The following is a 72,089-nucleotide window of genomic DNA, read 5'->3' as shown; positions in this document are numbered from 1 at the left end:
TTGAACCACAGAAAGCTGGAGAGAGGAAAACAATCTAAAACAAAAAATAAAGCTGATTTGAATCCTTAGAGTCCATACATATTGAAGGCAATTTAGTGGTACTCTGTAACTTGGCCCATGATTGATCAAGGTACAGGCAAAGTGATGCTCATAGAAAAGTCCGGAAGAGAGTTGTGTAGGATGCTCAGAGCATCCCAGGGAATAACCCTCCCAGGAAGCAGCAGGGAATTAGAAAATTCACAGGCACACAGTTCTTCCTTAGCAACCGGTTTTAATCAGTCAATTTTTTTTTTTTTTTCCAAGCATGTGATGAGGAGAACATGCACACGATTGCTGCCAGATTTTCTGCTGTTAGATCCTAAACAAGATGGCAGATTAGTAGGTAAAAACACGAAACTAATATGAAAAGTTCATATAAGCAGACTTTAAATCCTGTTTTCTTTGCACAAACATCTGACATTTTCTGTTGGTCTTGCACATGCAGATATTTTTCTTTTTTTTATTTTTTTTTAATTTAAACTCTTCAGACTAATTTGTTTCCCAACACTTCATCAAAAATCAGAAACATTAGAGCCTCTCATTCACAAAATCATGGAAAATAACAACTTGAATTGCCATCAGGAAATCATCCCATCCATTCCCCAGATCGGCTATGTGACAAACTGCACCCATATTATTCCTGATGAACGTTTGTATAATATGATTTTTAAAAGCTCCAGTAAAGCAAATACCTACACAAAACCTAGACATTTCTCAGTGGCAATATGTGGAGGCCTTAGCCTACACATGAGCTCAGTTTTTATTATTATCTCCTTACTGTATTTACTAAACCAGAAGTTGCTTGCTTTTATTTTACTTCTATATTTATGTCATATTCATATCATATATCAAAGTATATGAACATACATTAAAAATTTACATATTATATAGCAGTACAGTTATATTTATAAACTTTATAATTATATTTATAACATGAAAATTCTCCTGGCTATTTGATTTTATTAGATAAATATTTCTCTCTCTTGAAACAGTGTTTTTTAGAAGCTGCACATCATGATTTTAAGGCAGTGACAATTTTCTTTTAGTCTCAATTATTCTAACAGCATGCAGACCTCCAAACAATATAACTCATCTATAAATGATACTTGCTGTCTTACTTTACATTAACATATGCCGCAATATAGAATAAATAAGCTGAGCTTACCAAAAGGGCTGGTACATATTACTGGTAGATGTGATGATATTTTATTCAATTGAGGAAAGACAGCTTTGAGTCATTCTCACTCACATGATGTTCTAGTGCTCACACATAAAAAAATTCTATACACAACTTCTTACCCCAGAGACTTTATACCTCAAACGTCTTAGATCTGCACTTTCACTCTAGTTTCACTTTTTGTCAACAGAACACTCTGAGAACAAAATTTTGCCAGCATGGAATGCTACCCTCAAACCTGTTTCAAGAGACATTAAGTTGGCTCAGCCATTCCAACATTAAGATTTTTTCCTCCACAAGGGGATTCCTTATGTACTTTAAAATGAGATTATTGTCTTCCCCCTTTTCCTCAAAACATAGTTGGAATGGGAAAACAAACAAACAAACAAATAAACAAACAAAAGGAAAAAAAATAAAAAAGGAGTGCTGCTCTGATAGCTGCAGTTGCAAAAAGAGTTTCCAGTGAATGGGCCATATCCAGGACGCTGAAAAAGTGACAAACACCACCTTTATCACATCTTTCTGATTCTGTGTCATAAGCAGGTGAGAAATGGGAGAAGACAGAAAAACTCATAGTAAAACTGATGTAATCAGGAGAGGAGAAAACGGAGTCATTTCTGAAAAGCCAGTAGTCAAGTTCTGTCATTTTCAGTAAGACTGTTTGGAAGTAGGGAAAAAATTCAGTAACTATAAATCAGCATTTGCCATCAGTAATAATGTTGCAAAAAGAAAAAAAAAAGAAAAAAAAAAGAAAAAAAAAGAAAGAAAAAAAAAATCAAGCTAGAGGAAAACAATGAGGCATTTCTAAACTTAGAAATTTAACTATGGCAATAATAATTTCAAAAAATTCAGTGGGAGTGTATAGGCAAGAGCATGACAGTGACTTCTAAAATGGCAGAATGACATGAAAGTGGCAGAGTGAAACACAGACACAAGTCAGTGCTTAAGCTCTAGTGATAGAATAGAACCATCATAGATATTTCTCTATTAATAGCTAGAGCAGTATCAGGTCAGTAAAGAGCTGTTCTATTTGGGCTACTGCATTCACAGCATGGAATAATCACAATCAGCTTCGCATTGGGTAGGAGGCACATACAAAACGTTTGGGGCCTAACAAACAGTCACTGAGAATTTTGAGAGCAGTTGGACAAAATACATAGAAATACAAAAAATAAAGAAAAACTTGTATTTCATCAGAAAAGAAAATTACATGCAAACACCAGGCTGAATGCTTTACATAATGAAATTATCTTTTCTTGCTGTTATTTACATATATGCCTTTATTTGTGAAAACTGAGTGTAAAATTAAGCTAAAGCAAAATGGTAATGTTAAAATTTGTGACATAAGATAAACATATCTTATGTACATATTCACAGTTTATCATGATGTTATTTTATTGCATAGTTCAGGCAGCACCTATGCATAACTTTTTTCCTAGCTTTTTTCCTACCTTCCAGACACTTTATGTCTTTCACTTTCCTACCTTTTCCTTATATTACCTTACCAAGCAAAAGCCTTAGTCTTACAAAAAATGCAGCACCTTATTTTTTTACATATTCTCCAATAAGCAATGTAAATGGAGAAACTTGCTGTGTTAAACTGCAAAAGTTAGAGTGAAAATAGACACAAAGATCCCAAAACAATGGTGAGTCATTCAAACAAAACATAGAGACAATCTTATGAAAAAAAAACTACTGACAAAAATGTGGTCAAGAAAAAAAAATAGTCCACACAAAAAAATAGCAAGGAAAAAAATACCATTTTGGAATTCAAATACATGACATTAAAAGAGCTTCTTAAACCTACATCAAGCTTCATTCTTAAATTAGCTGTTTGGTGCTGCAATAACCTCTTCTCCTACTAACAGCACAGATTATTTTCAGGTAAATGCATACTTCTTCTTTCTTACACCATAAGGACAAGCTTCTAATCATTGAGGGTAAGTGAAGAGAAAAATAGGATTCAGGACACTTCCCACCCAAAGCTATTTTCAAAGCCATAGAGAGCCGCGTGTGCTGCACCATATACACATAGGGAGATGAGTATATGTGTTCTGTGCCTGTACACCTACATATGGCCTATTTCTGTCTACACAGTTCCAGGTACTCAATCTACATCACAACCTGGGTGACGCTGAGCTCAGTGCTGACACAATGTGCACAAGCACAAAACATGCACAAAACATGCACAAAACATGCACAAAACATGCACAAAACATGCACAGAAGGGGCACAGAGCACAGCATCAGTGCAGGCTAAACCTCCGTGGCCATGGCACACACATGGAGGGGGATCTCCTCTCTGGAAAGGTCAAACCCTTGGATGAAAGACAAATATTTCCTTTTTGGAGGCCAAGTCTCCACTCTAGACTCCAGGACTTATCTCCCCCATAGGAAATGGTGGAGAATCATAACTACATTTAGGATCAATTTTAAAAGGACATGTTTAAACATCACATGTTTTGCAGTATGTTGAAAGAATTTAGATCCCCCTTTCTTTATGTCTAAAAATATGCAGTGACATTTGAAAGAAGGAAGTATGGTCCAAATATAGATGCGGGAGATTTCAGTATTGTCATCTTGTGCTGCTAAAAACTATGATAAAATAACCAAACCCCCATTGTTCCATATACAGAGAGCCATTACCAGAAACTGAGCAATTACAGAACACTGCATATTTTCCACACATTCAGGACATGATTTTGATGTCTTTGTTCATGTTTAACAGTGCTTCACTTCTTGAGTAGCTCCACTTATGTCAGTAATAGCACTCATACAATATGAATAAACATAACCTAAAGTTGCATGTTTGTTTTTTTTTTTTTTTTTAATTCCTCTATTGTTCTTTTAAAACATAAGTAGATATAAGTACTTCCTTCCATTTTTGCAGGTTTACTTTGGAAGAAGTCTGCTTTCAAGGATAAATAAACTGAAACAATCACTGATAAATATTTCGTAGAGTAAAATAATAACATTGTTACTTTGAATCTTAGGTATGTCATGGAAAGATAATGCTTTTCAGATGCATTGAGAAGCTAAGATTTTTTTTTTTATTATTAATCATGGCTATTAATTGAAAAATATGTCTTAAGTACTTTGGAAAATATGAGGGAAGTGACTGATATTTGGAAAGAAAAAAATCTCAGCTTTTAGAAAGAAATTCTAGCATTTCATGATAAATTGCTGAATGTGCGTATTTTTATGAGACATCCAGTTCTAAGGACACTGTGGGGGCAGTAGCACATTAATAGGCTTCTTGCCTCTGTCAAATTTGCAGAGCCTGAATGCCAACAAAACATCAGGTTTGGGGTGTGGGTTGGGGCGGGGCAGGGGGGTTAATTATGGACTTTAAACTGACCAAAGAAGAATCAGGACCTTGTTACCTCCTCTGCATCAGAGGTTTTCTAGAACATACTTTCATTTGATTCTTTTTCTCTTGTCTTTTATCTAGCTTCATTTCTTTCAGCTTGAGAAATTTCTGACAGTCAGGTAGCAATTGCTTTCCTACTAGCTTTTATCCAGACCAGCTATTACAAGTAGTAAATAACACTCAGTGTCTGTCATTACACCATTCTAGAACTTCTGACCACTATCAGCAACAATGACGCAACTTTATGTCCTGTGCTATTTATACCTCTTACTTTTAGCCAAAAGGTGAGAGGAAGTCGGTGTGCAGGAGTCTGATTGTAAAATCATTACATCACATTCTACATCTTTCAAAATCCCACCACAGATTTGCTGTTCTTTCATCAAAAGCACAACAACGGGGGAGGGAAAAAAAAAAAAAAAAAAAAAAAAAAAAAAAAAAAAAAAAAAAAAAAAAAAAAAAAAAAAAGAACAAGGCTGATTAACTATCCTTACACCTCCACACAATAAATTTTACATGACTGGAAATCTTTCCTCCAGAAAAACTCAGCTGGAGAAGTGTAGCCCCGAAGAGAGCACCAGAGCTTACAGAATCATAGAATGGTGTGGATTGGAAGGCATCTGAAAGATCATCTAGTCCCTGCCCTGAGCAGGGACACCTTGCACTAGACCAGGTTGCTCAAACCTCCATTCAACCTGGCTTGAACATTCTAGGGATGGGACACCCACAACTTCTCAGGACAATTTGTGCCAGCATTTCACCACCCTCACAGTAAACATTTTTTTCCTAATATCTAATCTACATCAACTCTATAAATTTAAACCCACTCCCACTTCTTCTATGCTGTTGTAAAAATGTTCTTACATGTTGTTGTAAAAAGCTTGAACAGGATCAAACCATCAGCCTTGAGCCAGCAGCAGAGTGCATCAGAGAGCAGGACAGGAACAGCCACAGCTCTCTCTCGCTGCCCTTTCCTCTTCCCACCCTCAGCACAGCTGGAGGGAGGGCAAGAAGCTGACTCAGGCCTGAGCATCAGCCAGCACCGAGCATTGAGTACACCTGCACACACTGCTACAGCTGTGATTTCTAGCAGCATACATCTAAGAATGGGATTCAGCCAAGAGCACCAGACCTGTGTCTAAACACCAACCTTTTGAAACACTACAATAGCAATGTAGTAACATCAATGTACTCAGTATATCACAGGCAAAATTTATACATAATACTGAACTTCACAGCTTCTTCATAAAACAGATAAACACATTGGTGTAAGTATTAGTCTGTCCTTTAACACATTAGTTTTCTCACCTCATCAGCTCCTTAAAGTATGACACAAAGCATTTTATGGCAATGAAATGTCTATTCTTGTTTGTCCAATACAATGACCTCCAGCCTATTCAGAATATCTCCGGACATAACTGTAGTACAAACACATAAGTGAAAAACATTTTAGCTGCCAGAGCTTACTGCAGTGAAATTATCTATTTTGATTTTAATCAATAAGTAATATATTTCAATCATTAATATCTGTTTTCTTGTTTCTATTTCTTGAAGAAATATTCTGAAAAATATTACCTTCAGTAATGCTGCAGGCACATTATTTGCTGTATGCATTTTCTGTATTGGCTTTTCGGACACAGAATATGTTCTCTTTCAGTTCTAAATGAGTGTCTTTGTCTCCCCTTAGACAAAGTCATGCTATATAAACCAAAGCTACTTCCTCTTTTTTACGGAAAACTTGTTCCCCATTTATTAAACAGAGAGGTTAAGTGATGACTAATATATAAGTGTAACTATTTGTATGTAACTACTGTCAGCCTCTCAAAGAAATGTTAGGATATTACTTTAATATTAGAAATAAGAAATATTTATAAAATGCTACTCCTCCAACATAATTCTACTAAAGAGGCCATGAAAAATAGCACAGTATCTTCTAGCAAGTGTCCAGCACTGCATATGATTAAAAAACCAAATATATGTGTTAGTCTATCAAATAGCAACAATATTCAATACCAAAACCTAAACTAAAAGGAATGCAGCTGATGTAGATCTACTGTATTTAGAAAAAATTAAAATATGTGAATATTTTAATGCAACTTTAAATTATTGTATTATTTCTCCCTTTAATTGCTTTGAGTTGCAGCAAATCAATACACACCTTGCCATACACACCTTGTCATTTTCCAGACCATAATATTTTATCAATTTTTTAGTAAAAATGTGGGTATGCTTAACAGGCATTTTGATGGTTAGATCCAGAAAATAACATTTGCAATGTATTATTAAAACTCAGGATGCAAAACATACTTCCTCCTCTGCAAATGGCTCCAAATTAAATGTTTCCTCTATTGCATTTGGTGATGAAATATATTTTTTGTCTATATGAGTTTTAGATGTTTTTTCTAACCAATTCAGGAGCTTTCAGGAAATAAACTCTTTATGTCAAGTCTCATTTATTCACTAATCCTACATGTACTGTGCACAAAAAAAGGCATGTCTAACTAGAAAAGGACTAATCACTTCATGGAGGTTTACAAACCATTTTTATGAGTTTGTGGCAACTTTTCCAAAGTTGTTATGCATATGCTTTTTCTTCAGGCATGTTATCTTTTCCACAGGAAACTTTTTTCCAGATAAAATTTTACAAAATCTTTTCCTTTGTTTAGGACTTAATATACGCTTCATCATATTCAAGATGTAGTCAGCTCTGGGTATTTCTGAAGTATGCGGGTTTCTTAGAAACATCTGATGTAGTATGATCAGGGCCAATTCGTATCTGTTAAATATGCTGCCTCATTAGAAAACGTCAGGATATGTAGTCGTAGAAGCCTACCAACTGCCAGTACTTCAGTGCTCTTCAGAACCTTCCATTTCATAACTACTGAGATTTTAATGCATGCTTACAAGAGGTAATGTATCTGTCCTGGAAATTCCCTGCTCAACCGCTTCTATTCTTCCCCTAAGTACGGATCAACAGGTTTTGACATTTGAACTATTTTGTAGGTTTTCACACCTACCAACAACATCCAAATCCAAAGGTAAAGACACCTAACCACACATTTGGTTTCTAAACCTTTTGCTATGCCCAGTTTTCTTGCTGTTTCTGAGTTTTGACATTGAAAGGGAAGAGAACAATATATTGACAATTGAGAAAGTTCTTGTAGGGCTGTTAGTCAGGCCAAAGCCACAGCCTTTCCATGGGCCACAGAAGGTGCCAGACTGGGGCCCCAAGAGTGTTCAGGAACCACCTGGGTTCCTCCAACCCCTGCTGAGAGTCCACTGGAGGCTACATTCCAATCTTAATATTAGACATAACAAAATCTGATCAAATGTGAATTATAGAACCCAGGATGTCATTTTTAGTTGATTTCCATCCATGCTACCCTCCTCTACTCTCACAGTTTCATTATATTGCTTCACCTGAAAATTCCCTGTGACTAGATACCCAACTCCCCACCCACACATACAAATACTGTGCCTCAAGATGCCACCTGGCTTGCACACTCTGGAAAGAACTGTAAGAGGAAGCATTCCTCCAACCTCAAATCTTCCTTTTCTATAGTTTAACCTCACTGCAAAGTAAATCCTCATACTGTAACAGCTATCAAAAAAAAAAAAAAAAAAAAAAGCTGAAAATGATTATCAGCAAACAGCAGAAATTGAGGACACTTTTTAAGAATGCCTAATAATTTTCTTCTTTGTAACATATTTGGTTTTTTGTCCAGTCCTTCATACAACATCATAATGTATTGTAAGCCTTTAGAGGTAAGCCAAAACTTCGATGTAGAGGATGCTGTGACAGGACATTCCAGACCACTCTCTAAGACACAAAGCTTCTGACCAGAATTTTTGATTGCTTCAACAGTCTTATTGAAGTAGGAAGAATGAAATATTATGGACATTTTAGTTACTACTATTTTGTTATAGGAATTTTTTCTATTCTTCCCCACTCGACTTACTGGTTACTTCCTCTTTATGACTGATTTATAAATGGATAACAACCTAGTTCTTGTTAGAAACTCCCAAGAGGTGCTGCTGTAGCAGATGCTGGGGTTTAACTGCTGAGTCATTGTGTCATCTGATTATGTAAAAACCTACTTCCAAATTTACAGGCTTATACCAAAATTAAAACAAAATCACTAGATACTTGTAAAAGGCTTTATTCTGGAACTATATTTGTACAATAAAGCACTCAGGATTAAGGAAATACACTGCAGACATTTGCAGAGAAGTGGAATATTTAGCAGAAGAGTCTCAGCGTCCTAGCCACTACTAAGCGGGACTGTATGTGCCTGTCTCTCCAGAAGAGACCTCATGCTAGGAAATAGCATTTCTAAAACTTAAGAAGAAAGAAAATTCTAGATGTGTAGCCTTAACTAACAGTCCTCAATGTAGAGAACATAGGTGATACAACATTTTTTGAAACAGATTTCATTAACAATGCATTGAGACAGATTTGCTTACTTTTAAAAGCATGCATTTTAAAATCAAATGCATGATAATGACAGCAAATAGGATAATGGAAATAAATAGAAGAAAAAAAAAAGAATATGATTATCAAGACAAAGAGATGAGCAAAGTGTCCATGACCTCTGTCTCTCCAAAAGAGGATCTTTCTTATCTGAAACAACACAGAAACCCCATACACACCCTGCAGACTGGCTACTGCCACAGGCTCTGTTCTCAGGACAGAGACAGGCAGAGGGGAATGCAAGATGGAGAGCACTTCCCCAGCACTTCCTAGAGGTGTTTATCTAGGGAATAAAGAGAGGCAGGAATACAGCCCGCAATAGCTGGACATTTCCAGTATGTACCTATCGGTCCATGCTGATTATATGCCTGCCTTATGTAAACTAGTTGTCCCACTTTTTCCCTCAAAGATAGAAACCTAATTTCACCAAAGAAATCCTAAGCCTGATGTTCTGTATAGGTTCCCTTGACTAATACATGACCCATATGTACATCATCTTAAAAAATATTTCGGTGTACTCTCCACTGATTGCCAAATTATCCTAGTCTAGGAGGAGAAGGAACAAAAAAATATAAGGAAAGAATTAGCCATGCTGTACTTAGGCAATTCTATCTTTCGTCATGTATTGACAAGGAAATGACAAATTAATCACAAGTAAGTTCTTTCTGGATGATAAATAATGGCATGTCATGCTAGAACAGGAACAATAATTATTTTTTTAGGGATTGTTGGAGTGAAGCTTATACATCATGTTATCCATGTTATACAACATGACATCCATGTTATCCTATTTTGGCTTATCATGTAGCTAAACTCCCTGAAAGGAAAAAAAAATTTACTCCTGCAATTCATGCAGCTGAAGCATAGCTGCAAACAAACCACCCATTCCACCACACCTTCCTTCCAGGTAGAGATATGGAGAGCATTATATAGAAGAATATATTTCTATAACCAGCGTGAAGTCCATGATCCTTTCCTCCTTCTGGGTGTGTTTAATATGGGCTATTCTTGGTGAGATTTTGGCAGCTTTGCCCTAGAGACAGCAAACTCCGCTGCTCCCTAACACCGCGGTCCTCACCAGACACAACGCGCTGCAAGGAAGGAGACAGCGCAATACCGGGTGAAGAGGCTTAGAGTGCGGGCTCCGGTGGAGAGCTCACACATGGAGTGAGGGCCGAGGTGCCCAGGAATATTTAGGAGTGGTACCCAGGAATATTTAGGAGTGGTACCCAGGAATATTTAGGAGTGGTACCCAGGAATATTTAGGAGTGGTACCCAGGAATATTTAGGAGTGGTACCCAGGAATATCTAGGAGCAGTCCTGTCGCAGTGCGCGCTGGTCTAAGCGCGGCAGCAGCCAGCCCTACCCTGCGGTCCGCCACTAGAGGGAACACGGACATGCTGGATTTGGGAATGAAGGAAAATCAGACTTTCGCCTTTTCTTTCTAATATCCCTTTTAGAATTCTTTTATCAAAATTGCCGCCTACAAAATGTTTCTGAAATGCGTCCTACTTGTCCATTTCAAGCCATAAAAACTACAGTGTAAGGTTTTAAGTGCAAGTGATAGGGAAATCTTTTGAAGTTAAAACAAGTTACCTGCAATTCAACTTTTTGTAGCCCCATCTACCCCATTTTCCTTCAGATTTGAAGAAAAGCCTGGCAATATCACTAACTGGTTTGTAAATTAATCTGAGCGAGGACTTTTCAAGGAAAGAACCCAACAGAAAATACTGATTGACTCACTACAGAATTCTTCCCCCCCAACCCGGAGGATGGAGGGGAACCAACAACAACAACAAAAAAATCACTCACAAAAAACTACACACCCCCACACACTATATTTAAATACAGTAAGTTCTTAACTTCAGTTTCCATGGAATTTCTGTGCAAAACAAAAGTGTAAATTGCAATACCAGAGAAGCCCTCCTTTCTAACTTACTTGCATCCCAGGTGAGAGTAGCAATCAAGAAGTGCTCGCACAACACTGACTTGATCTATTTTTCAGAAGATGTTACTGCCTTCATAAACAAATGAGAAAACTTGTTGAAACATGAGTTCTTTCCTTTTGAGTTCAATGCACTAAACTAGGAGCATATTTACTGCTCTGGAATCTCTTTCTCCAAGATATTTGTACCTTCTAGTTTATTCTAAGACAACACAGAACACTTAAAGATCAGAAAATTCTGTATAATAGAAAATGTTGTTGATATTCAGATCAACACACCCCCAACAGCTATCAAAAACAGTACCATATTTTGGGTTGGTTGTCTTTAATGGGAAGCATACTTACAGAAATACAAGAATTCAGTTCTGCTTGCAGCCGATCTTTCTTCCCTTGTATTTAAAAGGTCTGTAGATTTAAGTCTGAGATTGTTTGATTAGTAATTTCAACTGGACCAGTTACTTATGTGTTGAAAGACATGGCAAAACCTTATTATTTAGTATGAGTATTTGTTTATAATGTGAACAAAATTTTACATGGTCTTGATCCCTGCTGAGAGAGAAGGTCATTCCCTATGTATGGCACTCTATAGCACATGGCAAGGCCAATACACTTTCAGAAGACACAGAAGCTATCAACAGATAAGCCTACATATCTAAAGCAGTATAGTGGGTAGGAAGTTAAAAGCCTGTCATCCAGATTGCTAACAGGGTTTTTAAAATACTAATTTAAGATCTTAAAATAATTTCCCCAAACAATTAATAGGTTCTATAGTACACAAAAATATACATAATTGATAAACAATTAATAAAATATTTAATTAAAAATAATTAATAAAAGCTAAAAAAATCTATTTGGGGTGTTAATACCTACTGAGAAAATAAGGCTTTAAAGCACCAAATGAGGCGGTTTTAAATTAAAACAATTCAGACTCAAGAGGGGAGAAAAAAAAATCCTAGACAGGACAGGCTCATCAAGATCATCTATAGATTAAGGAAAATAATTTAAAGAATTTTCATAATAGCGCTGCACTATTTTAGGAAAAGAAATACTTCAAAAGCCCATAAGATGGCAGCAAACTCTTTTTTAATTGCGAGCAGTAACTGTCCACTCTTCTCAAACTTCATGCTATTACACCATTTTAATACCACCTCTTCATCATCCAATTAACATAAAAAAGCAGTACACCAGTAGAATATGTATTCAACTGATTTTAAAAGCATTATTTCTCACTGTGTAAATCAGGTGTTTTAATATTTAATAAAGTAAAAGTAAATGATATTTAGAACTTTGGGGGAAAAGAGTAAACCCTCCCACAATGAAGGGACAGAATGTGCCCCACTGTGAACTGACTGGTAACTTTTTCTCATGACACATCAGCTGACTATTGAATGAGCAGAGCTAACAACATGGCTTATGTAACAGCTCATTGCAACAAAACCCCCTTCCCTAAGTTTTCACATTACTGAGCCCCACACCTTTTTTAATACTCAATACCTCCAGAATGCATACCTTTTCAAGCAGCTTGTAAAATACATTACTTTTCACAGGTATGTTTACAGCTAAGAAATCTGTCCGTCTGTGTGCTAGAGGTTTACTGGCACAAGCGAACAAGATGAATGGTATATGAAATACTGTCATTGTCATTGCTTCTACAACTCTGTGGTTGACATATGATATCTGTGGGGCTGACAAGTGAGTGTCATCTACTAGCCCTGCCCTGTTTTTCCAATCTGGTTGATGCTGGAAACAAGACGCCGTATGTTTGGGGTTTCCCAGCTATATTTAATCTTTTTGCACTGTAAAACATGTCCCAGCAGAATGAGTGGTACTGTACATTTATAAAGGGTTGCAAATCACAAAGTAATGGCTAGAATTCTGGCTTCACACACATCCCAGGCACTTACAGAATCACAGAAAGATTTAGGTTGGAAAAGACCTTTAAGATCCCTGAGTCCAAGCATTAACCCAGCACCCAATTCCACCACTAAACCATGTCTCCAAGCAGCACATCCACATGTGTTTTGAGCATTTCCAGAGACAGTGATTCCACTGCTTCACTGGGAAGCCTGCACCAATGCTTGACCTCTCTTTCAGTAAAGAAATTTTTCCTGATATCCAACCTGAACCTTCCCTGGTACAACTTGAGACCATTTTCTCTAGTCCTGGCCCTTTTTTATTTGTGAGCAGAGACCAACCCCAAACTATCCTCAATGTCCTTTCAGAAAGTTTTAGGGAGAAATAAAGTTCCCTCAGAAAGGTATTTCCCCCTCTGCATGTATATTTCTAAACTCAGTACACACACAGTTTGCCTGGTACTTCTGCAAGTGTTCGATTCACTGAATGTATAGAGCACTAATATTTTCATCATTTCATCACAGTTTCTGATCCTGTACAAATACTAGCCCATAGCACCCACTGTTCACAGGCCACACTAACACACACACCTGCACACACGCACAAAACTTAAGTGTTTATAGCAGACATTTCATTTTGGTCATGGTATACACTAGCCTAACCACATTACTGGAGTCTATATTTAACAGCAAGAGCTTGTCTTTCTTCATTTTCCAGATAAAGATGATTTTTATGCCTGCTACCTAGCAATCTGAACCTGGAATTTTGCAAATCAAGCTGTGCTGAAAGCTGCTCAGCTTGTCAAACAAAGCAAGGCAGAAGACTTGCATTCATGAGTTGTCAGAGCCTTCCTTGGCTTCATCAACAAACGAATGAACAAGTTGTGTTCATCCATTAACAGTAAGACAAAGCAGACAGTGGAAGTAGACATGAACTAGACCCCATTGTCTCATAGTCCAGCAACTTTAACAATTGTCACCATTCCCTTGCCTGTGAATGAGCGAGGATGGAATTTACTGTTTCCAGACTTTCTCACAGGTGTTTCCTACTCCCAGGCCTCTCCTTAGTTCTTGTACATTTCAGTAGGCACTGTTTCTGCTTCCATAAACAATCACTGAGTGTTTCATTTTTGTCAGCTGAGACAAAATAAATCAATGCACACTACATTGATACAGAAACATGCAGTGTCAGGATATTCCTTTGACCTTCAAAAACAACATCCTTTTTAATACACATTTAATGTATTACCATGAGGCATCAGGTTTTACGATTTCCTGATTCAATAAGGTTGTACCTTACTTTGTCTTAATTAATGCACCAATATTAATGACTATACATTAAATTAAAATAGTAAAAGAAATTAAACAAATCTCACATCAGTTTATTTAATACAATTTAAGAAACTTGTCAGAAAACTGAGATGCTTTAGTCAAGAAGATTTATCAACAGAGCTTCCACATGGAAGAACTCTGACCTTTAGCTAGCACTATAATTTTTTTCTTTGGACTTTGTTCAAAAGATAATCTAACTTTGCCTCTTATGGCAGAGGAAAAATAAGCAATGAAATGTCTTCTCTATATAGCCAAGAATAATTCCTCAGGCAACTGGAAGATATTCATGCTTTTACACATACATATTTTGGGAATGGTTTAATAAAACCTAAAAAAATAGAGTGGTCTGGCAGTGAATTGTTTTATAAATTGAATACAGAGATATTTATACATGTAATAAAATCATGGCATGAGATTATTATTCAGCACTTTTATGAATCAATGACAGAAACAAATTTTATGATGTCATATAGTTACTTCATTCCTTCAGAGCTAGAAAAAGATCTTTGGACTGCCTTTTTGGGAATGGAAAACATGGTTCTTTCACAGTACTATTTCTTGTATCAGTGGCTCCCTCATACCTCTCCCTTTTCCCCATGTGAGGTGTAACAATCCCAAGTTGTTTACATAATAAAGCCTTAGGAAAATTGATCTTTTTAAGCAAGGCACATCTTGGAGCTTTTATTTGTATGCAATTTCAAATGAAATGGATAGTACACCTCTGGAACAGAGAACAGCACTGCCAGAGCTGTATTTCTTACCCTTGTAAGAAGTTATCACCCTCACTCTTTCATTCTATTTTGCTTTCTAGATACCTGCTGAGTTGTGCCAATTACCTTGTTTTCAGAGCCACATAATAAAGAAGCTTGGTGAGATCTACCCGTGCCAAAGTGGGACAGAAATGGGCACATGGGCACAGTTAAGAAGGAAAGGAGCTGCTTTGTGGAAGTCAGTAGCAATTTAGATGTATCCCAAATTACAGCCTGCAGCAGCTGTTTTGACAGCTTCAGACTCTCTTTGGCAAAGTTGTCACAGTTCGCCCTGGTCTCTCTGGTCTCGTTTCCTCTCATTCCTTGACGCTAACTCTGGCAGACCAAACTAATTGTAGCAGGTGAATAGCAGAATAATACCTTGCCTAGGTTTCCTGCTGGCTTAGGAAGGCAAGAAAGTTCACTGCAGGAGAGGTGGTGAACCCCTGAAACCAAGAGCCAGAAGGTAACATCTGCTAACACCAAGTTTGATCTGAACAAAGTAATGTGAAAAGGAAAGTGCAAAGGTGCAGTGTTTCACTGGAAACAAGTCTGAGGCTTTCAGAAGAAGGTGGTTTGGGGAGAGGAGTACCATTAGCCTTACAAAATTTAGACTGGTGAGCTGGGCAGGTTGGGAGACCAACAACCAATTGCAAGTGACTAACATGCCTATAATGATATTAATTTGTTTTTCTGCTTCAAATTAAAGCAATTAAATGCCAGTTTTATTCCATTACTTTGTCTAAGCCAAATACATCCTCTTAGTATTATAAAAGGGCAAAGGACTGTAATATTCAGTAAAGGATTCCAGCACTGATAAAAATTGCGGGAGAAGGGTTAAACAGGATGGATTGGAGAAAAAGAAGCAAAGAAACCAAAGGCATCCACATAAGATGAAACCTCTGGGCAAAACTCCTTTGCATTATGCCACAGCTAGGTAAATCAAAGTACTACTGATTCAGCATTGTCTTTGGGTCCTGTGAGTAATTTGGTTGAACTATTTGGTTAGATTTCTACATTCCAAAGGAGCTTTCAAAGTTAGCTTCTTCTGAGTGTCTACAAATACTTTTGCTTTTGAGGAAAAACTCCAAGAGAAAGTTGTATGCCTAATAGTAGCTGAGATAGACAAACTAAGCAGCATTTCTTGGAACATTTCTTATTTAATGGTTACTCCAGTGGAGATGTGCATTCATGCAGTCCTCCTGCCACCTTTGCTTGTCTCCAACAAATCTCCAAAGAGCCTTCCAAATTCAGCTGTTCTGTGATTCTGTAAAAATGAAATAAACTATTCTGGTCTCAAGGCTGCAAATACTCACCAAGCAAAGGGTGATCAGACAAGAAGCAGTGTGATTAACTACACATGAAAGATAAAAAGTAATTGCTGTCCCTAAAGGATGAATCACATCACCCTAAGACTGGTGTGTGAGTAAGCCAGATGAAGCACACACTTGCAGTACTTATTTCTTTCCATTGGTTTTAAAGACAGCACAGAAGGACTAGCTGTGACTCAAACATTCAACTCCTACACATAAAAATTGAATGATAAAAAGCTCTCACTTAATAATGACAGACAACTGTATACAGGGAATACAGGAAGCTGCAGACTACCCTACAACCTGCATTGAGACACCTGAACAATAGTGATGATAGGACAGATTTCTACTGAGCAATGATCTGTACTAAAAGTAGGTATTTTAAACAACAGTACTGCTGTTACGCCGCTCATGTTGTAGCTCTCTTCTCATCAGTAACCTGGATTTGTTCTTTTAGTTACTTATTCTGGTTTGGTGTTGGTTCTGTTTATTATTTTTCTTCAGATTGTTCTTCTTGTCACTTCTATAAGCACCCACAGATAACAGTGTCTTTCTGACTGAGGCTTTTTCTGGACTTGTTCCCTGCCTCTTTGGTCACTAGCTTTCTGCTGATCTAGGAGAAATCTGCTGTTCATCCACAGTGGGGATACATATGCTGACTAGAAATTCAACAAAGACTTTGGTAGTTAGTAGAGAAGCTTGTTTAGAGACATCTAAAAAAACATGCTCCTGGTTGCATGGAACTGTGCAGCAATGCTGGTGATGCACTGCATGGTGCAGCCTCTGCCACCAGCTGGAGAAAGCACACAAAAGACCTCAACCCTGATGACAGTCTGGAGGGCAAGTGGACATGTTGTGGCCAGGTGACAGGCTGAAAGGAGTCTGGGCTGGGGTTAATGGTGGCCTCATCTGTGGGAGGTGTGCTGTGTTAAGGCTGCCAGGTGAAGGGGTTGGGAGGCAAGGTGACTGCACACTATCATGGGGAAGGAAGAAAAGAGCACGGGGTCTTCCTCACACCTTTCAGAGGCAACAGCCTGAGCCGCACAATGAGTGAGCATGGCATGAGCCTATGCTCGGACCCATGGTGGATGGACACCCTTCCAGAGGGGAAAGCTGGAAGCTTATGCCTTCTGACACCAACAGAATGGGTCCTCCTCTGCCTTCAGATCTGAGCTTAGAGTGCTCCGAGAGTCAAAAAATGGGCACAAGCTCCACTGGGGAGACTCCGGAACCCGAAATATGCATTAGCACCAAGATGAAATAGTATTTAATAGTGGTTGGAGACCCCCTTGCACAGTGGATGGAGTTGCTGTGATAGAGTTTCCTGTTTGCTGTGTTGATTAAGGACATTGTGGAGAAACTGCTGCGGCTCATTGTGTCCTCAGACTAATATTTCTCATTGCTTATCCACACAGGCACTGAGGAAGACTTGGAGCAACTCTAGAGGGTCTGCTTTGCTGAAGTGGCAGAGGTGATGGACATGGGAATCCAAGAAGAATTTTCCACAATCCTACTGAGGAAGGGGAAAGGCCAGGTAGGATTGAACATACTCTAATTTACCAGGTGGTTGCATGGCTGGTGTCATGATTAGTACCTTGGTTTTTATGACCATGATGAGGGAACAGTTCAGAGGCAGATGTAGGTCACAGTCAGTATTTATTAGAGCATTTAGTAATTAAGCTGTTTTTATTAACAGAAGTTAACTATTCACATAGTACATTTCCCTCACACAGTTCACTTAGTTACTAGTCAGAGCAATGGTTTAAAAGCCATTGATTATCACAGCTTCTTCAGCTGCTTACTCAGGAACAGTCATATTGAAGCATCAGTGGTTTTTATGAAGGTTTTGAGAACAGTTCCTCCAACAGTTCTTTTTTTCATCAGCTGTATGTGCAGTCCTGTAATGTTTATTTGCATACAGCAGCCTTCACTGCTTCTTGATGCAGCCTGAGCTACACTACCGATTGTCAATGCTAGTGCAAGCTGGTGGCCAAGTACAGATTCAGCAAAACCCACGTTCTGAGTTTTTCAGGCTTTGTGGATTCAAAAGGACATCACTGATGGATGGACAATAGCTCTGTAGAAAAGAGAGGCAGAGGAGAAGAGGAGAGGGCATTGCTGAATACCGGAAGGAGCAGTTTAGTGTTGCTTTGGAATAAGAGACAGCCTGCGTGAAAACTCATGAGTCAGGGTCAGAGAAGAGACCACTGAGGACATCACTGTAGTCAGGAAGTGAATGAAGATTCTGTGAAGTTCTTTTAAGCAACTCAGACCAGACCCTGGCTCTTATGGGGGACTTTATCTTCTCTTACATCTTCTGAAGGGGTGACATAGCAGGATGAAAATCTAGGAGGCATCTGGAGGGTGTCAGGGAAAACTTATTACCACATATTTTAGGAGGACCAACTATGATCTTGAACAAGAACTGCGAACAAGAACTGCTTGGCAGTGTGATAATCAGTGGTGGCCTTGGCTGTAGAAACTAGGAAACAGTGGAGTTCAAAATCCCAAAGGAGAAGGAGAAAGCTGAATATACAGACCTCATAATGAGAAGAGCAAGATTTGCCTTCCTCAAGGAACTGATACATGGGATCCTGTGGGAGGGATCTTTGAAAGCAAGTGTTCAAGAGACCTAGCAGGTCCCAAAGGGAAACCTTCAAGTGCAAAAACAGAATTATCCTAATACTCAGGAAAATGAGCAGGTGTTTCAGGAGACCACACTTCTTAAACAGGAAACACAGCTAAGATCCAGTGTTAAAAATAAGCAAGGGCAAGTTACTAAGAATAATATAGAAATATTGCCTGGACACAAAGGGGTGGTGAGTTATTCAATGCCTTCTTTGCCTCAGTCTGCCCTGGCCAGGAGCTTCACCTATCTTTCACCAAGGCCTCTGTCCTTAGAGAGAGAATTTAAGAAAAGAATGATATGCAGTGGAAAGGAATAGAATCAAGTATCTTTAAGAAATATTTAACCATACAGATCCACAGGATCAGGTGATATGCATCTGAATGCTTGCCATCACTACTGTAATGTTGCTTTGCACTATTTTTGAAAGACTGTAGATATCAGGAGATGTTCTGATGACTGGAGAAAGAATAATGTTGCATTTGGCTTACAATCCTGTTGATCTGAGGAACAGTAATCTGGTCAGGCACAATTTAGTCTCTGAGCACATCAAAGAATATGCCCTTTCTAGGACAAAGCTGTTTCTAGGCACAAAAAAACAAGGTGATTCTCACCTCATGAAAACGAGGTGATTTGGAATAGGCAGGATGATTATACCTAGAGTATAGCATAGTTAATGTATCCAATGCCAAATGCCTTTTATGATGAAAGAATATTTGTGGATGTGAGGAGGAAAGTGGATGTTCCCTGTCTTTTTTTTAGCAAGGCTTTAACATGTTCCACAGCTTTCTTGTATCTTTATTGGTACCTAAATAGATGAACTACTGGAGATTTCCACTCATTTTGGCTGGGATAGAGTCAATTTTCCCCACAGCAGCTGTGTTTTGGATTTGTGCTGGAAACAGTGGTGGTAATACAAGGCTGCTTTACTTACTGCTGAGCAGGGCTTACACCAGAGTCAAAGCTGATTCTGCTCCTGACATTCCCTCTTCCAGTGAGGGGTGGAGGGGTGCACAAGACACTTGGAGGGAAGACAGCCAGGACAGATGACACCTATTGAGCACAAAAATATTCCAGATCATAGGATGATGTGCTCAGCACCAAAATTTAGGGAAGGATGTTGGTAGGCCCTCACTGGGCATTGTTCAGTTGGTGGTGAGCAACTGTTTTCTTTTACACTGCCAGGAAAAAATTCTTGGATTTTATTTTCCTTTCTCTTTCTTTGGGCTTTTCCCTTACTTTTTTCCCCTTTGTCTGTCTTACTTATTATACTGCTTTTATTTCACTCATGAGTTTTCTTCAGTTTCACCCCTCTGATTCTCTTCTCAGCACTGAGGGGGAGTTGTCCTGGTTTGGGACAAATTTGGGAGAAAACCCTTGTATAGGATCCCTCTAAGGAAGCAAACTTAAGTGGCCCCTCCTTCCAACCGGTCCGGTAAAAAAAAAAAACAAAAAAAAAAACAACCCTTTGGAGAAAAGTGGAAAAAACTATTTTACTAAACAAATGAAGTGCATACAAGTATAAAGAATGAATAATATGAAACAATAAAACCTCTCCTTCTGGAGTGAGATGGCAAATTGAGAAAGTCCTTGCCATGGGTGTAGCTCGGCTCTCTCTCAGTCTCTCCTCAGTCCCAGTCCCTCCGGTGCTGCTGGAAAATGCCGAGGTCCAGGCCCCGGTGGGCCGCAGGTGCAGCCCCCAGTGCTCCCCTGGGTTTTCAGTCCAGAGCAGGTTTAAACAGTTCCAAGAAAAAGGAAAAAAAAACAGTCCAGGGAACTTCTCTGCCCTAGTTAGCTGAAACTAACTAAAAGCAAAACAAGATCTCTGTCCTGCAGTCTCTCCAAGCCTCCGCCGAACCCTCGTCTGCAGCAGAATGTGGAGGAGTCAGGCAGTTTTCTCAAAACAAACTCCGCGCTTCTCCTTGCTCTTAGAACCAGTCTTAAAGGCACAGGACTCAATATACAGCACAAACAGAACAGACGATTGGGGATATAAGCATCATAAAGTTACCCTAGGACAGGAGTGAGTGGGGCCTAGTTGCTATCTGAGCTTAAACCACAACAATGGGTTAAAAACACTTGTGATTCTTCAGGCTAATGGCATACAGGGTTGTAAAGGAAAAAAAAAGACTGTAGCTACTAAGTCAAGGGAAGTGATCAATCCCCTCAACTTGGCCCTTGTTAAACCACTCTCAGAGGGGCTCCCCACACTCAGTTTGGGGCCTCTCAGTACATTAAAGACATTGACCAGCTGGTGAGACTTCAGCAAAGGGCCACCAGGATCATCAATGACTGGAGCATTTGCCTTGTGAAAAGAGGCTAAGGGAGCTGAGCTTGTTTATCTTGTTCAGAAGAGATAGCTGCAGTGGAAGTTAGGGACCATCAAGAAGACAGTCAGGCCCTTTCCTAAGTTGCAGTGGGAAAATGAGAAATGATGTCCATAAACTCAAAAGATGGGATATCCTGAATATACATGGAAAAAATTACAATTAAGCACTGGAGCAGGTTGCCCAGAGGAGTTGCGTGAACTCCATCCTTGGAGGTGTTCAAGATCCGAGAGGACAAAGCCCTGAGCAATACTATCTGATTGTTGATCCTCCTCTGGCCAGGAGGCTGGAGTAGATGAGCATGAGCACCCTTCCAATCTGAATGATCCTGTGAAATATTCTTTTTCCTCTCCATCAATTGTATGTTGTGACAAATCGTGGGTAACTCTATGAATGAAAGTGGACATAACTCCAAACCCGCTCTAATCCATGCAGCAGCTGCTCTGGAAACCTGATTTGGCTTTCCAGATTAAATTATTACTTTTTTTATAGGTGAGAACCTTAAAAATACTTACAAAAATTTTGAGGTGTATCACTTTCCCTTTGCTGACCCCTGGAGTATGCAATTGGTAGTTGGATGATCTGCTTCTCACCAGGTTCACTTACCCTTCAAAAAAGAAAAGAAAATCATTAATTAATACATACACACACACACACACACACCCACACACACCCCAAAAAACCAAACCAAAACAAAACAAAACAAACAAACAAACAAACAAAAAAAAAAAACCAAAATTGTGATAGCAGTCTTGGCTCTTGGTAGAATGTTAGTTATACTAGAATCTCAAAGCAGAAGGTATTTTCAGGCTACACTACACGGAGTAATGCAGAGTTCACAATTTAAATCATAATTATCTCTGAAAGCTCATTTAAAATCACTGGCATTTCATAATGATCATCCAAAGACACAAAAGTCTGTAAAGCAACTAGAGCTTTTTCAGGCTTTATAGCAAGACTACTTTTAATGTAATTACAGCAATTAAGACCCTTCTATTAATAACTTTCTTTTCAGAATAATAAGCCACTTATGTAGTACAATATAAAGAGGCTTCTAATTACAGTGACAACATTGTGATTTCTGAAAACTGCTTAATAATGTGTGATAAGCAACTGCCAACTTGCATTAAGATGTTTTAGGAATCCTGCATGAACCTGATGCTTGATAATCCTGTTTTGAAGACATGATTTGAATTGCAAATTGAATTTAAAGGAAAATTCAGCATTCTTCTACCAAAAGCAGTAGAATCTTTATTTGCAGGGCTGAGCAAACCTTTAAAAGCATAGCAGCACTTGATAAAACAATTTGCTGTTGTTTGATGTAGCTGGCCATCACATGCAAGGCAGACTGGTGACAGAAATACTTCTCTTAATAATCTCAGTGGATCAAAATCTTAAGTGAATTATCTGGTTTAAACAATGCGTCCCCTCAATATGAAAGATAAGGTAATTAATAAGAAATTAATAAATATAAGTTATTTGACTTAACTAAAACCAGAAAATAATAAGATGTTGAAACTGAGTCTCTATTTAATTGCTCCAGATCAAGGTATCAATTTCAAGTATTAATGAAGTTTGTCCCTTGCTGCATGTGAAGCTCTTGGATTCTTGATTTTTTAATTTTTTTTTTTCAAATATCATATGGATTTAAGAAGGACGTATTCTTCATATTTTAGACATGAATACTGAGATACAGAAAAATCACATTTTTCAAGAGATTAAGTTAGCTGACTCTGCTTCTGAAATGTTTTATCCCCAATACATTATTCAGAGTCTTGTATCCTTTTCAGGTTACTGAGCTTAGGGTGAACAGTTGCTAAACTACATAGTATTGGCAGATTTCAAACTGAGCTACCGAATTGCCACATGTTTTTGAGAACACAATTTTTCAAATGCTAATATTATCATTATAAGAGACTTAAAAATTGTAATTGTCTTAAACACTGTGAAGACCACCAAAGGACTTTGCCCACTGTAGCAAACTGTGCCTAGAAGAAACCGCCCATCTACAACCACTGAAGCTCAGCCCTCCAGATACATGCCTTCTGATTTCAGGAAACTGAACAGTGAGTTAAACCACCTGACAGGAACTTGAGATAAGATTAAGGCCGTACTATTGTCCGAGTATCTCACGTCTAAGGAGAAGCAAACAAGGCTGGGGGAGGCCACAGCCCACAGACTCATTTGCTGAGGCCAGGTTTGCATGCTCTCCTTTCACAAACTGAGGGGGAGGAGCAGGGGAGTTTTTGGGGAGGTGGTGACAAAGCCTCTGGTCTCCATAAAACAGAGAGGGTGAACATCCACCACCAAAGGCTAAAAGCTGAGGTTTGGGCCAGATAAGAAGCAGACCCAGCAGAGACCAAATGGTACTTTTCACCACGCCAGTCATCTTCCCTTACACAAACTGGCCCAGTTGTAAAACTCTCCCTCCCACCCCTCCAGAAGGTCACATTTTCACAGGGCTTTCAACTGCACTGACGTGAGAGGCAGCTGTCATGTCTAGAAGGTGTCATAAACCACCAAAGACCCCAGAAGGGTGCCCATTACTCATTCCTGAAGCCTTCCACCAGAGGATTGCACTTGATTCACGTTTTGCAACAGATTCATTGTTGCAAAAGACAGTGTAAAACATCCCCCCCACGTCAGGGGAGGTGCTTGGGCATTCCCACCTGTACCACAGAACTCTGGTTTCATGGTGTAGTGATGTATAATTCTGTGTTTTAATCCCCGATGGTTTGTTCCTTTTCTCCCCCTGGGCTGTTGGTTTAGCCTAGGTTGTAGCCACCCACCAAGTTGCCAGTCTTCCCTGATACCTACCCCTTATTCCTGAATGTTCTCTGTCAATTCTCCCTGGTACCAGTTCCTGCCTGGACCATCCCCTTGGGGAATCCCCTATTTTTCAAGGCCCCACTGGTTTGTTTATATTAATCTCATCCCAATAGCCTCCCCTTTGGTTTGTGCTCTGTAAACTCCACCTTGTTCTCCTCCCCAGTCTTCTCCCTATTGGTCCCTGGACCCTAAACTCCCCCCTGATTCTGCTCCTTAAAATCCACTATCCTGCCTTTGTCTGGGTCCTTGCCCCTGCTCTGCATTGCAGTTATATTACCATTTATGTTGCTCTAATAAACCATTTTCTCGGACTGGCATGTGAGGTCCTCTTTGCTCCTTTCTACACGGATCCTGTGGTGACTCTTTGGGACTCTCGGGACCCCGGGGGTTGTGTCGCACCCCAGCCAAGCGCCACACCACCAGGCGCACAGCGATGTCGTGGCACCCCCAACACCAACAAGCTCAGGGTGAAAAAGACTAATAAGTCGCCACTGAATCCACAGGGCTGGTGACTCTTTCAACTTAAGTTGTCTCTCACTCTCCTTCTCCCACCCTCTCTTTTCTATTTCTTTCTCTATTTCACATTTACAGTTAAATAAAATCTGTACTACTGGCTTTGGCATATGGTCTTACTTGCATCTTAATTTGAGCAGAGGCATCTTTCTCTAATAATCCCAATTATCGTATTGTAACAATTATAAGGTTAGAATTAAATTCATGTGTTCTTTACTAAACATGAAAAGAGAAATCTCCAACTTGTTTTCTGCAAAAATTCAAGTATTCACTGAACAGATTAGAAATATTAGAATTACAGTTGGATGCACTTTTGGAGGGAATAATTGATTTAACAAAAAAGCAATTTTATATTTCATGATGGCATCCATGATGCTGGGCTAAATCTGACAAATAGGCTTTATTTAAAACCCAAACCAAAACAGCCATTTTCAGGGGTCATTAAAAAAAAAACTAGGAAAGAAAGGTCTATTTTCTTCCCAAACTTTATCCACTTGCACATAATAAAGTTGCCAGAGAATATAGAATTAGCCCAGTTTATATATTCTAAGTGTGACTACACTCTCAATTATTCCACATTAAATGGAATGGGTAATCATCCCAGAGCAGGGGTTGCTCATTCACAGCAAAGATTCTGCACAGAAAGGGATATATTAGAAAAGGAACATTTCTTGTCAAAGCTGTTCGTTCCGTACAAAATATTTTAAGCACATGCGTGGTGAGACAGATTGCTTCCTTACCTTAGAGGTTACAGGATTTGTGTGGGAGATTCGGTATAAAAATAAAAATAATTAGACAAGGTTTTCCCATACTTCAAGGACAGCTGAAGGCTCTAAACACCAGACTATCCAAGAAGAGACCTGTACATCCATTTATGTTGTTTTCTGAATATAGCTACTGACTTCTATTCAAAATGCCTCCAAAATGAGACTCCAGCAATCAGAAAAATTTTCAGAGAAACAGGCACAAGAATTGTTAGTTCTGGCAAAAGAAGGAAAAATATTCTTCACTAAGAAACACCTTAATTATCTGGCATTAACAAGAAATCAAATCAACTTCTTTTTCTCCTCAGATGTTCCACAATTAAAAAAAAAAAATTAAAAAAAAAAAAGGTCAACAAATTTTAGAAGAAGAATGGAATAATTATGTTATTATGCTCGGTAGGATGTGAAGCAGTAAAGATTTCATCTCAAAAGATTGATGCTTGATAAAGTTATAACAAGTAGAAAATAGACCCTGTACTAGGAAGCATGGGATAGCCTTGACTCTTGGTACTGTATTTTGTCACTGGTGGAAAAATAAGCAACAAAATGAAAAAAGCATTTGAGAGGTAGGCACATACATGAGCACACTAAATTCTGACTTTCTTTTCTTGTGTACCTTTTTGTATATATTCCCCTTAGTAACAGACAAATACAAGATGCTGTAAAGTTTTTTGGGGTTTTTTTTCAGAATGGAAGGCAAAACATGGATGAGAAAAGTAAACTAAGACTTCAGTCACACCATATAAGGGAGAGGAAGAACATGGAAACCAAATAACAGAGCAGCAAAGCATAGAAAAAAAGGCATACATAGAGAAGCATGAGGGAAATACATGAAAAGCTCTAATCTGATGAAACATGTTGTTCATACAGTTTCTTTTTAATAATGTTTTGTGCTTCCTTTAGTCTTTACCAGTAAAGGAGTACAGTTGTTGCATACATAAAACAGCTGTGTTAATTGTGTTGTAATGTTTCATGCCTACTATACACAGAAAAGAAGAAATACACCATACAGGCAATGAAGAAGTGAAAAACTGAAAATGAGATTCAACTTCAACAGTTCCTGTTTTCTTCGGCACTAGTGCATTATATTCTATCCAACAGCTTTTGAGACACAAAATACCCATTGTTCATTAGTACTAAATTCTTGAACCAGTGGATGATAGTTTTCAGTTCTTAGCTTACATACTGTTGTAATATTACTACTTCCTTCTGAACAAGCCAGAATCTAGACAGTACTGTAGTTCAAAACATGCAAACATGCTGATAATCTTTGTGAATCAGACTTGTTTCTTGGTCTGTGGTATGTACATCAAACATCTTTCCCATGATACTCTATAGAAGCCATGAATTCTGAAGTGTCTCTTGAACAACTAGCCCTCATGCTTACCTCCACCTACTCATCTTCAAGGGCTAATCCCTAATCCCTTCTGAACATAATTTTGTCATAAAGCTGGCTCATAGCTGTATTTAATAGTCCTTCCAATTCTGCTTCTGCGATGACTTCTCCCATTTTTAGTTTCCCTCACTTTGAAGTTCCATGAGAACTCTGCTACCAACTATACCATCATGCTCCTTTCTTTCTGCTCTCTCTGGTGTTTGATTTCTCCCACAGTCAGTTCAGGTCTCTAATATCAGCTCACTAAGAGAACAGAAAATTAAATAATCACAAGATTAATACATATCTTCTGGTTACAGAGTTGAACTGGCTACTCAAGGAACCAGGTAAGAACCAGTGATGGCACAAGTAAGATCATTAGATTGGACCAAAGGCAGAAATGAATGAAGAAGGAAAAATCAGAACTGCTTTAGCTAGAAATGGATGTTAGATAGGACCAAATGTCTTCTCTCATTGCTCCTCAACTACACAGCCACCTTTATTGAGTAATTTTTTTAATAATGCAAAAATGTTTTTATTTCTCTCCAAAACACAGTTTTTAGTGGTATGCAACTCATTAAACCACTTAAAGTCAATACATGTGGCTGTGTAAAGCTAAAAGCATAGGCAAACTACTTTAGGACAAGCCCTAAGAAAGACCGAATTCAGTAAGCAAATGTGAGTATCCACCTGTGGCAGAACTTATGCCTCAGTAGGCTCTTTGTCACAGGAAAAGAAATCAGACTTTCTAAAAACTTTTGAAAAATGTTTTTATTGGTTGAAAAAGCAGTTCGCTCTGATTCTTGGGACATCGGCTGCAGTCTTGCATATTGAGCCATGCTTTTCACCTGTTTCAGTGCTAGAAAACCTCTACACCAAAGGCCTCCAAGTCAAACAGCAGAATAAAATGGACAAAGTATTTTCATTTTAAATGAAGGCACAGATGTAGGGAAATTATTTTTGTGGCTAACTTATGACTCTCAGCTAGCATAAGCATCTGCTGGATCAGAGCCTAAAATTGTATTTCAATAGGGGAAGCAAATAGTAGAATCATATCAAGGCCATACTATATTATGACATTATTATATGAAGAAGGATTAGAGTGCAGTAGAAAGTTTTCCAGGACTGATAAAAACAGAAGTGGCACACCCAAGCAGGGAGTTTACTTACTGTAGTCCAGATAATTGTCCTAATTTTAATTTTTCTTCCTCTATACCACATATACCATCTGAAACTATAAATCATATCCCCTGAGACTAGGCCTTTGACAACCTGTAACTGACTGAGTAATATCTCAAGTGGGTACCTTTTTGACTGGGCTAACAGTAGGTTTTATCAGTAGAAAAAGCAAGAGTTTTTGATCTATCAAAGTGACAGCTTGGAGACCTATGACCCTAATGAAAACTTCAGTCCATTTAAGAGAAAAGTTTGTGCTTGCAGAGCCAAGCCAGAAAAAGTTTTTGATGGCTCTAAAAGAAAGTCTGATCATCAGAGCCCATTTCCTAAGACTTTTTAGATTTGCTTGTCTCATATGTGGGTGGCAAGTATCACAAGATACTGGATTATGAACAGACACATAAAGAATTCAGTTACCTATTAATGTTCCTTGGCATCTGTAGTCATAAAAGCATGATCTCATATACCATAACTACTTTCTTTCAATAGCATTAGACATTATTTCTTCAAGCCTAGGCTGAAGTTATTAAATACAAATTATAGCAAAAGAGTTGCTATGATTCTATCCAGATGGTGCTTAAATTATCCTTCTCTAGACATATACAATCTTTATGCAAATTATTACTAATGGAAAATCTGAGAACCTTTGCCGGAGCTCTCTTGCATGGGAAGGAAGCCAAACAAGTGCTCATAACATTATATTGTCAGCAGAGCTGTATAGGAAATTAGTTCCCATTCCACAGTTTTTTTGAGATTATAAATAAAACATTGCCTCGCATTGCATTGGAACAAAGCCAAGAATGTTCCAAGTGAGAAATCTGATAGAAATAGCCTTCACCCTTTATTGAAGTAACTATTCTCATAGTGGAAGTATTTCCCACGCTTACATTCTTCTACCCTGACCTAGGCAAAGCAACATCAGATATTGTTCTTCTGCAACTCATGTAAATACCTTAGCCCTAATGAGATGGAAATAGTTTCTGAGTTCTCTACTGTGATCAAAAATTCTAATCCTAGTATTAGAATTCCTGCAGGAAATTTTGATTTAAAAGAACTGCTCTGTTGTCATGACAAAATATAACCTGTTTACCATAAAATTTCTAAATAACCATAGTTTTCAAAATTTTGCCTCTGGATATTGAGAGACATCTGACATAATTCACAACAACAACAACAATAACAACAACAACAACAAAAATAGATAAAATCATTGACTTAGACAAAGTCCATGTAGCCAATAGATGGAAATATCAAATTTTTGATCTCTCTTTAGATGGAAAATCTGCACACAATACTTCCTTCCGATAAGGCATTATCAGTATAGAGGGGAAGGATCACCTCTCTCCACCTGCTGCTCGGGATATCCTCTGTCTTTGCCACAAAGGCAAATTGCTAGTGCATGATCAACTTGGGGTGCACCAGTATCCCCATTACTTTTCTGCAGATTTTCAGTGGCTCAGCTCCCAGCAGGTAATAGTGCCTGGGGTTCTTCCTCCCCAGCCGCAGGACTCTGCAATTCCTGTTGAATTTCATGAGGTTTCTGTCAGGCCATTTCTCCAGCCTAACCAGAGCTCTCTAGATGGCAGAAAGACCCTAGATGGCAGTAGGACCCTCTGGTCTATCTGTTACACCTACATGTTCTGCATTATCAGCTTGCTGTGGATACCCTCTGCCCCATCACCCAGCAATGAGGATGCTGCTCTCATTTAGCAAACCAGTTATCTCATGGACACACCTCAGGATCATATCAGGTTGGTCGAGCATGACTTGGTAAATCCATGCTGACTACCTTTGTCCTTTATGTGCCTGGACATGGTTTGGGGATTACCCGCTCCATCAACCATCACAGGGATAAAAGTGAAGGTAACTGTCCTGTAGTTCCCTTGGTCTTCCTTCTCCTGCTGTTTTTGAAGATAGGAGTGACCTTTACTTGTCTCCAGTCTTCAGGCACTTCTCCCAGTCACCATGATGAGTCCAAAATTATCAACTGGTCTCACAATGGCATCATCCAGCGTTCTTGGCAGTCCTGGATATCTCCCACTAGGACCTATAGATCTATGTTGTAGTGCATTAATTTGGTTTATATTGTATATAATTTTTATATTGGGCTTTGTAATGTTTTTTCCGTACCACCCTGCTCCCCTGGAAAGTGCATCACGAGGCTCGTCCCTGCTCGGCCGTGCCCATCCCCCACACTGGAATGTAACCCAACTCTGTTCCACTCCCACCTTGTCCCTGACTGGGCAGTGGCTTGTCCCTGCCTCTGGGCCTGTCCCCCCTGGGAAAAAGCCCTGGGAAGGGCTGGGGATCCCTCTCTTGCACCAGGAGGGGGATAGGGACCTGACTGGGCTATGGACTCTGAAGGGGCAGGACCCCAGAATAAAGCCCTGATTCCCCCAGACCAAGAGCAGACTCTTTCCTTTTGCCACTGATGGACACCTGCTCTCTCTAAAGGAAGAGGTTTGCAGCCTCTGGGTAGCTTTTAGGACCCTGAAGGAAGATTCTTTCTGGCATGGGCTCTCTCTCAAGCTTGCTGAGGCTAAAACGGAGCACGGGCTCCGAGGGAGAGAGAGAGCCACTTCAGACTTACATATGTCTAGTTTGCTTGTGTATGGCCTGACCTCACCTTCTTCTGCCTTCTGGTATGCAGAAAGTCTGATCATCAGAGCCCATTTCCTAAGACTTTTTAGATTTGCTTGTCTCGTATGTGGGTGGCAAGTATCACAAGATACTGGATTATGAACAGACACATAAAGAATTCAATTACCTATTAATGTTCTGATGTCTTCCTTGTTCCAGTTTTTCCCACTGGTGTCTGGGATTTCTGAAGGCCAGTCTTATTAAAGACCAAGGTGAAGATGGCAATACCTTTTGCATATCCATGTCACCAGGGCCACTTCTCCATTCAGCAACGTGTCCACATTTCCCCCATTCTTCCTTTTGCTACTTGTGTACTCAAGAACTTTGTCTTGTCACTTTGGACATAATTTCTTGGATTCAACTACAAGTGGACTCTGGCTTTCACAGACCTATCTTTGCATGCCAGACAGGCCTCAGTATTCCTCTCGGGTTACCCATCCCTGCTTCCACTTTCTATAAACTCCTTTTTTATGTTTGAATTTTGCCAGAAGCTCCTTGTTCATCCATGAATGAAATATTTATGGAAACTTACTATACAATAAGCTTTTTTAAGAACAAGAAGTACATCTCTGGCTTTACTTAATATTTTTTTCTGATACAATATATTTAATTTCTTATCATTTATAATACCTTTTGAGTAGGTGTTTGAGAAGGTGTTGAGTAGGGATTTTTGCCTGAGTAAATTTACCTCTATTAGAGATTTAATAATGCAGGACCCTTCTTCAGGTTGTAACTACTGATGTTGTGACTGAGACCGAAAACTAGAGATGAAATAAAGAATTAGCTCTCTTCTCCAGTACATAATTTCTGAGTTATAGCCAATAATTAGAAAGCTAAAAGTGACATGTTTAGTTTCTACACTAGAGGACCTAAGGTACACAGAGCTCCTGGAGCAGTCCCATAATTCAGAACAGACTCCAAGCCATTAAGTATATTGAGCAAAAAATAAATGATAGTCAGCAAACAGCTGTCTCCTAACTTGGCTGAATCACCCATACTTGATAGAAAATATCTCTGCTTGTTGGGAAACAGAGACTCCTTCTATCCCAGTTCTTTCAAAGAACATAGCACAGCTTATTCTTTCCTTTTAGAAAAGGCTTTTCTTTTATTGTTTTCTCTCCTTCTCTTTATGCCCCTAAAACTGTCCACAAAGTGGACAATTTCCTCTTCTGGTTGCAGGAAGCTTTGATTTTCCCAGCAAGTGTCATAATCATCAAGCTACACTACATTTTTTCACCATTTTGCTTTGCCACTGTTTCAAGAACTGAAAAGTCACAGAGACAGTCAGGGAGAACAAGAAAGAGCATAACTGTGTTAAGGGTTCTTTGGATAACAAGCCCTCATTTGTAAAACTGTATGTTTACCCAACATCTGGCCAATGTAGGCCTTGGGACTGCATAGCGACATAGACAGATCCACTCTGTCACTGTTTTATCGAGCACTTTCTCTTTTCTGTACAATCGTACTACTTTAAAAGCATAGTTAATACAATATAGCCAAAGTCTGGTAGTCTTAAGACTTTGTATTCTGACTTGGGGGAAAGTTCACTACCTACTCAGGCTTTAGAAAAAGTGGAACAAAGCCTCCTCTTCTTTCTATATTCTTTTAAAAAGGCAATAGCTGCTACCAAACTTCACAAGGTTCTTAAATCAGCCCCTATTTCATGCATGATCTGAAACTTCCTAACATACTAAGCCTCTCTGTAGAGGGAAATACAGTGAAGTTTAGTTTCTAGATTTCAAATGGACCAAGCATGAACCAATTATCAAAATTACTGAGTCAATAGTAACACTCACGGTATCTGAAATCTGAGACAGTAACAAGCAAAAGAATTAAAGTACAATGGAGAACCATGTATATGATTATCTGGTAAGCAGATAACCAGTAATGCCTCCAGACTTACAACTTTTGATTTCTGCACCCAAATTCCCTTCTGGGTTTTTACTGGACCTGCCACAAGACATTACTTTGTTTTATTCAAATGGATACAGAAAGGCAAATGTTATTCCCTTCTCAAACTGAAATGGTTTTTTAAAGCTAAATTAGTGTATTAAGCCACTTTGAGGCAAGACAGACTCCTTATATTTATATCACACTTCAGATTATATTTACAAAAAAGATCTTAAAAGCACAGTGTCATTCCTTCTAACATATAAAGCACTGAGTAAACAGCAAAATTAGGAGAATTTAACTGGAAGCTAGTCTCAAGTATTTGCTCGAAAAGTTTAAACAGAAGAACTGTTTATTAAGTAACAGCTTTACTGGAAACAAATTTTAAACAATTTTTCAGCATTGCTAAGTCATGATACCTTCCATCTGAGGATGGACATATAAATAACCTATATAATCTACATATCTAATGTTTGGATAAATGTAGTTACATTTATCATTATGCTATCAGAGTGCAAAGAAAATTGTAAAACCAGGAAAATTATCTGACAAACCATCCATTCTCTGCTGTCCATGTTCCCAGAATTGTATATGGTAGAAGTTTTAGACTTTTTCCATCTTCTGCCTGTTGGGTTTATGAATGTTGCAGTGGGAAAGTTAGTGCTGGGATACATTGTGCATTTTCCTTAGAAAATACTAATACTTAAAACAGGTCTTGGATATTTCCCAGACAGTTATGATAAAACCCAGCTCTGTGCCCTGGCATGTCAATGTTTTCTCCTGGCAACTTCAGAATCTTTAAGTAGAAGAGTAATACAGGATCACATTCACAGAATAGGAAATTATTTCTGCCAGGCAAATTAAAGCCATAGAAGACACAGAAAACAGAATCTTAAAATGCATTCTTTATTGATCAAGATCTCAGAGAAAGTGTGTTTCAATGGCAATCTGATGGTTTGCAAAGCAGAAGTTTTATATTACTGTCTGCATTTTCCATTATATATGTGAATTTTTAGGCTTCATATATGAATTTGTAGATAGGAAAGTTGTTAAAAGATTACTAAGGTTACTATTACATATTGAATTTGTAGACAGGAAAGTTGTTAAAAGATTACTCTGGCACTAAATGACACAATTGAATTATGCACAAATCACAACCAAAACATCTCCAACTCAAGAAGTTTAGGAAAAACATAAGCAAATGAAATTATTAACTGAGCAGTGTTATAGCTTAGTTGGGAAGAACAAAAAGAAAAATGACATGATCAAAACTGTTATTATGCTATTATACCCAGAGAGATAAGGATAAGCAAAATATGCTTAAACCAGACAAGATTTTTCTTTCTCTTCTTTTTTGTTTCCCAAAATGAAAATATGCACCTATATCCATTCCCAAATGAGAAGCATATAATGAGGACTATGATGGTTTCATTTCTGTGCTTAGTATGGTCAAAAATACCTATCTAGTCTTTGCAATTGCTGGCATTCGACAGCACATTTACTGAACAGGAATAATCTCCTGCTTACTCATTTGGTCTTAGTCTGAGGAAGTTATGAGGCTTGATGGTATTCAAACTATAGGGTCCCAGGTACACCAACATCAGGCAGTCTTAACTTCCCCTTGTCTTTCAACCCCAAACAAGCAGGAAGTAACCACTAAACCAAACAAAACAGAGTGAGAAACAGAAATGAAAAACAAAAATTCAAATCGAACCAAACAAAATACATGCAACAGCTCCTGTTGTTCACCTCTGTTAGGGAGACACACACTAAACACAGCAGCATTACCTGGTGGACTGCGTTCTCTCATTTTATCTAATGATACAGCCTGAGCCCACCCTCTCTTAGCTTTTTACTGAACTTCTTGGCCAAGGTCTGCTGCATAGATTCACCTGTAGGAGTTTTTGGCCCGACATGGCCTACACCATGATGCCAGTCCCAGCAGTTTTGCTTTTATCTGCTTACAGACAACACACAGACCTGGTCTCATTTTTGCTTCATTGCAAACATCTTTCAACAAGTGGTGTCAGACAAAAAAATTCAACACTGAATGGCATCTCTGGCCTCTGGGGAAGAAAAAAATGACCTAATATCTACTTGAGAAAAGCTGGCATGTGTGGAGAGAAAACATTAGATTCTTCAAATGAATGATGAAATTATCTATCAAATTATTCACCACCACTTCCTAGGGTAGCTATAAAGTCTGTATGAATGTTTGTTACTTTTTCCAAAGATAAAAGAACTATGAAACATTAAAATATTTATTGGAAGTATTCATTCTTGCAAATGCTTCATTTTTCTGCCCGTTTACATTGTGTGTACATTACAGGTAAAATACATTTTATATTATCAGTGACATCCCAGGACTGAACACACGCATAAATTAGAAGACGGGGATCAGATTTTCTTCCGGCAGCAGGCAGGCAGGAGTGTGGGACCCAGCCCTTGTGGGCACGGCCCTGCCCAGGAAGTCGCTGGGAATTCAGGAGTAGTCTCGGCCAGGAGGGGCACGGCAGGACCTTGCGCACTACCGCCTCCCCATCCTCTTCAAGTCAATACACCACAGAATTGTCAGCGTTGGTAAGGACCTCTGGAGATCTTCTAGTCCAACTTCCCTGACAAGGGAAAGGCAGGGTCACCACGAGAAGGTGGCACAGGAAAGTAGCCTAGTGGGTTTTGAATGTCCCCAGTGAGGGAGACTCCAGGACCTCCCTGGGCAGCCTGTTCCAGTGCTCTGTCATCCTCAATGTGAAAAAGTTCTTCCTTACATTGAGGTGACACTTTTTCTGTTTTAGTTTATAGCCATTGCTCCTCGTTGTGTCACTGGGCACCACTGAGAAGAGTCTGGCACCATCCAACTGACAGCCTCCTCTGAGATACTTACATGCATTAATGTGATCCCCTGTCAGCGTTCTCTGCACTAAACAGGCCCAGCTGTTGCAGTCTCTCCTCATAAAAGAGACCCTCCAGACCCCAAATGATCTTTGTGGCCCTCCACTGGACCCTCTCCAGTAGCTCTTTGTCTCTCTTGTACTGAGGAGCCCAGAACTCAACACAGCGCTCCAGATGTCGCCTCACTAGGGCCGAGTACAGGGGCAGGACCACCTGCTGGCCACACTCTTCCCGATACACTCCAGGTTACCACTGGCCCTCCTGGCCTCAAGGGCATACTCGCATCCTAGCCCGAGATTTCCTCTTTTCTCGTGCTTCGGGAGGCTCCGCATTTACAGGCGCCGGTACCCGCAGGGGAGAGGCTGCACCAGCGGCGCCTTCTCCGTGACCTCCCGCGCCGTCGGGGCTGACTCACGGGCCGGGCCGGGCCGGGCGGGGCGGGGCGGCGCGGCGGGGATTGGCTGCCGGGCCGGCGCGGCCGGCGGGGATTGGCTGCCGCGCGGCCTTTGTTCGGCTGCAGCCACTGCCTCGGGGCAGCGGAAGTTTGAGCGTCGCGGAGCGCGCGAGCGGAGACTCGTCTGTGGGAGCCGCTTCACAGCCAGACCCGCCCCGCCATGAACCTGGAGAATAAAATGAAGAAGGTAAGGGGAGCTGCCCGCCGGGTTCTCTGCCGCGCACGCCGGTGTCCGCTCTCTGGGGAGCGGCGGACCCGCCTCGTCGCTGCAGCCCCCGCGGAGACTGCCCCGGGGTCGCCCCCCCGGGTGCCGGGATCAGCCCTTCTCGGCCCCTGCGCTTCCCGCCCGGCCCCCATGGCAGAGGTGGGAGGCAGGAGCGCTGTCTGCTGGGTGCCCCCGGTGCGCATACAGCTGGGCTGGCGCGCTGCTCCCGACCATAGCTGGTCGCCGCAGTTGGTGCCTCAGGTGGGGACGTACGGCTGTTCTGTCATGCAAGTAAAACGTGTGTTCGGCCCCCCAGTAAACCCCTGAGATCTGATAGTTGTTTTCACGTACGTGCGCTGTGTATGTAGGTATGAAAATTAAGTTACAAGCAGACAAGTCGCTGTTTGTGGTTATGTTAGTGATTAATTTCAGACCTATGATGTGACTGACTCCTTACAAGTGTTATCAGCGTTCTTGTGGATTAACCTCTTGAGGAGGAAGCCTGGGCTTGATTTTTCTTTTTAAAGGTATATTGACTAGTTAGTTGCGTCAAACTGGCAAGAAACAAAAGGTAAGTAAAAGAAACCAAAGGGTTATCCAATTGTGCTGAATCTCTTTCCAAAGCTCTCAATTTAAAACTTCCTATGTAAAACTGACTTTGTATGGGATACTCATGTAAGTCTTTGCTTCTAGTTCTGTCACAAATTAAATGTAGTGCTAAAGCACTGACTTCTTTCAAATTAAAAACTTATTTGTAGTATCTGTTTTTATACTATTTGATAAGGGGAAAAGGAACTTTATATGTGAACATGGGCTTAATCTATACATAACCTTCATTGATACGTGAAAAGTAGTCTTTTGAAATGCATGTTGCATGAATCTGACTGGGGTTTATTCCTGAATTGTTTCATTTAAAGGTAGTAACTTGTTTTAAAATACACATACGCACTTTGTATACCTGTGTGCTCTTCCAGCTTACCGGCTAGAAACTGACTTGAGGGCGGAAGTACTTGTATAGTGTGGAACCTGTTAAGGTTGAATCCTGGCAATGATTAGCCTTGGGTTGCAGCTTGCTTCAAGTGATGGTCACCACGTGATAATGTCACTTGGCTGAGGATCCTGCTTCGAAGGAACTGCCGATCTCAACCCCCGGTCATTAGGCCATCAGCGTATAGACAGGGCTAGCTCCAGTACTGTTGCTGTCTTTAGAGGAAGGTGGTGTGCACAGGATTGTTCCCCTTGTGTGACTCCATTGTGATGCAGTGAAAATAAGCTTCTTGAGTAGGTTTGCTTACCTTTTCTAAGCACGATTTAAAACTTAACCTCGATGGCATCACAGAGCTTGTTAGCTGGAAGTTTTTCAAACTCCGGGAGGTGAGAGATGCATATTTGTGGAAGATAGAGCATTCTAATTCAGAACTTATTCATCTAAAGAGAAAATAAATATGGGGTGTAAAGTGACTGATAAAATTCTACAGATAATGGAGTCTTGGGTTGAGTGAACTTGTAGTTGCTGAACATCTGCTTTAAACAGCACTGTAAGTATTGGGTAGTTCTGTGGTTTTTGAATTTATTTGACTATTTTTATCACGTTTTTCTTTGCTCATCTTTTTCTTCTTTTGTTCATCAACTTTGAAGATTCCTTGAAGACTTTCCCAAACCTACTGGGATAAACACAGAACTAGTGCCACAAATGGAACCAGCAAAGCTCTGTTTAATGAAAGCAGTATTTCTTTTCTGCTCTGCTCTGCTTTAGTATTAACATGCAAAGATGCCTATGATTTGAAAAACTTCAAATTTTCTGTTTCTACTATATGTATATTCAGAAAACTGTTTGTTATTGTGCTGTTCCCTCTCTCTTGCTCACATTTTCTGCTCATCTTCTTTGTAACTTGGGTGAAGCTCATTTTCCAAGAGAACAGAAGAGGTTCTGTCAAACTCCCTACAGGGAGAGCTGAGAAGCATTGCTAGGTACCAGCAAGTTTGGTACAAGATTCTTATTTTTGACTGTCAAGATTTATTTAATCAAAACTTCTTAGATTTTATACCCTGAATAGAATAACAGTTAATGTCAACTCTTGAATAACTGTGTCTTCCTTTTCTGTCCTTTAATTCCAATTCTCAATCTGTTTGTTTTATTATCTTTTTGCTTCTCTCTTTTTTGCCAACTTCCTTCTTTCTTGAAGAGTGGAAGAAAATTCTGAGAAGTTTTCTAGTCAAGATTATCAAAACCAGTAAACTACTTGGCTTTTAGAAGAAATTTGTCCTGAGGTGGAGATACCTGTGTCAGATTTTTAGTCCAGCAGCAGCAATGGGTTGCCTTACCATGTGCTGTAGTTCTCACCTGTCTTTGTCTTGCACCCTGAAGCAAAATAGCTTGAGTTCTCTTACAAAATGTGCTTTGTACTTTATGTAACTTTTCTTTTGTTGTGACTTGTATGTATTTATTGCCTGGCAAATAACCTGGTAAATGTTACAGTCTGGTGAGTGGCTAACCTGGTGTGGGGCAGGAAGTTCTTAGAGCACTGGGCAGAAGAAAGCCGGAATTGTCATGTCCCCAGAAAAGTAATTCCATTGCATTTTTGAACTCTGAGTTTAGATGTTGGCTGTTCTGTAGCCGCGGTGTTCAGCAGAGCAGAAGGAGATGAATGCCTGTTGGAGCAGAATGCGCTGTGGAGGCTCAGTCAGTCAGTGCTGTAGAAAAGCTTCTTCCCCTACCTACAACTGCTGATTTGTAACTGTACAGGGTAATATATTGGGATGTTTTCTGTTTCAAGAAAATCTGATAGATGAAGTTTACAAGGTGACATTCCTAAGATTTCTCTAAGTTTCAGTAGTCTTTGAGTCCATTTTTCTTCAGTTTTGAGCTTCTGTATTGTCTCTTTGTAAAGCTGCTACATACATTTATATTTACATGTCTAGGTTGTATGAAGAAAAAAAGCACTCAGAGAAAGTCTGTTTTTATTGTTGATAGCAGGTTTGGTGGTTTGGTTTTTTTTTCTTCAAATGTAACAGTTGCACAGTCTGTCTGACTGGAATTGCTTCCCTCCAGTACAAGACCACTAGGAATCCAACAATGTACCTGTTCTTCAGCAGGAAAAACTACTGCCCCATCTACCACAATTTTTAACTTTTTATCCTTTTAGCAGTGGTTGCCTTATATATTTGCTGCCTATGACAGAAAGGCAGCAGTCCTGTTTAATGTGCCCTTCTTAAAGATTTGCCCTTCTTAAAGATTCTTAAAGACACAATTGCTTTGGCTCAGACTTTTAATTTAACTATTATTTGATTTCTTTCATATGTTATAAAACTCATCTTGATGTCTTAACAAGTGTCTGAAGGAACCAGTACTACCATGTAGCCAGAAGACTTGCTTGGTCTGAATCCTGGGCTCTGGATGGCACAGCCTGCCAGAAACAAAAATTTCAGCATGAACTTTCTGCACTGAGCAATATATATGCAGAACATATGCAAATATATGGAAGAACATGTAAGTTTTCTAGTCAGTTCCCCATACTTTTTAGTGCTATTAAATAACTGGCAAACATCTAGGCAGTGAATAGTGTCTTTTTGGCTGCCTTGTGAAAGTCTGAGACTTTCCTGTCTGTTGCAGTTTACCTTTTAAGGGGATGAGGAGTTTAGGGGAAACTGTACATTTTTCTCCTTTTTCTCAGGAGGAATTGGATTTGCTCTTGCATTTGAAGATCATGAAGGTTTTTTTTGTTTATATAAAACAATTGCACAACAGAGCTAAAGGATAAGAACAGTAGCTCCAGCTTGAAAAGTACTTGTGCAAAAAACAGACTGCTCTTTCTCCCAAATACAATATATGCTGTGTTTTCAAACCTTGCTTTGAGGCTATAGAGAAAATGAAGATTTAATGCTTTGTGTTGAACGCTCTAGCAGAACTTTGTTCTAACAGCCTGGATTCCTGCCCTGTCTGCCACCTCTGTGAACTTGGTAAAATGAATCAGTAGGTCACGGTCCTGCTTTTCAGTCCTGCTGGCAGCATGGTCTCATGCTTCACTAAAGAAAATAAGAATCTGGCAGTGAGTCTGTTCTATATAAACTTGGACAGTATAATACTTGCATTATAGAAAGAACTTTGCTTGCGATGGAGAAGGGGCAGGGCAGTTTGAGGGGAAGAGGTGCAACTTCTCCAGTGTGGAATTTGTGCGTGGTTATTTTTCAATGGCGTGGGACTCTGTTTGTTCTGTTACAGTTGGAAAACCAAGCAGAGTGCTTTAGACATTGCTAAGTCAACAACTGTAATGATCTTTGATAAATGAACGGTGAATAAAGTATGTATAGGAGCAAAGTCAGCTTTTCTGTGTTTCGCAAAGCATGATTTAATACTGTCTGCTGGGCTGTATTTCCTGTTGAGGTCACTGTTTGTTTGGGTGTTACTGCTATGGAAACCCATTATAGTAGATCTTTTTTGCTTTTTCATGTGTATAGTAAGTTCAAGGAAATGCACTTTTATTCAGGGATGAGTTTTGCCGTCAAGTGGAAGAATGAAAGCATTTATGTAGATATGAGAGGAACTACTTCAGTTTTTTTCACAAGGAAACTAACTGCTTCCTGCATATGCTTTGGGGTTTGAGGTTTTTTTTTCCCCATTAAAGTTTAAAGAAAAAAAAAAAAGTGAATAGTTTTTTGGAGTACCTGTCTTAATCCACAGCTCTAGTTATTTTTTGTCCAGCATCCCTGGATAGCAGTTTAACAAAGATGGCAAGGCTAAATTAAACTTTTTTACTTTTTTTTTCCTGTGGCAAAAGTACTCCCCAGGTGTTTGACTATAAAGCATCATGAAATGCCTGTACAGCAAGTTGAGAAACTGTTTGAATGCAGGACTTTTAAGATCAGATGAAACTTTCTTGGATAGAGTATAATAAGCCAAGTATTTTACAGCAAGGGGGAAAATTAACTTACTTTGAGTTAGAGTATTCTGTCATAAAAGTAACACATCTGCTTCTGCAGAGAGAGAAAAAGGAAAAAAATGTGAGTAGTAGTAATGGTGAGTAGCAATTGTCAATTAAATTTTATTGGTAAAAGTTGCTTAAAATAACTTTTTGTACTTCAAGAAAGTGTATTGAATGTGTCATGCAAATTACTATCTTCCTAGCAGATATAAGGTTTACAGTTATAAGGGTGTAGATGTAAATATCTATAACATAGTGTATTTTAAGATTGCATTTTACAGTCTAAATAGATATGCATGTTTCATTTACATATAACTAATACTTAGGTGTATGGGTTGTGTGTGTGTATATATATATATGCATGCATGGTTTTTTATAGGGGTGTATATGTATAAACCCGTCCTAGATAAAGTTTTGCTCATGACTGAAGTTAGTGGGGTTCTTTTAGGTCCTGGGGACCTTCAGGAAGAGTGGGGCTGCTGAGATCAAAGTGTGTCACAGCTGTTAACACGTGTCTTAAACTTGGCCAAATGAACAGGTCAAGGAAGTAAGGAGGCTTCTGTCATGACATTTCCAGAACACACCAGATCTAACTCCATTACTGCTGTGTATGTGTTTCTGGTTTTGTTGGAGGATTTTTTGTTGTTCTTAAAGTCTGCCTAACTCTCTATTTGTGCCTTGTTTTCAGTCTGAGGTTGTCTTGCTACAGCTTTTAAAAGCAGAAAAAAAGCCATACGCTTTCCTGCGTGACTAAAGCTCCTCAAAATGAATGTGTAGGTTTCCAGGTCTGCTTATCAAAATGTAGTGTTAGAGTATGCAACTGGGTAAGAATGCTGATGTCAAAACAAAATACATGGAGTATTGTGAAAATGCCTCTGCAGTACTGGATGATGGATAGTGTTGTATTGGAGGTTTACAGATAGTGTTATACTGTGTGTCAGCTGCATTCAAACTTAGCTAGTGTAATGCTGGACTTTGTGAATAAACAACACTTGTTTTCTACCCAGCTGAGCTGTCTTTAATAGCTGTTAGCCTTTTGAAGGTACACTGTGTAGCAGTGTCTTAAATATTTAGTTTCAGAGCTATTTGATATTTAGTAGAAGATATCACAATAAAATAAATTCCTGGAACTTGTGTACTATCAGGCTATTGCAGCTCCTTGATTTATTCCTCTGCCTGTCCTGCCCAGGTCATCTTCCAAATACTTTACTTGGATGCAACCACCTTTTGGCATCCTTTCTGTGTAAAATGGACTTCTGTACTCAGGTTTCTTCATTCCAGTTAACTTTTCCCTAAATCAAAATGCACATTAGAAGTCCCAGGGTCACAATTGCCATCAATTTTAGTATACATGTTAAAAACAAATGTAAAGTAATTCATGAGATACTGTTCTTTGTTACAGATCTGATTTTTGTTTGGTTGGTTTTTGTGGGTTTTTGTTTGTTTTTGTTTGGTTGGTTTTTGTTTTGTTTGTTTTTGTTTCCTTGTCATACAGTGTCTGTCAAAGTTTTATAACAGCGTTGTCCAGATGTCCTTATGTCTTTTTTAGTGGTTTGTTCTTTTTTCATTCTGGAATCGTAAGAAGTATCATTGGTCTTCTGTTTTTAAAGTTTAAATGCTGTAACCTATTTTAATTTCGCACTTACTGTGTTTCCCTGCTACAGAAGACTTCTAATGGTACGGAATATAGTGATACAAGGTCAGGTCTCAGCAACAGAGCATGCACAGAAATGAGATTTCTCTTTTTTTTTGGGGGGGGGGGGGGGGGGGGGGAGGGGTGGAGGATTGTTTATCCTTCCTGCTTTACCTTCCCTTCTTTGAAAGTCCCTAAAGCACATTAAGTTGTACCAGAAATCTGCTGTGCTCTTACAGGTGCTTTTCCACTCAAACATCCAAATAGATCAATAATTAACTAATCTTCAAACCAGAACATTCCTAGGATTTTACGGTAAATCCAAGAATAGCTTTAGCATGGATCACTTCAATTCTTGCTTGTAGCACTGAAGAGCGCAGGAGAAAGATCTGCAAAAAGCATAGTGAAGAGGATTTAGTTCTAATCCGAGGCTCACTATTAATTGTTGCAGTCCATTAATGACAGCATTCTCACTGTGTAGCCACATCCTTTCAAATCTGGAGGGATCTGTAACATTGGAATGCTTTTTATCTTTCACAGAGGCTAAGCACCATTATTGTGTCTTACTGTCTGGCAGGATGAAGCTCACCTGTCTGGTGGTACAGGAGTCCTCATGGAGTGAGGAGGGGAAAGCAGCTGAGGCCTGAGTTAATTCTAGTCTCCTGGTGGGACTCAGGAGATAAGAAATGTTCAATAAACTTCAGAATAAACCCTTCTGATAAGCCAGGTTTCAACAATTTTGTAGAAATATGCTGTCTCTCTTGCACTTTTGAACAAACTCTTAAGACACTTGGGTGTGATAATTTGGGGGTTTAAAGATGATAGTAACCTTCTATGCATGACTCCTTACTGTAAAGTCAGCCAGATTTTGTCACTAGATTCGAGTGTGAACTGAAATAGGGCAGTCTTTCACTAACTGTCACTTGGCTGTAACCACTTAAAGCTTTTTGCCCTTGGGTACTCTGTAATCTTGAAAGCAGCATGCAACAGACTATCTCAGTCATAGTTATATCATCTTCTGTACTCAGGCTCTTTAAATCAGTACTGGGTATTTTGGTAATACCAGATGGGTTTGGTTAGCTTTTGCTGTAAAATGAAAATTAATGGTGGTAGACAGACAGGAACCTTCTGGCAATATTTCAGCTGACATATTTGTGCCATTTCTTCCATAACTCCATTTTCGGGGCAGGTGGGTTCCCTGCTGTTCTCAGGTGTGCATTACCTCTCCAGTGCCCAGCCTGCTCTGTATCTCTGGGTGCTTCTGCTTGGAGCTGGCTGTGTTCTGCAGAAGACCTGGGGATAGATATGGGTAGCAGTAAAGGGGCACCACACTGCAGCTTTAGGCTTTCTAAGTTCCTAAGGTACAGCTGAATAAGAAAGTAATTTCTGAGGCTGATGCTGTCTTACAGCTGAAGGATGTCCTGTTACAGGACTCTGGAAAAATATGTGTAGTGTACTGACTTCTGGATAACAATAGCCCACAGTGCTTTTGAGTTTGGCTATTTCATATCTTAATTTTTGGCAAGCAGCCATGTAGTTTCTCTGTCAGAACAAAGGCTGAGGCTGTGTGTGCATCCAGAATCGTATCTAATTTGGTTTTTATTCTGCCTTTCAGTCTTGAGCTAAACCTTTTCCATAAGGTGCACAGACATTGTGTGTAGAAAGGTAATTCCCTTATTTTTGGTTCACAGCAAACTGAAAAACCTGTTTGCAAACAAGTCTCTCTCATTTGCTAATTCTGTTTATTTGTCTTGAGCTGCACAAGCATTTACATAATAATGTGCTCTTTATTGCTGGGGAGGGAATGTAGAATGCTGTATTTCTGAAAAAATCTGCACTGAGACTGAAAGTCCAAGTAGATTGGCTGGTTGTTGTCCCTGTAGTCTGTAGAGAGAGTATGATCTGGGTGAAGCATTTAGATAGCATGTATTTACTCTCCTTAATTTGTTTCTGAAGAGGGTTTTTATAGCTTTAAAAAAAAAAAAACCTTAAATGTTAGGAGGCTTGGAAATTATAGTTAAAATGGTTTTTGCAATTTTAAAGTATTTCTTACTTGAATTTCGGATTCTGTTTTGGGAATTCTTGCAATGTCAAGCTTATTTCTCTGTAGTATAAAACAGTACTCTATAAACAAGTGATCCTATGTTTCTAAATCTTCTAATTACAATACTAATGAGTTTATCATACCTCCCTTTCTTCTCATTACACTCTATTTGAACGAAGGGAGAGCCTGAACATAAAGAAATAATGGCAGTTTGCAACTGAAGTAGCAGCAAGAGAGAATGGGTTAATGTCTTTTTGGGGGGGTGGGGAGAAGATGGGTTTTTGTGGGAATTTTTTGTTTATTGGGGCAGTGCAGTCATATTTTAAGTTTAACAGCTTTTTAGGGAGGATGACTTTAAACACAAAAAGGACAAACAACGCCATATAGCAAATAGCAAACAACCTGTCTTTCCCCCCTCCCCCCCCCCAAAAAAAAAAAAAAAATAATAATTGTTTTGTGTTTTTTCCCTTTGGAAAACATCCTGGCCAACATCTTGGTCTCTTTGAGTGTCAGTTGGGAAGAGTGCTCAGTTTTTTAGTGATTTGTGGTCTGTGTGTATATGGGAGCTCTCTGGATTCCAGATGAGGAGATTTCTATAAATGCCTATCTTCAGTGAAGATGAATTTTATTGACCAGTTAGCTTACAGAAGTGTAGCTGATGAAGAACCTAATCTTTAAAGTTATGCTTATTTTACATATCTGCTTTAGGTTAGCGCCTATAACATATGAAGTTCTTCAGCCCTTAGGTTGATGAGGATGTCACTATGATCACAGCCAGCTTGTATTTTATCTTCCAGATATGGAAGAAATAGTGTTATGTCCTTCTGTCCATCCCTGCAGGAGCTTAATCGCTGCCAGTATACCTATTTTCTCTAAATAGATCACGATCTTCAGGGAGGTTTTTCTCAAGGATGTCTGACTGTTGAGGCAGTAATCCTTTAAATTATAAAGTAACTGAAAACTTGGTATTCCCTGCATTTTGCCATGTGTTCTGTATTAAACAAGTGGTTGGTGAACAATCTGTTCTTTATTTTGGACAGAAACAAGTTGGAAGTTGACCTGGTTTATGTCCTTGTACTTACATCTATAGTAATATGATTTCTCTCAATAAATGGCAAACTTAATAACAAAACTGTATCACCACATCTAATTAACTGTGGCACTGTGTTGTTGTTGCCAGAACTAAAATTAGTACCAGAACTTGTCAGTTCCAACTCAGTTTCTGCTCATGGTGACAGCTAAGTTGCGGGTGAGCTGTTTCTACCTACAGCTAGTTAGAAGTGCTCCTCCTGCTGTGTGAGGGTGTGGGGATGGGTTCCTCTCTGCATGTTTGGCATGAGCCTGCATACCCAACTGTGGCCACATTTCCGTGGTCCTTCATCTGTCTGATTTGAGGGCTGTGCACCTCAAAGATCTAAAGTGCTGGAGTGAGACATTTTAATTTTACTGTGTTATATGAATGTGTAAGTTATTGTGCTTTATATTTGTTTTTCACCTCAAACTTCAAGTGGTTGTTACTAGGTTAAATTTGCTGATGTATTGATATATTGTGTGAATACCTTTACTCTGCACTGTTTTCTGTATTCTGTGATATTTCCTCTGCGTTGTGAATTGGTCATCCATCCTTTTGAAAACCTTTGCATATTGCTTCTGGTCATTGATTTTACTAACTGTGCTGTTTCTTTTACCTCAAAAAAGCTGGTATGAGTCCAGCTGAAATGTAATTGTAAAGGGTATATGCTACTCTGTCGCTATCAGAGTAGCCTCAAATATACTTGGAAATATGAGACAAACCACTTAGTTGTTTCCTTTATTCCAGATTAGCACATATAAATGTGTGATCTGTTTATTTCTTCATCTCCTGTATTTTGCCAAGTCATATATTGTAAATCACTTTGTCCAGACAGCTGGATTAAATATAATTTGATTTGAGGTCTTCTGGCCTCACTTACCCTGGTTTCACAGCCTTAGACCTAAGGAAATGTTGCAAAGAATCTGCTTCTTCCCTTGTGTGAAGTTTGTAGAGCAAGCTGGGCTGGGGAGAAAAGTCACCAGAAAAGTATTAAGGCTCCCTCTGCCTGCTTAGCTCAACCCAGTGTACAGGCTGGTGTGAACACTGCTACTTACATAGATAAAAGTGGAAGGTGAGTGGACCCCAAAATGCTGTCCTTATGTCACCTTAGTCAAATGCTTAATCTTTAGCTTTAGCTGTTGATTGCAGGTTCTAAAGGCATCAGTAAGATCATTCATGCAGTATAATTCTTGAAGCTGACTGTAGTCATCTTCCTTTGTACACAGATGGGCTTGGGCCATGAGGAAGGATTTGGTGCCCCCTGCTTAAAATGCAAGGAGAAGTGTGAAGGATTTGAGCTTCATTACTGGAGGTAAGTGACACCAAATGTATCCTAAGCTGTGACTCAGCACTGCAGACCTTGACATGTGTATGCAAATGTCCTAGTAACGATTTTTGTTCTCTCTGTCGATGAAACTGTTAAGATGTTTTTTAAAAGCTGACATGGTTCAGAGCCAGAACTTCTCAGCTGCATTATAATGGAGTATCTAATCACTTCTGAGCATACATTTAATCTACCCTGAAGTGCATGGTAGTACTTCTACTGCAGCATGTGCTTTAGCTGACTAAACAGTTGAAGTAGATTTGTAAAAATATCTCTAGCCTTACAGTAAGAGACATGACAGGGAAGAAGTGTGTTTTATCTTTGTAATAAAATGCTTTGTCAACTCCCAAATATGTAAGCTTTGATTGGAGATGCTAGGTAAAATTATTTTGGAAATACTTGAAACTTTTTATTCACCTACAACTTACTTAGATGGGGAAGAGGTGTCACTTGTGTGTGTTACACAAATTCAAGTAAGTTAGGCAATACCGAGAATTGGATGGTACTGTTCCTAATTCAGTGAGCCGACGATAGCAGTAAATAGTCTGTCATTACTTATGCAGAAACTTTGTATTTCATCAAGACCTTTGTCTCGGTTTTAAAAGATAGGTGTCTGCTAAGGAGAGGCAGGCCTCTCTAGGAATGAGGAATTAAATCCTTCCCTCCATGTTATTATAATTTGGAAGATTAAGAAAAAAACTTTTCAGTCAGAGGTATGGGGAAAGGAATAACAGTCCTTTACTAGTAAATATAACAGGACAGACAAACAGCAACAGCAATTATAATAATAGTAAAACAGAACCAGGAACCCCGAAGGCAAACGGTAGAAGCTCCGGCGCTGATGGCTGGAAGCGGTGGATTTGTCCTCGGCAGGCAGGGCGGTGCCCTGGCAGACGAAGTGGGCAGTGCCGGAGAACCCGCAGTGGCTGGACGCGGGCCGACCCCAAAATCCAGCAGGGTAGCGAAGAAACTCTGAATTCCTGGGCGCTCCAACAGATGGTAGAATTCCCAGGACCAGACTCCTCCGTTAACCGTGGACTCCAGGCAGCTACCAGTAGCCCGACCGTCCTCCCCGGAAAACCGAGAGCAGCGAGCCCTCCACCCTCTGCTCCCGGAGCTTTTTCCCTCCCCCAAAACTAAGTGATCCACTTCCTTTGTCCGGGTTGAGCACCCTTTAACTATCAGTATTTAGTCTCCTAGCAACTTATGGGGGGGAAAAATTCTACAGGAAACATAACCCTCAACAACCTTTCTTCTTTTACTGAAACAAGATGTATATATGTATATTAATGTATTTGTGTATCACTGTCCCAGTTCGCTCATAATACTGGATGTGCTCTAAGATGTAGTTTAGTAATTCTGATTTTTTGAAAGAAGGTCCCTCTCAAAGGGAAAAACCTGAAAAGAACAGAAAAATAGTTTGTTAGTAGCACTAACACATGCTATCAATGAAAATTATTGCCTTTAACCAATACTAACTAGCAACAGTGAAAATCGCATTTGCAATAGAATTTTATTTTGGTTTTTTTATAAGGTAGGCTTTGTATCACAGCCATAGCGGGGATGTCATCAGGTACTGATAAGGCCTAGGAGATTTTACATCTTTGCCCAAATACTTGTCTGAAGATGAGACTGTTTGGGAAATGGTTAGGAAAACAAAAACAAAACACAGCAAAAACTTGTTACAAGTCAATAAATAATCCAGAAGCTATATTCTTTTCTGTAATAGGTAGCTATTGAAACAACTTAAAATGACATGGAATGCACTAGTAAGTAAATGCAATCATCTAAAGATTAAAAAAAATAATTAATTTATGGAAAGACTTTTTCAATATGCACTGCATCACTGAGGGGTTGTGCGTAGAAGAAATAGTAAAATTAAACAGAATTAATGTAAGTAATGCAATAAAAGAGAATTTTAAAAAGTGCAAGAGTCAATAGTGTTTATCCATGGTTAGATGAGAAATTGTATTACTTTCTACTTGAAAGCTCTTTTGTTCGTAGTCACAGTGCCAGATGGGGAAATTACAATTGGGAGAGGAAATAGTCCAATTAACTTTCTCTCTTTATTTTTTAGCTTTTTCTTAGTTGCCAGTGTTACACCTTGTAATTGCTAGATTAACACAAAATAATTTGGAATAAAAAGAAATAAAATGGCGAAAGTGGTTTAGTCACATCATAGGTATGATTGCAAAGTTAAAAAGGTGTCTGCTTCTGTGTGGGTATTTGAGGGGTTTTGCCTGTGTTTTTCTTTATCCATATTGCATTATCTTCTTTTGGTTAGGGCTCATTGTCCCAGGTCCTGAGTACATAGCTCATAAGAAAGAACACTGTCCTAGAAAGTAAGAGTTTGTGGACAGCAGTGGATTAAAGAGCAAGAAGTGAAAAAGATGCAAAGATTCAATTTGGAAATTGAGTCCATATAGGATAGACCAGATAAATAAGGTGGCTGGAAGTAGTCTGATAAGCTTCATCTAAGTGTCAGACAAATGTGGCACATACCCCTGAAACAGTCAAAAAGTTAGCAATTGAGAGAATTCGTAAATGGGTTGGAAAATAGCTGTTTCTCCAGCAGAGCTGCTACTGGGGACAATAAGAGTGTGAATCTGAAGTCTTAATTCATTTTTGTGTAAATAGCTTTCAAACAAAAAAATATATTGGTATGCTTTGCATGATGCATATATTTTGTTAGTCTAACACTTAAATGGAAAGTGACGCATCCCAAATATGTTTACTTAATTGATAGCCTTTAAATCTGAAACTCTGTTTTTAATAGGAGCAAACTTTAGCACAAGTGGACAGAGTATTGTCTTTATAACATGAATAATCAAAAATCAGTTCAAGTTTACCCACTTACTTCATTGCTACCCATCTCTAAAGGGCAAGTGTTGAAGTAAGAATTGTAATTAGAGAAACAGTTACACATTGAGAGAAAAACTGTTGGGGTAGGGATTGACCCCAGTCAGCAGCCAAACACCCACAGCACTGCTCTCTCCCTGTCCCAGACATCAGAGTGGGAGACAAAAAAGGAGAAACAAAAGTGAGGCAACTCATGGATTGAAGTAATTCAATAGGTGAAGTGGTGGGTGAGCAAGTGATGCACAGAGACTCACTGGCCATCTCCCACCAGCACACTGATGCCCAGCCAGTCTCCAAGCAGTAACGACTTAGGAAGTCAGGAACCCTGACTTCTTCATCCTCTTTTTCTGTTTTATTGGTTATCGTGATGTTATTTAAACCCCACTGATCAATTAGAGTCAGCTGCGCCCCTTCCCAGCTTCTCTACTTGCTGAGGACAGGGCAGAATTCAAAAACGGGGAAGCCTTGAGTTTGTGCCAGCAGAGCCCAGTAATAGCAAGTCCTATCAAGGCTATTTTAGCTACAACCCCAAAGCACAGCTCTGTAAGGGCATTTTGAACACAGTGACCTCCATCCGAGCCAGGTGCAGCCCAGCAAGCGGGGCAGCAGCAGCCGCGTGTGCCGGGTGCGGTTCTGCGGGCTGTGCCAGGCTGACACCGCCCTCTCCTGGGGACAGCCGAGCAGCTCCAGCGCGGTCACACAGCTCTTGGTCTGATACATGGAAACGCTGTTCCTCGGAGAGACAACATGCAATTTCTTTTTGTGTTTCCATACAAAAGACCCTCAGTTCTTCCTGTGGGGAGTCATATTGTGTAAAGTGCACAAAATACCCAAGTGTACCTTTCTAGTAGCAGGGCTTTACAAGGAGCTGCTGCACCCTTCTTCTCTATACTGGGACTATTTGGAATATATCTCTTCTAAGGTGGCGCATACTGTTTTAAGACGTTGTGCTGTAAATCCTGACACACTGTGTAGGCAGGTTTTATAGGTGCAGAACTGTAAATTGAGGCTAGTATAGAAATGGCGGTAAACCAAGCCTTTAGTAAAATTTATTCCTAAATTTTGAAGTTCTCATAGGCCCAGTGTTGCAGGCTGAACACAAAGTGAATAAAATGAGAGATGTGGTCTACAATGGTAATTGAATTGTTAATAACTACCTAGTTTGTCTTAGTGTGTTAATAGCTTTGCTTTTAAAATTGTCCTCAGAATGCTTCTGTCCAAGTGTAACAGCAGCAGAAGGTGGAGAAGGTCTTTTTAATTTAGGTGTTAGATTTCTTTCAGGCTGCAAAACAGCCCCCACACATGTCCAGGGGGTCAGGCTGGATGTAAGAGATTGCTACTCAGTTAGTAATATACTGCTCTTTGGGAATGTATTTCCCACTAGAGGGAACTATGGGAGAGGACTGAGAAGTTGCTAAAAACAGGAGGGAAGGTTTTGATTTTTGTTGGTTGCCTATATACCAGAAAGTGGTAACTGTCCCTATGTGACTTGCCCAGATGTTAAAAAAACTTCCAAAAACAAGAGTCTTATCCTTGGGAATGATCTTTTGTAGCCTGTGGTTTCTCTGTACAGAATACAGTATGTGGAAGGCAGGGAGAGCCTTAAGTAAGCTTTTAAGATTTTCTGATCCTACAGCTGACAGGGAAACATTGAGATGCAGTTCAAAGCAGTTGCAATTACTTACAGCTGCATTAATAGCAAGAAGACATAATAGAAGGAATCACAAAATCATGGACTTGGCTGAAGAAGCAATGTGCCTTCTCAGTAATTTCACTGATGATGCAAAGCTGCTGTGCAACCCCTTCAGAAGGATTTTGACAGATTGGAGAGATGGGGACAGATGTGAACCATCTGAAATTCAACAAAGGCAAATGCAGCATCCTGCACGTGGGGAAGAATAACCCCAGGCACCAGCACAGGCTGGAGGCTGACCTGCTGGAAAGCAGCTCTGTGGAGAAGGACCTGGGCATCCTGAGCCAGCAGTGTGCCCTGGGGGCCAGGAAGGCCAGGGGTGTCCTGGGGTGCATTCTGCATGGAGAGTGCTGTGTCATATTCTGTGCTCTTCAGTAGAAGAAAGACATGGAGCTGCTGGAGCGGGTTCAGTGGAGGGTAGCAAAGATGATTAAGGAGCTGGAGCATATCTCTTAAGAAGAAAGGCTGAGGGATCTGGGTCTGTTCAGCCTCGAGAATTGATGACTGAGAGAGGACCTCATCAATGTCTATCAGTATCTGAAGGGAGGGTGTCAAAAGAGAGGCGGGTTCTGCTTGGTGGTGCCAAGCAATAGGACAAAGGGCAAGGGGCATAAAGAAACTGATATACACAGGAAGTTCCACCTGAATATGAGGAAGAACTTCTTCACTGTGCAGGTGACCGAGTACTGGAATGTGTTGCCCAGAGAGGCTGTAGAGTCTCCCTCACTGTTGATATTCAAGAATCATCTGGATTTCTGTGATTCTGTAGTAGGAAGAGGTTAGTTGCTGTGCATGGAGGGCACAAGCCTCAGGACTTGCCAGGCTGTTGTTGAGGATTTCTCTATGCTTGCAGCTGCTGCCTCCTCTCACTAGAAACCAGCATAGGAAGCATTATGATCCGTCTTATTTTTCCTCTCCGTTCACCAAAACATAGACAATCAGGAGGGTGGCTAACATTTGATTTTGGGGAAGGAACTGAAAGTCTTTGATCCTTCCTGTCAGTAGACATTCAGAACAGAGGAATTCACCACTTGAGAGGATTGAATCTCCATATCTTTCTTCCTTGTTCTAACTACTCGACCTGCCAGCAAGGCACTATCTAATAGACCTGTCTTTACAATGATTCCACATATTTTGAAGTTTCCTCCCTACCTTCCATGTTTTGAGTGGGAAAAGCTTTTCAAATTGCTGAGATGTGTATGGAAGAACATTGGTCTGCTTTGATGATGTCCTGAGAGCTATGAAGACACAAGCAGAAGTCCCTAACACCTCCTTCAGCAGACATCTTGCTGAATGTCCTCAAGTGAAGAGAAAACGTTTTCAACAATGCAGATGGAGAGAACAAGAAACTTTCACTGCCTGTCCTCTTGACAAAGTCAAAGGAGATAAAATTGTCTATGTATTTGCATTTTTATATATTTATGTCTGTGGATGTGTGTAACACCGATTGTTTACTCTGGTACGTGAAGTGTTCACTTCAACATCAAATGTGAAAATAAAGTGTCAGTTATCAGACAGACTTGTGAAATACAAATTTGAGGTAATGGAATGGGTTCACCTCAGTGAGACAGCTTTATTAAAGTCAGAAAAATGACCAGCCAATCTATTCTAAAGAGAAGTAATTGGCCATATACCTTCTGCAGAGGGGATAATGACTGACCAATGAGCAGGATTGTGCTGTGGCAACTAGTGAAACAAGTTAGGACTAAATTGGAAACAGTACCATTCAGGGATAGTTATGTGTGTAAATATCAATTGAATATCTTCTAGTACTGGAAATTACTCAAGAGGAGAGATTATAAATTAGGACAGGACACTTTTTTGGGCTGTTAGCAGCTGTATGAACATCTTCATGTGGCTGAGATCCAGGGGGAGCGTTGGGGAGCATGGGAAATGGCAACAACCTAGGGGATTTTTCTTCAATTTACTGAGATATGCTGACATCAGTTGTGACTCAGCATTCTCCACATTCTTTCTGTATTGTTTTGTCCTGTATTCAGAGGCATAATGGTACACAAGTTCTGATGCCAAGGCCACTACTACACTTGTAACATAGCCCCTGTAACAGCTTCTTCCAAACTGTTGGCAAAGAAGTATTCACCTAACTTTGAAAGAGAAGGAGATTAGGCTGAAACATACCTAGTCAGATTCTTAATTTCAGTGTGTGCAGGGGTGGGGAAGATTAGTGAGTACCTCATTATTTTTAATGCAATATATATATATGCAGTATAAGGTGCAGTAGTTCTATACCAGTTTTCCAGGAGGGACCTAAGGACAAATGGCATGCTTTCACTTCTTTGCAACTACCTATTTATTAGGAAAGAAAAAAAAAAAAAAAAAAATCTCTCACAGATAACTGCAGTCAATGAAACATGTTAAGCCTTCAAGGTGGGACCAAGAATAATGAGAGCAGCAGAGTCAGGGTGTTCATCTAATTGAAACTAGAAACAGGATCTCTAAGCTATTCTGCATTCTGAAAATACTATTGGGAGAAAGATACGTCAATTTCATGATGTAACATGTGCAAAAATAAGGTGCTCTTGTGGCTTTTCCAGCACATGTTAAAGTCTTAGGATGAATTCCACCACAGCTTGTGGAGGGTGGTCTGGTCTGTGACTGCTGCCAATGCTGCTTTACTGTAGTTTGGATGTTGTAGAGTGGGGAGAGTGCATAGCCTGTCACATGGCAGTTGTGCTACACAGGCAATACAGCAATATGAACTGCTCCTACTGAGGTCTGTCTAGCAAGCAGAGCAGCTCTGGACAGCCTGATCATACTTCAGTTTCAGGGAACCTGAGAACATCTGGTCTTCATCAATGTTATTAAAACATTTTATCAACACACGAGACTAAAACTGGGGGTTGCTGTTGCTAAAGATTTAAGTTGTAAGAGTAAATAAAGTGTTTGGTGTCATTGTTTGGATGGACAACTGCTTCATTTCCAGTAGCATGTGTGCTGCGAGGCATAAAGCTGCATGGTGATCATGATGTAAATCAATAAATCTGCGAAATGCAAGATCCCATTCTGTTGCCTGGTATTAGATCTCAAAAAAGATATGGCTCAGAATTGGTAATAAGGTATGAGCACATGCATGCCATAAAAGATGAGTGAAGTGAATATGAATTGCTTTATTAGTACATTAAATAGTCTCTAAGTACTAGCTATGTAAAGGGCTTGTCTACACAGATGCTGAAGATCTTGCAAAATTTTGTGTTTCGAGTGCTTGAGGTGCACAGTAAAGCTTTTAGGCTTAATGGACAATGGTAGTTCATGCTTGAATGTTTTGGTAAACTGGGAGATTGCAAAGTGGTTAGTGTTTAGTAGCTATCCAGGTAAGTATCAGCTTTGAAATTCTGCACATCTTTACTGTTGTGGAAATGAGTTGGAAGCTGTCAGACAGTCTACAGCTCAGTGATCTCTCTAGGTATTTGTGTTGCAAAGCAGAGTCACTTCTGCTTAACATTTTTATTTTGCATGAGTGGCTCATTTTTATTGCAGAGTTAGGTATTTTTATTTGGAGTGGGCTTTGTAACTTAAGTTACCACAATGTATGGTTTCTGTATAACCACATGACCAGGGCAGCATCCACCACACACTGAAATGTTAGTACCCCTCATCCTAAACTGCTGTATCTGTTGAGAGCATATATTTGGGCCTGGCTGTATATCACTTCAGGTAGCCAATTAAAGGTCCTCCTCCCTTTCCCATTACCTTGCTGTAGTCATGGCATGTTCTTATTTTGTTCCTGTTATATATCTTATCTTAAGGCACCTAACTTGCCTTTAAGACTGTATAAAGCAAGATGCAGAACAGTGTTGAGTTTGATGGGTTTTGGCAAGCAGGGTTCAGAAGCATTTTAAGCTAATAGTTTATGCTATTTGCTGTATGAAGTGTAAATAATGGGGTAAAACACTGCTCATTCCTCTTCAAACTCTAGAGATCCAGCAGGTTGATATGTTTTCTTAGTCTATAATAAAAATCTTTATTTAACATCTGCTTCACTAATTTCTGTATGCCACGGCTGATTGCTTTCATCTGAAGTTCTGGAGATGCCATTGATAAATAATGAACTAGCTTGTCTAATCCAAGGTTCTGTTCATTATATGTGAATTGTTTAATTCTGCTTAAGGTAACAAATTGCTTTCTAATATTCATTAGCCAAAGCATTTGAGGTGTGTGTATATGAAAGAATATAATTTATATCCAAGGTAGTAGATATACTTCTACCTTTTAAGGCTGTTTTCTGTGAAAATGCTCTCACCAGCATGTGCCAGAGTACCTCTGACTTTGTTCAGAGCTGTTTTGAAAGGCTTTGTCCATATAAGCCTTTAACTTTTCTTTCATCTTCTCTTTAAATGCTGCGCTTTGAACAGAACTTAGTGCAATTACACTCTTTGTATGTCTGTATGCATTTTATTCCTTTTTAGGAAATATTTGTTTCCACATGAGAGCAACCCAGTATCCAAATAGCAACCAAATATCATGCATATAGTGAAATACATAGGAAGAAAATAGTATAGTGTGTGTAACTTTGAATGTATGAAGAGCAACTGAAAAACTAAAAGCCCAGGCAAATTATTGCTGGGGGAATCATGTTGATGCATTAAATTATAAATCTGGTGGGTGGCTGATAATGGATATATGTATGTGTTCAATCAGTACTGAAATGTAACAGAAAAAAATGACATGCTTAAAATGCATTAATGTAGTCAGTTGGTATCAATCTGATAACAATATCTGTAAATAAAAAACGTAACTAATACAACAGGACACATAAGGAGGTGTTGGACATATTGCAGAGAAACATGTATATTTCCTAAAAAAAGCACTGAAAACAAGGGTTTGGGTTCCTGGTGACTACAGACCCAGATGATGTGAGATTGTAATTTTGTTGCTGTTTCCATGAATTTCAGGAAAATATGCCGCAACTGCAAATGTGGCCAGGAGGAGCATGATATCCCTTCAAGCAATGAGGATGATCGGAAAGTGGGGAAACTCTTTGAAGATACAAAATACACAACCCTCATTGCAAAGCTGAAGAGTGATGGCAATCCCATGTATAAACGCAATGTTATGATACTGACCAACCCAGTGCCAGCCAAGAACATATCCATTGATACTGTGACTTACGAGTGGGCTCCTCCTGTTCAGAATCAGGTTCTTGTAAGTCCAACTCACATTTTTTCATGTTCAAGGCAGGACTTGGTGGGAGATAAAGTAGTAGAGCTTACTGGAAGGATAACTTTGCCTCTTCCTTTTTTCCTCCTCAAAACTGAAAATATGGTGCCTACTTAATGTATCTTGCATGTGTCGTCTTGCTTTATGGGTATTTGTATGTAGAAATTCTTAAAAACCTAGGGAGATGAGGTAATTTTTAACACACAGTACTAAGAGTTATCTACTGAGTCGCTGGAGACCACTTTCTGTAACCTGTCCCTTTTTTCTTTTTTTTCCTTTTTTTTCTTTTTCTCCTTCCTTTTTTTTTTTTTTTTTTTTTTTTTTTTTTTTTTTTTTTTAAATAAACACAAAAAAATTTGTATGGCTTGTGGGCTTAAAGAAAAAAAAGACCAAACCCAACACCATATCAATTTATATCATTGTTTAAACTTAAGGGGAACGCTTAGTCTTGGTAATAGCTTTTACTGTATATGGTAAGAACAAGGTCAGTGTTCGCATCTAAAATAGCATCTCTCTTTCCGTATATTTTCAGCTGAAGTACAGGAGATGGTAGATAGCCTTCTGAGGATCTTGCTTCACTTTTCAAACTTTGATTACTAATTTATTGTACCAAAATGTGCAATGCGTGGCAGAATGACATTATCTCAAATTATTCCTTTTCAGTGAATTAATCAAACCATGTGCATCTAAGACTTATTTTAACATTCCATTACCAATTTGATTTTTAGCCTTGTCATTGCTTTATTAAAACTAGGACTTTTTTTCTTTTCCGTTATTTATCTAGAGTTATTTCTTCAATGGGCTGTATGCCCCAAGCAGATTATTTCAGATTCTACTTTTCTAAGACTATACTTAGGATGAGTATTTATAGATAGAGACAAGGTGCTGTATAAATGTTATTTCCTCAGAGAAGTAATAACTCTTTTCTGTATGTTGTAAAAGGCTGAAAAAGGAGCCTGTCTCTACTTTGGGAAGAAGCCAATTAATGCATCTGCTGTATTTTATCTCCATTACTTTTCAGGAGCTAAATGTTTATGGAAAGAACCTTGTTTTTGACAAATTTGACTGTCACTAAAAACAGCAGAGATTATTTTCGTTGTGTTTGCTTATGAGAATGGGTCTGTAGTTGAAGTGCCATCTGATATCTAATTCCTCCTGATTCAGGCTAGACAGTACATGCAGATGTTACCGAAGGAGAAGCAGCCTGTTGCTGGCTCGGAAGGCGCGCAGTACAGGAAGAAGCAGTTGGCAAAGCAGCTGCCTGCTCACGATCAGGATCCTTCAAAATGCCACGAGCTTTCCCCCAGTGAAGTTAGGCACATGGAACAGTTTGTGAAGAAGTACAAAAAGGAAGCACTTGGTGTAGGAGATGTCAAGCTTCCTGGTGAGGTGGAAGTGAGAGCTCCTGATGAGAATAACTTGAAAAATGGTGGTGGCAGAGGGACCTCATCTACTGTTGGAACAATGGAGAAGTCCCCAAATCAGAAAGCGTCTCAATATGTAAGTATAAGAAGGGAAAGATAAAGCAAGAGGGTATATTATCGTCTGAGTGCTCTATTTGGTAATTTTTGCCCAATTAATTTTGTTAATTTGGAATAGCAAAAATCGGGGGAGGGAAGGAAGGGGAACTGGAAATTGTTGTGAATGTCCTGGTTTCTGACAGTATTTAGTGCATTGCAGCAAATAACTTCCCAGGTGACACTTTCATCCTCAGTGCAGAAATATGTTAGCTTGGAGATAGTGTATTAGGGTAGCTTTTACAGAATAATCAAAAAGCTTGTGAAGTCTTATGGACTAATTGTTACATTCTTCCCTTGAAGAGTTAGTTTAATTTTAGAAGCTTGTTTTCTCCTCTTTCTTGGAAGAACACTAAAATTACCCACTTGTGAAATTGTGTTTAAAATGAAATTAGGAAATAATAAAGTAACATGTCTCCATCCTGTGTTCAACAAGTTGAACTGTACAGTGGCTCTTTTGACTAGCCTTCTTTTCATATTCAGTTCCATTCCCTTATCTATTTTTTTTCCTTTGGAATCTGTTTTCTCCTTGTCATAGCTCGGTGAAAAACAAGATATATAAAACTACCCAATTTTTCATTGATATTTCAAAAATTATAGCTCTAATCAGTATTTCTGACAGAACTAGTGCTGTGCAGGTCTCAAATAACAATTAGAAAAGAGGGGTAGGATTACTGAAGAAACATTAAATCAGTTTAGTGGAGGTAGACATTATTTAGGAGTGTCAAAAGCTCTACTATAATTGATTTCTAGAAATGTTGCTATTATATGTATATGAATCCTTAAAATTTTCTGCAGGTTGCTTACAGAAAATAAATATACAAGCTCTAGAGGGAGGAAAAATGTTTTCTTAACATTGGTTGTAGAATGTGGCTTTTGGTGTTATTGGTGGTGTGGTGTGCTTTTTTGTTGTTTGTTTCTGAACTGACCAGTATATGTGACTACTGATGGGAAATATAAAATCAACATTTAGGTCTTAGCTTTGAATATTGCCACTTACCCTGAAAATTTTCAAGTTGTGCAATTTGGTTACCTGAAGCTCTTTTTTTTTTTGTTATGGTGAATCTAAGAAATGAAAAAGCTACTTTACCATGGCTTGATTAGGTTATCATTAGGTCATTTTGTCTTAAATCAGCCTTTCCTGCTGGTTTACTTTAGTTTCACAACAGCAGTTCTTAAGTTAGCCCCTCAAGGAAGACCTACAGAAATGCTCATCTTGCATTGTACCCCTCTGACCGACTGCCTTGGACTATAAAGTCAATAGCAAGAGACGCTCTGTCCTCTTGAGTAATTGTATCAGAAGGTGCTTCGTTTTTACATTACACCTGTTCATCATTCCCAACTTCTCTTACGCCAGCACCTGAGTATTCTTCCTGCAGTTTAAGCGAAGCATATATTATCACTGTGGGCCATGATTTAGACAGAGGCTGGTAGATGCTTAGTAGCATAAATGAACATATGGGTTTCTTATCTGTTTTTGGGTACTGAATTTACACTGGGTTAAAAAATCAGGATTTAGGTATGCATTTTTTTAAGTATTTTGGAGCCATCTGATTTCTGCAATGAGACGTTTTGTTTCAGCTGTATGATTTAGCATTATCTCAGCTGCTCTCTAACAGTTCAACATGAATTGATGCAAAGGAGAGCTATTAAATACTTAGCAAAAGAAATGCCATCCTCGTCTGCACTTTTTTTGTTATCGAATCTGCATTTCTGCTCATCTGATTTTCTTGTACATTGCCTTACAGACTGTGTTTGAAAGCTGTATTCCTGTAGCTGTGGTAAAAAGAATCTCTTGAAAAATTAATTTTCATTATAGGAATAGACTTAACTTCTTTGAAACCTGATAAAAAATTGAAAAAGCAAACAACACTAACAACCAGGTCCCTACTATTAATGTAAATATACCTATAATAATTGTCTCTATGTTTACAAATATAGAGCTTTTTCACCATGTCTGAAAGCCGAATTAAAGAAAAATAGCGTATTCAGCATATTATTTTCATCCTGTAAAAATGGAAATTTTTATGCAGCTTTTAATCACCAAAGCCAGAGATGTTGTAAGTGGTAGGCAAGTGAATCAAATTGCTTAGACCTGGGTCTAGGCAGCTACTTAACTTTCCAGTGGATTTCTCTTGGAGTATGAGGTCTAAAGTAGAAAGGTCGGAATCCTTTCTATACATGCATATTTGAACTTTCCCTTCCATTAGTTTCCCTACATTCTGCATTATGTTTCTGTTAATAGTTGTTCTTCCTCTTTTGATGTCTTTCTATATATCTTTTGAAATTGTCAGGCATCTGCGATCTGATCAATAGGCCTTAGAGCTGAGGCACTTTATATGTATTTTATTTTTATATGCACACACAAAGCCCTTTGTGGCTGATGTGAGTCATAGAGGAAAACCTTCCCAGGATTTTCAGCCCAGTCCACAGACCAGCTGGAGTGCAGGAAATGCCAGACTGGTGATTAAACTGTAGATAAAAAAATTTTGGATCAGTAACATAAATCATCTCTGTTTCTTTACTTGATGGCAAAACCCTCTCTGTAAGCAGGTACAGGGCAGAAGACTGTGAACTTTCTGGAACTATTTGTAGTGTAGCTATGTATGTACCTTTTGTAGTTTATCCATAGTCACACTCCCTGTTCTAAAATCATTAATCTCAGACTGTTGAACAGCAGCCATGAGTGACTAGCATCCCTAGAACACAGCTTTAAACAGAATTAGTTTGAAATATTCACTTATTTTTTATTTTCCCCATTAGTGATGGAAATGTGGCTTGGTTTTCTCATGACCGATAAGTACGGCCGTTTCCTTGTCATGTGTTCTAGTCATAGTTGGTTAGCTTGGATGGTGGCTCATTATTCTCCTTGTTCCTAAGCATGTAAGGTTTACAGAGTATAACATGAATTTTAAGTGCCTGTTGTTTTCTTTAAACACTGGACTGTAATTGCAGAATGTGAGTACAGCAAAGTACAACAATCCTTTTAAGGATTGCTATGCTTAGTGCCAATGAGAGTAGAATGTGCACCATCTTGAATTGCTTAGTTAAACCTCAACTACGGTACAGGTGTATCCTGAACCACTACTGTCTACTCATGGCATTAAACTAATGCTTTAATTTCAGTCTGGAAAGATGGGATTTATTAAGTATATCGATAGTAGGTAATTTTTATAAATACAGCTCTCAAAGACTTAATTAACTTGGTAATAACCTCTTTCCAGTCCTGCTATCTCTGCAAACTGAACATGAAGGAAGGTGACCCAGCTGTCTATGCAGAACGTGCTGGATATGACAAATTGTGGCATCCAGGTTGTTTCATTTGTTGCACCTGCGGTGAACTTCTAGTAGACATGATCTATTTCTGGAAGAATGGTAACCTGTATTGTGGAAGACATTATTGTGATAGTGAAAGACCCCGCTGTGCTGGATGTGATGAGGTAGGAAATATCCTAGTCCTTTCTTCTAGCACAAGTTTGTTCCCCTGAGAAGTGATTAGGAGTTATATTTCAATGCAGGAAGATGATATGCCTTCACCAGTTTAGCTGGTATTTTAGTTGCAAAGAACTGAAACAAATATGGACACTGCACATCCAAGAAGATCTGTAGTTTGATTTGGATTTGATGGTGATTTTGCACAATCTGTGGGGACGTAGGATGTGATATGTGAGGGCAAATTCTTCCAGCAAGTCCCACTTACGCTGTGATCTCTTTATCAGGGGCACTAGGAACCAAACTAACCCTGGGCAGCAACAGGGAACAGCCCTCCTGGGGCCTCTGGCCATCTGTGGGCTCTTGGGAGCAGCATGGAAGCTTTTGGGAAATAGTTAAACCATGGTGGAACCATTGGGACTTCTTGCAAATCACAAAACATCTAGAGGCTGTATTTATTTATTAAAAGATACACTGTTCAAATGAATGTACTTGTTTACTTGTATACTTGTTTATATCTTCCCCCTAGCTAATATTCAGCAATGAATATACTCTTGCCGAAGGGCAAAACTGGCATCTGAAACACTTCTGCTGTTTTGATTGTGATTGTGTTTTGGCTGGGATAACCTATATAACGGTGAACGACAAGCCAGTCTGCAAATCCTGCTACATGAAGAACCATGCTGTGGTAAGGTTCTTACAGATGTCTTGGTGTGTGAGGGAAGGGAACATAAGTCTATGGAGCTTCAAACTCTTACTTTTTCTCCATCTGGGAGTGTCTGAAGAGTATAAATTGAATGTGTGTTTAGGCTTCAGTCAGTCAGCTTCTTCACCTTTGGGGGAAAAAAACGCAAAACTCACAACTTTAGGCAGGCAAGTATTTTGTCCTTTCATAAACTTGAACAAAAGCCACTGCCAGGGTGGGAGCGGGGGACAGGGAGGGAACCTTTTGGAAAAACTACTTGAACTTAGCCAGTGGTGAAGCAGGATGGTAACAGAAGGAGTAAAGTTGGTGAAGATGAAGGGTGCTGCTAAATGTTTAGTTCATTGAGCCTGGTGGGAATCAACTTCAGCTGATCTACTAAAAGCCTGTAGTGATAACTGCAATCTAGGTACTTTTGTTCAGTTTAATTCTAACCACACATGTTAAAAAGGTGTATTGTGGGTGTGAGTGATTGACAGGTTACGGCTAGAAGTTTGGAAAAGAATGGTAGTTCTTGATTTGTGGTTATGCTGGAAACTAACCTGAGATGCTGGTGCATTCATATCTGTAAGTTACCTAGCTACTAGTTGGGAGCTCAATCTAATGTGCACACAGATTGTTTATATAGTGAGTGGAGGGAAAAAAATTGTCTCTAGTTGGCAGTTAATACTGAGGTAGGTGTCAGGAATTAGTTTTTTGGAGGCTTTTTTTTTTTCCTCTTAAAACAGTAACTTTATCTAAATTACAGTTTGTGAACAACCAGATTTCAAGATGAATTGCGTTCAAGACTTTCTAATAACCTTTAATTACTTGGCATTGCCACAGAGCTATCAATGCACGGGAAGATTTGTAGCTAATCTCTTCACATATTTAGGTTGATATAAGAAGATCTGTGCTCTTTGACATAAAAGGTTTTAATGATTATTTGGGTATTGGGAAATCCTAACCATCATAACTGCCTAAGCTTAGTCCCAGCAGCAAATAACTTGTGTGTCCATTTTATTATTCTGTACCCTCAGCTGAATTGCAATCAAAACACATTAAAAATAACTAAAAAAATCAAAAGCTGGAGACTTTTTTTAAAGGTTTCTTATAACACCTGTCTCTCTCCTCCAAAAACATCTAAGAATTCCAGGTTTTATTGCACTTGAAGAGGGCATGTGTGTGCTTCATTTCAGTGTTGTTTTATTTCTATACAGATCTGTCAAGGCTGTCATAATGCTATAGATCCAGAGGTTCAGCGTGTAACATACAACAACTTCAACTGGCATGCTATGCCGGAATGCTTCTTGTGCTCCTGTTGCAGCAAGTGTCTAATTGACCAGAAATTCATATCTGTGGAAGGGATGCTTTTCTGCTCTGTGGAATGTAAGGAAAAGATGATGTCATAAAAGAAGACATGCACAGAACTAATCAAGTATTGCTGTGTTCCAAAGGCTCTTGCATTTCTACTGTAAAATATATAGTGTCAGGTCATTTAAAATTATTGAAAGTATTAAATAGCATTTCCCAAAGATTTTTTTTTAATGTCTAAAGCTTCCTATGTAATCTTCATTTCTTAGCTGTGATAATACCTAATTTTTTGGAATGTGGTTTCTGAGTCTTATTTCAAATTATTTCATATCACAGAAACGTAAGAAAAAATGTGTTACAAACTCTATACATTCTAAGGGAGCTCTTCACTGTGAAGAATCTTTTTGCTATATCTTGTCTAATGGAACAAGAAAATGTGAAAATGCTCCAATTTATCTTGCTTTGTATGACAAATGTAACTCTTTCCCCTCTGGTTTCACTAATTTATCATTTTTGCAGTTTTTCTGCTTTCACCAAGCACTTTAGACAAAATGATCAGTTTTACTGCCATGTACAGCTTTGTTTTCCTGACTTCAAGTATGGAGGAAGAATGGCACTTAAAAAAATCTTTGCCTTTAATAATTTCTTTGGGTTTGTGACATGGGTTCTTGGTAGATGGTGACTACTCTAAAGTCTAGTTTTGAATATAACTCCACCAGTAGAAAAATGTTGGCTCATGTTTCTTTCTTGCAATTTTTCTTGCAATTGTTGCTGGAAAAGCTTTAATTTTACAAATACTGAAGTTATGTTATAGATTGGGGGTGGGGAGTGTTGGTGTTAGAAGATAAGAGCAGGTCTTGCTTAGATTAAAAAAAAACCACCAGAAGTAGTGGGTGTCACTGTTAGCCTTTCAGAACTGGCTTCTGTTCTATATAATGAATGTTCCTCTCATAAGTTGTGCCTTCTATCAAGAGGGATGTGGCACACAGTACTGTATGCATTTCCAAGAATGTATTTCTGCAAATGGATCCTGCTTTTGATTTCTGTGTTCCGAATCAAAGCACGAAGAAGACTTTCCCAGAAAACTTTCAGTATCTGAGTGAAAAAGTTCACAGCTGTTTATTAGCTTTGCTTACTAGATAAACCAAATGTGTGGCTCTTTCTTTTTCTTTAATAATTATAGACCTACAGTGAAGCTTCTTAGATGTCTTTGTGCCAAACACTATATGGAGAGTGTTTGGCCTGGGAAAAAAGTTATTTAAAAAAAAAAATCTATGCAAGTCTTATGTTCGGTTCTTGTAAGTTTTATGGTGATTGTGTTGTAACATCTATAAATAAAATTAGTGGTTTTCACTTAAGTTGTCTACTAATTCTGTTCAATCCCCTTCAGGGGAGGCAAGGAGGAAGTGAGATGATACTTTACTTCAGCTTGGACATGATTTCCTAAAAACTGAAGGCCTGATTGACTGTGCAGTAGTTACTGTATTGTGTAACATTGTCAGTGTGCTTTTAGGTGCAGAACAGCGGGTCTTGTTCCAACAAATGCACAACTTCAGAACTTAGTGTTATTTTCTGTTCACATAAACTGTTTTAAAACATTGAATGGAAAGTTTTGAATTCATACAAGTGAGGTAATGGGTTGAGAATATAAAAGTGCATTGTGATCCTTTGAGTGCTGCGAAAATAAGACCCGCTGAGATACATTGGGATGTTTTTATGTTGTCTAAGTTGTGAGCTTTACATCCATGTTCTTGAAGCCTGTGTACCTTTTCTGAGAGATCCTCAGGAAGTACAAAGAAGTGTATGTATTTCAGCTCATACCAATAAACTGTATCCTTGCTGGATTTGTAGGTTTAAAGAAAGGAACACTAGAATGTCTGTGAGAGAAGGTTTTTCCATGTAAGTGCTGCTTAACCTGTAGCAGGTTATGTTCTATACATGCTGTGAGAAAGCTGTTTGGCGGTGGGATAAGGTCTTATTTAATGATTATCCATAAGGATGACTTAATAGTGACTGGGTTTTATGTGCCTTGAGTACATCACTCCTCACCCACTCGCTAATATCTCTTCTGGAAGATGCAGCTGACATTTATGAAGAACTGCAAAAAGATCTTTTGCACGTTTCCTTGCCCCGCCCTTCCCTTGCCATGCTGTGTAACTGCTTTCTCATTAATGTGATTACTTGGACTGATGGTGGTCATATTTTTCACTTTAAATACTGTTTTGAACAGGTTTGTTTCTCAAACTTTACTGTTGTGTAGCCTTCATTTACAAGGCTGAGCAGGTGATTACCTCGGGGCTAATTTATTCCATCAAGATGCAATTGCTAAGGAAGTATATGTCAAACCAAACAAATTCAATAGTCCATCAACTAGGACTGACGTTTTCCATGCCTCTTCTGAAGCGTGTTGGCTTTAGCTGGCATTCTTTTTGAGTATCTTCCCTTGCCTGCTTGATTCCTCTGGCTCTCCTCCATGGAACCTGATGCATCTAGGTCTTTCTTCTATGGGGTATCCAAAGTTTAATTTCTGTTCATGCAGTATTTGGAAAGGATTACGTCTTACGAAGATCAAGTGTAAGGGACAGGTGATACAGAGAGAAGACCAAGATACTGCTGTGTGACTTCACAATAGGTCAGAGATTATTAGGAATGCTGAACTGTTCTTGTAATGAGCTAGGAAGGAATTTATGTTCCTGCAGATAATGCTTTTTGTGTTAACTGAAAGATGTGTCTCAACATACTAGAACTCGAAAACAAGCATTAAGGAGATTTTATTCCTGAGCTGTCATAATAAAAATATTGGCAGTAAAGTGTTAGGGGTTTTTGTCTTGCATTTTTTGGCTATTTTATTAGAAGTCCCTTTGGACCTATTTATCTTAATAATCTAAGAATAGAAACTGGAAGCTTTTGCATACTTCAGTAATAAAAATATATACTTTCCAGATGAAATTTTAACCTCTCTTGAATGTTGCAATTCTTTGCTTAAGAGTAGAACTTCGCTGGTAAGAAAGAATGGTAAACAGTCATTTTAATGGCTAAATCCTTGTATTTAAGGATGAGCTATCCCATGGGTGTGTAAACTTCGGGCTGGTAAAAGCTTTGCAAAAACTTTGAAAGAACAAAGCTAAGGAAAAGCATCTTTGAATTAGTAACATATTTATACATGGTGGGAATAATCTGTAACTTTTATTGATTACATTTCAAACTTAGTATGGTTACACATATGCTAGAAATAAAAATATTTTTTAATCAGGTCTTATATGTATTTTTTACCTCTGGAAAGCTAAAGTTGACATGCTAAAGAACAATCAACACAGCAACTTCACATTTGCTTCCAGAATCATAGGTTTTAAGTCTTATGGAACACAGTTAATGGTGTGAAGCAAAATTATCTGACTTTGTAGCGTAATGACCATTGGCACAGAAGTATTTGCTTGCAGAACAAGAAGTACTTGGACACTCTAGACCCTCTATTCCCAGAAGAACTGGTGAGATAGGGGTGGCAGAATGGTAACATTTTCCTCAATAGCTTCTGCTAAATTTAGCGTGGATTTGGTATGCTAGAGCTAGGAATGAGTGGCAAGAAGGAGGTTGGCAGTCCAGGAAAGGGTCGGCAATTCAACTAGCAGCAAGCTCTCCAAGGGACCAGGGACACAGTGGCTGTACTAAAAGAGCAGGATAAAGGGAGCTAGTGTGTGTAGCACAGTTAGGGTGTCCTCAGTTCCTGGGCAAGCTATCCCACCACAGCAGCATCCCATACCTTGTTGAATCTCAGTGGAAAGCCATCCTAAAAATCACCTCCACCAGAAAAGTCCTCTGGGTTCCAAGTAGGCCTCCTTTCTCAGCCCAAGCAAAACACTGGCAGAGAAGATTCCAGTCTGATTGACATCAATAGATAGGAATGCTTTTGTGTGGTGGAAAAGGGTAGGAAAGGCCAATAGAAAATCTTCTGATAGGCCTTCACACCTCTTCATGTGTCAGGACTGTGGAGTGCCCTGTTTTATCCTAGAACTGACAGGAACCTACTCCAACTCCCCACATACCCATCAGTCTCCATTGAGTGCAAATGTTATTTTCTTTATAGTTTTCAGTGTGAAACACAGGGAAGGTTTGTTCAACTTCTTTTGTGGCTCTGAGTGAAGTGTTTGCTTCCAGAAGCGGGAACTTTGGATTCAAGGCTGTCCACAAGCATTTTAGCTCCAAATTCTCCCTCTCACCTTCTAGGAGAATGTCCCAGACATCAAGCTGTGGTGTCAGCTCCAAGTAGGCACCTTCATATCATCTGTTGTAGGTAGACCAAAGGAGCCAAGAATTTCATAGTCAACCTAAACTGCACATGATACAGCTAATGATTTTTAATGTTAACAGCAATACACCATTGAAGTTGTATTGCTGTGTTGTTAGCACTCAGCAGCAAGTGGGATCACAGACAAGTAGATTTGATGATTTTTGTCTTGCAAAGAGCTGCTTATTAATGGTATAAAGTTGGAGCCTCTCTACACTCATTCCATCTACTTATTGCTTCAAAGTGCTGAGGCTGAAGGGCCAGGGCCTTCTACCTCTGCCTTTACTCAATCCTTCAGTAAAAGTGTAAATTGAGTTTGTTCATTAAGCATAAAGCCAAAGAATGGTACTTAATAAAAAAGTTGTGTACTGCCAAAGAGGTCCTAAAACTAAGTGCTAAATGGAAAATATATCATCTAATTATCATCAAGTACTGAAAAGAACGTGTTAGCTTTTTCCATGTCCTTATTAAGATAAAATATATTAGTAAAGGAATGGTAAAGGAGCTTTAGGGAACTAAAGTCCGAAACCATCCAAGCCAGGACTGGGCATAGATTGTAGACTGCCACCCTGTGTTCACTGCGTAACTCATAAAAAATGAGACAGTCTTTACCGCTGGCAAGCGTTGAGGCAATGCCCCTTCAGGGTGCCACCACCAAAGTAGCAAACACCAGGTTTGGTGGTTGCTGTGGTTAATCACAACAAAGTGTTACAGATCAGTTTCTCCCTTTGCCTCCCTCCTGAACAAGTGAAAAAAGAACCAAATAAGAGGATGTTTCTGCTGCAAATTAAGCCCAGCATTGTTAAGATTTGGATTCATGCCCAGCATTGTCATAGAAAACTTTTGCACCAGTTTATGAGAAACTAAATCAAGCTCTGTGTATTTGCTAACTTTTCATTTATTTAAAAAAAAAAAAAAAATTGTCACAGTAAAGCATCGAGGCTATTTATTGGTTGCCCTGAATGAGTTGTTTACATGAGTCAAACTTGATTTTTGTGTTGGCAGTAACTGAATTCTTGGAAGCAGCCGCCTGATGTTCCTCAGTTCCCCAGCAGATGCCGTCTGTGCTGCGCTCAGCACCCGGGCTGTTGCATCCACAGGGCAGGGCTCTGGGAAACAGCAGGAAAATAAGTTTGGAACTGAAAGGGATGTTCTGAAGGCTTTAAAAAAGAGTAAGCTGAGGACAGGGCTCTAAGTCCAGGAGGCACTGGAGAACTGGAAACCAGCATGACCAGGAATTTGGATAGGAGAAAGAGGCACAAGGAAGATTTTTTTGAATGAACGTGAGTAGAGTGGGAAAATAGAGGGAAAATGTGTAGTAAGCCAGGGCATAATGCTGAATCATGGAAGCACTGTGAAATACTTTTGACTTACTATTAAAAGGTAAAACACATGAAGTACTGAAGTTCAATTACACTAGAAAAGGAAAATTGATGATGCTGTTTAATAGCGACGGGTAGAAATCAGGCCACGAGGGTAAGGAACAGGCTGCAATAACCAAGGTTGTGAAATAATAAGAAGAGGACTTCAAGATGACAGGTGGTGAGGAGAGGTTCTTCAGCCTTGATGAAGCATATCTGGAGTACTGTGTCCAGTTTTGTGTTCCTCAGTACAAGATGGACCTGGAGCTTCTGGAGTGGGTGGGCTCAGCAGAGGACAACAAAGCTGATGGACTGGAGCATCTCTTACGAGGAAGGTCTGAAGGAGCTGGGCCTGTTCGTCCTCAAGAAGAGTCAACTGGGACTCACCAATGTCTATCTGTATCTGAAAGGAGGGTGTCAAGGGGATGGGAGCCAGACTCTGCTCAGTGGTGCTGAGCAATAGAACAAAAAGCAACAGACAGAAACTAATGCACAGGAACTGCATCCTATATTCACCTGTATATAAGAAATAACTTTACTGTGCAGGTGACTGCAACTGGAACTGTTTGCCCAGAGGGGTTGTAGAGTCTGCCTCATGGGAGATATTCAAGAACCAGCTGAACACAATCCCATGCCATGTGGTCTGGGGTGACCCGACTCCAGCAGGGAAGTTGAACCAGATGACCCACTGTGGTACATTCCAGTCTTACCCATTCAAGTGATTCTGTGATTCAGTAGTAATCCATGTTTCTAATGTTGCACACTTATATCTAAAAAGTTATCTGTTACACCTGTATGGTGATTAATAGGTGTGCCTCATTTCAATAAAGTAAAAGTTGGTTTGTGTGCTGATGGTCTGATGCACTGTGATGAAGTCTGCTGCCTGAGGTTAGCTTTGTGACTATTCCTAGCAAGGAGATCTGATTCTGAGGAATTTCACCTCTCATTCTAAGGAATTAGAGCAGAAGTGAAACACAGGCATAGCATTTGGAAGGCATTTGGAAAAGTTTGGTGATCCTTATGTTCCTAAACAAGCAAGACACTGATGTCCATTCAAATTTTCCAAAAGCTAAGGGCACCCAGGCCAGATGTTCATGCACTGGTAACAGCTATGAAGCATAAAAGCAAAATCAACTACCCATGTTTTAACTGTGGAATCAGTGTTGGAGGGCTCACAGGATCTCAGAAAGATTTAAACTGAAGAGACCTTTAGGAGTCATCCAGTTCAATCCTCTGCTGAAAGCAGGGTAAAATTTGTGAGGTACATTGTTACCCAGGCCCTTGTCCAGCCAAGTCATAGTCACAACCTGCTTATTCCAGTGACGGTTGTAATTTAGTTCTTTTTAACTCCTGGCCTGCTCTGGTTTTCACTGTCACACATCACTGAAAAGGCACCTACCAGCTGTCATTTCTCCCTCTACCTAACATCATTGCTCCATACCATCTTCCTTCTGAAAGCCAAAACATTTCCAAGTACCAAAGCATCTTAGCTCCCAGAGGTTTTGTGATTAATTGACAACCTAATTGTATTATATTAATTTGCAGCAAGAGTTTCTCCTTTAGAGACTTCAAAGAATCTAACTGGGAAACCATACTTATGAATATATTTATGACTTTTATCATCATCTTCATTTACTAGGTAGCAGAAACTCCATACAGGCAAGAACTCTGAGGTTTTCTGCAGCTTAATACATAACCTCTGACTAATGCATTTCCCATGATTAGGGAATTCATTAGATCTTATTTGCCCATGTGAAATTTCTGTTGTCTTTTAAGAGGCTGAGGCTCGGCAAAGGTTCAGCATTAACAAACAAAACTTGTTTTGCAAGTTTTTTGAAACTTTTAGGAACTTAATATTAGATGTCTATCCCTCTGCCAAGTTTGGCTAAGCCTACAGGAGAAGAGGCTCCTCTGTCTCACACACAGACCGCCTACACGGAAAGCACATCGACACATGACTCAGTCTGAAGAGTTTTTCCAAAAGTACCTTAACTAACACTTCAGTGTGGTCTGCACCCATTTCTATCTGACACTAGTGAGCTTCAGAACAGGCAGAAAAATTCATGTTCAGCATTTGCAGCATTTCCTACTGGTGTGTTTTGGTGGGATGACCCTCTGTTCAGCATTTTGGCTCTAATCTTTACTGCATTTCAAGTTCTGGACCCAAAAATGGCACATTATGACAGACAAGTTTTAGGTACTGACGCTTTTTAGTTAGATTGTGCAGAAATTTGACTCAATGGAAGCTATTGAGGCTTATCTTGTCTCAGTTGGACACATATTCATCAAAGCTTAAAGTTCCAGCTGAAACAAGGTGGGAGGTATTTTTAATTAGTAAGTTTGGTGTGTATTCAGGAGACAAATCAAGAATAATCAGTAATAATAAAATCTGTAAATAGTTCACCAGTTCTTAGAAAACATTTTAATGACCTTCCAGAGTAGGGAGCCAGAACATTGTGGGCAGAATACAAACAGCATCTCTCTCATTCCAGGAATTCAATGCACTTTTTTTCACTTCAAAAACTCTCAATATGATAGGCACTCAAAAATTTTTCAGGCCACATTTGTGGAATTGCATTTATTTCATTGCTTCTTTTTTATTATTATTATTATTTATTTTCCTTTGGGTTTTTTAATATGTTAGGGAAATTATCTCTAAAACTGAATATTCCTCTACAAATTTCTTAATTACAGCAAACAACAGGTTCTTAGCCCACTCTAATTGAACTGTAATGCATAGAAAGTATCAATATACACTGTTTAGAATCCTTTTTATGTAATACTCTTTCCTGTCTAAAAGCATATGGAATTGGCATCGTTTAGTAGACTGCAGATTA

At 39.2% G+C, this 72,089-nt stretch overlaps 1 protein-coding gene across 1 annotated transcript; it reads left to right on the top strand.

The window, feature by feature from the left end:
• Positions 1 to 35,791: 35,791 nt before the first annotated feature.
• TES (testin LIM domain protein) lies at positions 35,792 to 65,154 on the top strand. Its single transcript, XM_040062078.2, has 7 exons — positions 35,792 to 35,918; positions 46,834 to 46,919; positions 56,397 to 56,646; positions 57,826 to 58,161; positions 61,403 to 61,618; positions 62,140 to 62,298; positions 63,513 to 65,154. Exons 1-7 carry the CDS (start codon positions 35,892 to 35,894, stop codon positions 63,702 to 63,704), a joined length of 1,266 nt encoding a protein of 421 aa, XP_039918012.1. The 5' UTR covers positions 35,792 to 35,891; the 3' UTR covers positions 63,705 to 65,154.
• Positions 65,155 to 72,089: the final 6,935 nt, after the last annotated feature.

This window comes from Hirundo rustica, chromosome 4 (assembly GCF_015227805.2).
Source record: "Hirundo rustica isolate bHirRus1 chromosome 4, bHirRus1.pri.v3, whole genome shotgun sequence".
NCBI lineage: Eukaryota > Metazoa > Chordata > Aves > Passeriformes > Hirundinidae > Hirundo > Hirundo rustica.
Note: the sequence above shows the minus strand (reverse complement) of the source record. Positions and strands in the feature narration are given on the sequence as shown.

Excerpts from the sequence above, each read along its gene's own strand:
- TES (XM_040062078.2), top strand. The coding sequence starts at position 35,892 with ATGAACCTGGAGAATAAAATGAAGAAG. Across the intron at positions 46,920-56,396 it reads TTTGAGCTTCATTACTGGAG|GAAAATATGCCGCAACTGCA; the intron begins GTAAGTGACACC and ends CATGAATTTCAG. Across the intron at positions 58,162-61,402 it reads ATCAGAAAGCGTCTCAATAT|TCCTGCTATCTCTGCAAACT; the intron begins GTAAGTATAAGA and ends ACCTCTTTCCAG.